General features: G+C 49.4%; 2 protein-coding genes across 3 annotated transcripts in view; one reads left to right on the forward strand and one right to left on the reverse strand.

Moving 5' to 3' along the window:
• Positions 1–3,222: 3,222 nt before the first annotated feature.
• Wipi2 (WD repeat domain, phosphoinositide interacting 2) lies at positions 3,223–35,882 on the reverse strand. The gene is made up of 12 exons (XM_032886650.1): positions 35,600–35,882; positions 28,041–28,123; positions 16,140–16,309; positions 14,337–14,433; positions 13,450–13,547; positions 13,009–13,101; positions 11,655–11,725; positions 9,573–9,680; positions 8,345–8,509; positions 7,281–7,388; positions 6,459–6,616; positions 3,223–5,835 (listed from the first exon to the last, which is right to left on the reverse strand). The coding sequence occupies exons 1-12, from the start codon at positions 35,671–35,673 to the stop codon at positions 5,723–5,725; spliced, it is 1,338 nt and encodes a 445-aa protein (XP_032742541.1). The 5' UTR covers positions 35,674–35,882; the 3' UTR covers positions 3,223–5,722.
• A 23,117-nt stretch (positions 35,883–58,999) lies between these two features.
• Positions 59,000–71,092, forward strand: part of Mmd2 (monocyte to macrophage differentiation associated 2) — a 45,421-nt gene continuing 33,328 nt past the window's right edge. Inside the window, exon 1 of one of the 2 annotated variants that reach the window (XM_032886894.1) lies at positions 59,000–59,226. In XM_032886894.1, the coding sequence (XP_032742785.1) occupies positions 59,177–59,226 (50 nt within the window). In that variant the 5' untranslated portion in view covers positions 59,000–59,176. Of the gene's footprint in view, positions 59,227–61,051; positions 61,073–71,092 lie in introns of those variants that run through there. The other variant, XM_032886895.1, reaches the window with a different exon arrangement.

Here is a 71,092-nt window from a genome sequence, read left to right on the forward strand (position 1 = left end):
AACTTGACATTCCTTAGACTCCCGAGTACCTGGAATTATAGGTGTAGCAATTTCACCCTGGTCCAGCTTACTCTTGGTCTGCTTTTTAAACATTAAAACAATTCAATCTGTGTGTGTAGACCAGGGGACACACATGGCCACGAGAGGACAACTTGTAGTAGTCACTTTTCCCTGTCTTGTAGGGATCAAGTCCATGTTGCCAGGACTACAGGCTAAAACATCTGCCGCTGAGCCATCCCAATGGCCCTGGCTTGACTTTTGGAGACAGAGGCCTTGAGCACATGACCTAGCCCATGATGGTCTTGATTGTTTTTTAAAGAATTATTTTAAGTGCATGGGTGTTTGGCTCCCATATGTGACTGTACACGTGTGCATTGCCCTCCGTGGTCAGAAGAAGGTGTTGGATCTCCAGGGACTGGAGTTAGAGGTAGCCGTGAGCCACTGTGTGGGCGCTGGAACAGAACCCTGGTCCTTTGCAGGGACAGAAAATGCTCACAACTGGAGTCATCTCCCTAGCCACATCTCCTGTAAAGATTTATTATTTTTTAACTGTGGTATGTGAATCCATGTGGTGCTGGGGGAAACTCAGGTTCTCTACAAGAAAGCAAGCATTTCTTTTCTTTTTTCTTTTTTTCGGAGCTGGGGACCGAACCCAGGGCCTTGTGCTTGCTAGGCAAGCGCTCTACCACTGAGCTAAATCCCCAACCCGAAAGCAAGCATTTCTAACCACCAAGTCTTTGGTTGTTGTTGTTAAGATTTCTTTATTATATATGAGAACACTGTAGCTGTCTTCAGGCACACCAGAAGAGGGCATCAGATCTCATAGATGGTTGTGAGCCACCATGTGGTTGCTGGGATTTAAACTCAGGACCTCTGGAAGAGCAGTCAGTGGTCTTAACCACTGAGCCATCTCTCCAGCCTGAGTCCTTTTCTTTTTTCTTTTTTTCAGAGCTGGGGACCGAACCCAGGGCCTTGCGCTTGCTAGGCAAGCGCTCTACCACTGAGCTAAATCCCCAACCCCCGAGTCCTTTTTTTTTTTTTTTTTTTTTTTTTTTAACATTTTTTAAAATAGATGTTAATGACTATATGTATGTATAGGTACCATGTAAGTGCCTGGTGCTAACAGAGGACTTTAGATGCCCTGGATCGTAAACCGTTCTGAGTCTCCATGTAGGTCCTGGGATCTGAACCTGAGTGGGTCTTCTGGAAGGGCCAACAGAGCTCTTAACCGGAGCTCTCTCCAGCCCACTGAGATAGGAGATCCCCCACCCTGACCCCAGCCACCTCCCCACTATCCTGAGTTTCTCCACGTAGCCCTGGCTGTCTTAGAACTCGCTCCTTAGACCAGGCTGAGTCCATCTGCTTCTGCCACCCAAGTGCTGAGATTAAAGGTGTGCACCATGGCTGCCTGGTGACACAGGGTATTAATGCAGCCCGGGCTGGCACTGAATTCCCTGTGTATCTGAGGGCGTCCTTACATTTCTGACTCTTCTGACTCCTCCCTAATACTGGGATCATAGGCATGTACTGTAGTACCCAGCTCTGATACTGGGACTTATAATCACTGTGGCTTAGAGACAGACAGACAGACACACACATACGCACACACACACGCACACAGAGTCTTAGCACCTGAATTACCTTTACCTTAGAAGGAAATGTAAAAATGAGTATTCCCAAGTGCAACTCAGTAGAGAATGAGACAGTGGGGAGTGATCAGGACAGTCCCCTTAAATCAAGCTTTAAAAAAGTTTAGTTGGGGCTGGGGATTTAGCTCAGTGGTAGCGCTTGCCTAGGAAGCACAAGGCCCTGGGTTGGGTCCCCAGCTCAAAAAAAGAACCAAAAAAAAAAAAAGTTTAATTTTGGGGTTGGGGATTTAGCTCAGTGGTAGAGCGCTTGCCTAGCAAGCGCAAGGCCCTGGGTTCAGTCCCCAGCTCTGAAAAAAAGAAAAAAAAAAAAAAAACTTTAATTTTTCAAAACTAAGAGCCACCCCTTGTCAGACACCAATGAAGAACTGAGCTTGCCTCCAAATCCAGAGTTGTTCCTTTTCTCTCCCTTGGGTTTCCCAAAGTCCATAGAATGCAAATAGTAGAAGACAGGTCAAGGATTACAGTCGGGACAAGAACTTAAAACAACAGAAAAAGCCCTGCGCTCAGCAAGCGGCAATTAGTGGGCGTTTCCAACAAGCTTCATGCCCCAGAGACGCACTTCTCCCACAGGCCTTCCCCGAGTGACCTGGTCATGGACAGCGCAGGGGCAGGAGGCTATGGGAACACACGCCTTTGCCGACAGCATGATAAAAGCTCTGATGTGCTGGCTTGTGTCAAAGTCTGAATAAGCCTGGGCTAAACTGTAAGATCATTTCAAAAACAAAACAAAGAACCACAGAGAGTGGAGTAGAGTACGGCACACATTCCTCATCTCAGCTGAGCTGTGACCAAAATATTCTAGTCTTTTCCAAGCAACACACCTGCTGTCGAGCCTCGTCTCTAAGTCACACTGTGAGAATGAAGATACCAAGCTGACTTGGCAGGAGTCGCAGCCTTGAAGCTCCAGCATTCACAAGGGGGCAGAGTGGGCAGCTCCAGGTGGACAAGACCGGGGGCATCTGCTGCTGTGGTCCCAGTGTCTTAAACGTATGGTAATGGTCTAGATGCCCAGCAGGGGCAGCCCCGAATCCCCGGCCTCCAAGACAGACCCATGTTCTCCCTTTCTTTGTACTACAGAGCAGGACAGACAAGGGCACTCTCCACACATCTTCCAATGCAAGGCTGCCTTCTGCCTGGCTTTGTAGGCAGAGAACAGAGCTGAACAAAAACCATGCACTTTACTCTGAGGTTTCAGTTTTAGTGTTTATTGGAGTCCATTGCTGACCAGACCCAGCGCTGGGTCCTCACAGGGCATCCCCTTACACACCTCACAACAGCCCTGTGAGGTAGGGTTCTTCTTGTACAGTCCAACCTCAGACCCCTGAGACCTGCCCCTAGCTCTCACAGTTAGTATAAGCAGAACAAGGGACTCCAACTCTTGCTTTCATTGTTCTAGAAAATACAAAAGCTTTGGTCCCAATTTACACTAATCTTAAATTTTGGGGGGTTTTCAACGCCCATTCCCCATTTTTTTTTTTTTTTTTTTTTTTTTTGAGCTGGGGATCGAACCCAGGGCCTTGCGCTTCCTAGGCAAGCGCTCTACCACTGAGCTAAATCCCCAACCCCATTGTCCTTTTTTTAAGTCATCATCCTTTGGTTTTTTGAGACAGGGTCTCACTCTGTAGGCCAGGTTTGCCCAGGAGTATACACTCTAGGCTGGCCTCAAACTTACAGCAATCCTCCTGCCTCACTGTCCTGACTGCTGGGATTACAGGTGTATGCCATACCTGATTCCACAATTTTCTCTTAAATGTGGGACTGACCACTGCTGCGAGGCCTGGGTCAGCCCTTACTCGAGTGTGGATCCTACTGACTCGGTTCCTCAGTTGGCTCCACCACTGTGTGCCCAACAGAGAGCGCTAACCTCAGCCAGCAACTCTCCTCCCTCACACGCAAGGCCTGCAGGGATTGGAGAGAAGCGGAGCCTAATCTTTTGCTTTTCTGACCTCTGTGGGATGCACAGGCACATCTGTCCTAAGAGAGGAAGGCTCACCAAATCTGCCTGGCTGGCAAGACCACTGATTAAAATCACAGCCCCAGACACCAAAAGAGACCTTTTCTGACCAAATTTTCAAGTGAGGAAACCCAGGCCAAAAGGGAGAAATGAATTCCAACGTGTTTTTGGAACACCAACTCCCAAGCGAGGAAACCTCAGCACATGGAGCTGAGCCCCAAACCCACAGCGTGCAAGGCCAAGGTCACTAGCACACCAGTCACATTCTTTGGTTCCAGGAAACCCCAGCTCCCAGTCAGCCCCGTGTGCTCCCCACAGTCTGTTCCTGTCAGCACTCGCCGGCGGTGCTTGGTCCAGTGAAGGCCAGTTTTAGTCTTTCAGTGAAGTACTCACTGAACCAGACTGTGGGCTGGGGTCCCGTGTTATCAGGGTCCAGCCCACAGCCTCATCCCTGCCTCATAAACTGTACACAGTTTGGCTCGTCAGATGCTCCAGGAAACAGAATCAGCAGTAGGCGCCCCTCAAACTCCACGAATGTGATTAGCCATCCTCTGAACAGCAAGAACAGGGGACTCAGCAGATTTAGCTGCAGGTACCCTTCAGAAACACTCAGACATAACCACAATGGCCTGAAGGCAGCTACCTGCAGTCCCTCTCATTTAGTACCTGACCTGGCTGGGCTAACCTGGTAATATTATCCTGACTTCCTGCTCCAAAGCCCTCACCTAAAGCCTTGTTCATGCAGAAGCCACGCCACCCCCTTGGGTTCCACTGCTAGAGTCTGTTGTTCAGAATGCAGATTTGAGGACCTCAACTGTTCACGCTGTCTGTAGAGCTGAGAAAGGAACCTGGCACAGAGGTATCTGTAATCCAACTCTCAAGAAGGTGAGGCGAGGGGACTGCTATGAGTTCCAGAGCCTGGGCTGTAGTGTGAGACCACACTTTCTCCAAAGGCACCCATCAATCAAAAGCTGACAGGTGCAGGGCAGCACTGACATCTGACCTCACTTTCCTGTACTTGTAAGACCGGAAGAAAAGGCACATCACCCCGGAGGGAGTCCCCTGCAGCCCTCCCCCCCGGGTCTCACTATTCTCTGCTGTCTCTGGGGAGGGGCGAAGAAGTCCCTGGCACACAGCACAGCTCCAGGGCAGCAGAGCCTGACGCCTGACGCAGAATCTTACACCTCTGTGCTTTTTCCGGAATTGGAGCAGTTACAGACTCTCCTTTAAAAACAAAAACAAAAAACGAAGTCACAGTTATGGATGGGGACAGTGGGAGACAGAGCATTTAACGACAATGACGAGATCACCTTCCTTGGCTCCAGGGTGCCCTGGCAGACTGCCAAGTTCACCGTCAGAAGAGAAGAGACTGCCTCTCTCCCTCTCGAGATCCCCATGGAGAGTACGACCCGAAACAACAGTCCCCGAGGAGGAAGCTAGTCCCAGAGGATCCAATCCGGAAAGAGTTTAATAAATTGGGAAGAAAATGGCCCAGGTGAGGCAGCAGGGCAAGAGGACTCCCGCCAGAGGCCACTGTCCACTGGTGCCCTGGCTGGTCTCAGTGGGCACATGGGCCCTGTCCCTGTAGAATCACCACACGCAGAGACTTCACGCGTGCCCTGGCATGAGACCTGACAACTGTGGGTCGCTATGGAGTGGCCACTCCACTCGCTCTCCTATGCTGGCTTGGCACATCACACATGCAAAGCAAGGAGACTCCACAGACGTCACCAAACAGCTAATTTTGGCAAAACAAAAAACAACAACAACAAAAAAAAAAAAACCAAAAAACAAAAAACAAAAGAGAGAGAGAGAGAGAGAGAGAGAGAGAGAGAGAGAGAGAGAGAGGAGAAGAAGAAGAGAAGAGAAGAGAAGAGAGAGAAGATTAAAAAAATTAAAGAGTGAGAGAAAATAAAAAGCTAACTTCGTAAGCAGGATTAGTCACTGAAGTGAAACCTGTATTTTCTCAACAGTATGGATAGGCTATAACTACAATCTCTTTGCTTTAAAGTCTCTGCCATCCTCTCCCTCAATTCAGGTCAAAGTTCATAGCAGCAATGCTCAAGTCCTCAGCCAGGCCAGTGTTGTCTGCTCCTGGGCCAGAGTTCACAGGTCAGGATCAGTCAGTCCGGAGAATCATGGGAGGATGTTCACTATCTTCATCCAGGCGTAGAGCGCTGGCTTCATCCTCTAGGCATGCGCCACCCACAGCACCCAGGTCATCAGTGTAGGCTGCAGAGACAAGAGTGGCACTCAGAGAGCGGGGACCAGCTGCTGACCCTGACACACACGCCAACCATAGGTTGTGCCCAAGAGATGGTTTTGGTTAGGAGCTATGGCCACACCGAGACTTTCCCAACCTGATCAGAGTGGATCTACAGCCTCAGGCAGAGACGGATGATGCCGTCCACGTCCCAGTATGCACTACCACAGCACAAGCCCTGTACAGTAACTTGTGGTGACTGAGGGACTGTATGGGATTCTAACTGCAGACACACAGGTCATGTGCTGCAGCTGAAAGCATGTTCCACAACACGGGAGCTGGCACGGCCTCCCTTGCAAGCAACCCCTTGAGCTTAGGGAAAGTCAGCCACACGATGTAGAGGGCCAGCACAGGCAGCCTCTGCCCACGGTGCATGAAAGACATGCGGCTTACAGAGGGAGGTGGCAGGCTAGGTGGGCTCACGTGCAGACAGAGTCTCTGGACACAATGACTGCCTTTCTCCCCCAAAATGAAGACTATAAATTCACTTTCACAAGCCTCAAAAGGAAGCCCTGTCCCATGGCTTCATGGGAGGCAGCAACTCCAGTGGCAGCACGGTATGGAAGAACCCCAGAAGCTAATGCTCAATTACCTTCCAAGTTGGCGTCCTGCCCTTTACCAAGTCTTGTTGGGGACGAGGGCACATAGGCACCTTTGGCAGCTGCTGTGCCGTATGTCTGCGTTACTAAGGGGCAGTCATGAGATGCAGAGTCTACAATTTCACTGGTCGTCTCCATGCTGCCATCAAGCCTAGAGACAGTAAATGAACAAGGTCAGACCCCCTGTTTCCAGTCGGGTGTGATAGCTCACTCTCAAAATGCCAGCTCTCTCGAGGTTGAGGCAGAAGAATTCCCCTTAGTTTGAGGCCAGCCTTGACTACAGAGCAACACTCATCCCAAGCTAAAGAGTTGCTCCTGAAGGACAGTTGGTCAGCATGCCTGGGGCCTGAGACGCTAGTCAAGGACTTGTGCCACAGGTGCCTGCTCCTGCCTGACGTGACACTCCCACCAACCACAGGAGTCTGCTTCTGGGATTTCCAGTGTCTTTAACACAGCAAATCTGATAAAGTGACACACATCCTAGTCACCACCTATGAATTCCCAGCTCGAATCCCGAGGTGGGTCAGCAGGCTCCTGTGAGGACGCCTTACTGTAGCCCCCACGCCTCACCCTCCGCAGAGGCCTGGAGAGCCACCCAATTGTCACCATCACAGCCTCAGGCACTTCTCCTTCCTGTCCCTGAATGGCATCCTGTGGCCAGCAAGGAAAAGCAGAAGGCTCTTAGCACCAGAGAGTGAAGCTCAATGGGAGACGATGCTTGCCAGTGGCACAGGTCAGCGCAGCAGCCTTCGGGGGATTAATGACCAGACCCACCAGTGCCCGCGGCTGCAGACGGTCATGCAGAGCAGCCTCACCTGTGCTGACGCATCAGGGCGCACTCGCCGCCTTCCTGGGGGTCCAGGTTGTACATGTACAAATAACCATCCGACGCTCCCACCAGCAACCGCGGGATCTTCTGAATTCTAAGGAAAAGCAGCTATGGTTTTATATTTCAGAAGGACTAGCTCCTCACAAAAGGCATGTGACTAAACCTACATACATCTCAGCAGCATCAGAAAGAAACCCACCAGCCAGCGCATTAGGTGAAGACAGTACCTGGGCTCCTCAGAGCGAAGCTGGCAAGGCCAAGGATGGCCTGGGTGTGAGCACACACTGAGTCCCAAAGAGCACGTGGTGGAACAGGGTAGCTGTCAGTTTCTCTGGTCACTAAGGTGGGTATTTTCTCTTTCCTGTGTGTGCATACACGCACCCATCTATGCATGCCCGTGGGGAAGCCAGAGGGTGTGAGATATCCTGTTCTACCACTCTGAGCTTATTCCACTGAACCTGCACGTAGGCTGGCATCCAATCACAGAGACACACTTGTCCTTGCTCCCTAGTGCTAAAAGTAGGCACATATGGGCACATCTGGCTCTTCTGCGGGTGCCCACTGTGCACCTTCCAGCCTGAGGGTGGGTCTGTCCACAGGGCTTCCAAACTTGCTTGTGCCCGCTTTAGCAGAACGCCTCTGTAGCTACTGGAGTTAGAAACAGCATCAACGTCCACAGCAGAGCCGTGCCGTCACTTGGCTTACAAACTTTCCAGTGCTCCATGGTGACAATCCCAACTGCACAAGCAGAAGCTCTGTGCCCCTGGACGCGCCCACTGAATAGTTTCAATTTCCTACTCTCTGACTTAATATTTTCCACCAACACAAACACCCTGCAAAATGCAAAGAAGGTTCTGTGGAGAGAATGGCAGACACGCGGTCTCAGGCTTGGGGCTCTTCCGCTCTAGATAGGACTTGATGGACCCCAGGCTTGGACAGGGTGGACAGGGCCACACACACCTGTGCAATCTGGCAGCAAGTGCAGTAACTGCTCCCTGGCTCTGGTGTGCGTGGGCAGAGGGTGGGGCCACTGGCTCAGTCTGTACTCACGTGGTCAGTGAGCAGATGTTTTTGTGGCCACAAAATGGCAGGCGGACGGTGGCAAAGGCCCTGCCCTGGTTGAACATTTCTGTCACTTGTGAGGGCAGGTAGCTGGTAGATGCCATGAGAACCTTCCCAAAGTAGCCGGTCCAGGTGGTGGGCTCTTCCGGAGGTCTGGAAGGAAGAAGCCCCATCAACAGGTGAGACTGGGTTCTCACTGAGAACTGCACAGCCTGCCCGAGACTGACCAACCCTCCACATCCCGCAAAGCTCATTCTTCCGACCCATGGCCATGACAGCATCCCCTCAGGAGCTCGTTCCGGAGCACACACCCATCTCAGCACACACTCCAGTGTCACTAAAGCCCCCATCACATCTCCTATCTGGAGCATGCACACTCCTGACGGCACCGAGGTCAGGACTGCTTGTGGGTCCTGGGGTGGGACACAGGCTCCATCATGGGGACCAGCCCCAGTGGGTGCTCTTTGAATTTGTGGAGGGAAAAGACGAAGTCTCTCGACCATGCATCTCTTTTAGGGACTTTTGAGACGGAAGCACCCAGCTCCCTGCTGACCTGTGATTCTTCATTCCAGAGTGGGGACACACAGGTACTGACCAGAAGACACTCATGCGACCCAGATATCTGTCCTCAGGCCTTAGCACCCTGGTGCATGAGGACATCCTCCAAGCACACGTCTCCTGCCTAAGCTGGTCTTACCCTACCGTCTGAGTGAGTTTGCACCCAGAAATGGTACCCCTGTGCCATGTCTTTCTGGTGATGTGTGTGTGCGCGCACAGGTCAGAGGACAATGTACATGAATTATTTTTCCCCTTCCACCTCCAGGGCAACACTCAGGTTGTCAGACCTGGCGTCTTTACCCACTGAACCATCTTATCAACCCTTAAAAGAGACCAGCTAGCTCAGTGGTAGTGTACAGAAACATTCCTGAGGCTCTAGGTTTGAGCATCCTCAGCGCCTCCCTCCCACTCCCGTCAAACCCTGTTAGAAGAGCTGTTTTGTAGTCAGGTGTGGCAGGGCACACCTTTTAACCCCAGCGCTCAGGGGCAGAGGTAGGCGGTGGATCTCTGAGTTGGAGGCCAGCCTGGTGTATAGAATGAGTTCCAGGTCACCCAGGGCTCCACAGAGAAACCCTGTCTCAAAAGCCAACCAAACAAACCAAAAAAATCTAAAAAACCAACAACAAAAGGGAAAGACAAGCTTGTCTTTGCAACTTACTTTTCCCTCACGGCCTCAAGTTTGAAGATGTGCACTGTCTCGGTGTTGCTGGATGCAGAGAGAAACATGCCGTCCATGCTGAAGGCCAGGGAGCAGATGCTCACACACCTGAGGAACAGGGGGTGTGAGGGAGGCCCCAGCACAACCACAGAGCACACTGGCAACAACTGTTGGGGTTGGTTACTTCCTCTGGACAGAGAAAGCTTGTGATAAACCAGGTAAGAGCAATTCTCTCTATGCTGACACAGCGTCTTATGTGTAACCCCAGATGCTCTGGGATTTAGTGTGTAGACCAGTCTGGTTTTGACTTGCAGTCATTCCCCTGACTCTGCCTCCTGAGTGTGCTCAGATTATCACCCCCCTACCTTCCTCATTTTGAGACAGGGTCTCACTATAGAGCTCTGTCCTTGAACTCAGAGACCCTCCAGCCTCCAGTCTGTTTCCCTGGCGGTGGGACTGAAGGTGTGAGCCATTACACTTAGCCAAGAAAAACTCTTCAGTTAGTCTTTAAATAATCTATTTTTCTTTGAGTGCTTTTAGCCAAGACTGTGGCTGTGGACAGTTCTAGGTGAGAGAGGACGGGGCTGCGGTGTCTGCCCAGGCGGGCCCGTCAGCAGAGCTGGTACTGTTTGAGAGCAATGCCCCAGCACATGTCTCAAGGCCTCAATAAACACACTTCCCCTAATCCTTCCAGGTAGGTTAGAACTTCCAGAACGTTTCCACCTCTCCATTGATGGAGTGTATACAGAAGGTGGCGCACTCTAGACCGACCGCTAAGTGCCTGTCTAATGGGCAGCAAGGCCAGATCTACCTCAGGAAGGTCAGGCCCCACGTCCAGACTCAGACCCCACCGCAGACCTGACTCAGCAGCACAAGCAGACGGCATGGTTACGAGGGATATGGGGTACAATAAGAGTTCAGAGAGGGGCTGGGGATTTAGCTCAGTGGTAGAGCGCTTGCCCTAGCAAGCGCAAGGCCCCTGGGTTGGTTCCCAGCTCTGAAAAAAAAAAAAGAGGAAAAAAAAAAAAAAAAAAAAAAAAAAAAAGAGTTCAGAGAGGCTCCTGGCAGACACCGGACACAGGAAACCAAGCAGGAGCATAGGAGAATCACTGAGAGACATGTGGTGTGAGCAAGACCAAAGCTGCAGGCAGACCTTGAAGAATATTTGGCTTTTTCTCAAAGTGTTTTGAAAAAAGAGCCATACTATACTATACTATACTATACTATACTATACTATACTATACTATACTATACTATACTAATACTATACTATACTAATACTATACTATATACTATATCATACAGATTGTGTGTGTGTGTGTGTGTGTGTGTGTGTGTGTGTGTGTGTGTGTGTGTGTGTGTGTGTGTACACACTCTATACTATAAAGCCCAGCCTAGTGCTGGGGTTACAGGTGTGGCTTTGCCAAGGGATAACTGGGACATGTCTGCTCTGTCTCTGGGGACATCCCAGAAAGAAAAGGGAGGTGATGACAGTGGCAGGTCCCCTCGAGGACAGCCAAGCATTCCTAAATACTCCTCAGAGTTCGACATGAAGCCCTGGGGAGGCAGTTACACCTCCACTGTGTTCCTAATAAAGAGGAGAAGGTGAGATCCAGGGCAAAGGGATGCGCTGCTGCCTTGTCAGTCACAGTGATGGCTCAAGGGCCTGAACCAAGAAAGCAGGCATCACGGCCTAGTCCTGACCTACTGTGCTCCAGCATCTGCCTTAAGTAGCAGTAAGGGAGGGAGGTTTAGGCACAGATGCAGGATGCTGTAGGTAGGCAGACTACAGCGGGAACCCCCAACCTTAAGAACCCCAAGCCCCAAGCTTAAGATAACTGCCAGGGGAGGGGAGGTGGGCGGGACCTCAGAGCAGACAGGAGGAGGATCCCAGCAGGTGCAGCTGCTGCCCTGTACCCTGAATCTCCTGGCCCTGGACTTTCTCAGCAATGCTGGTCCTAGACTAGTCCCAGGAGGTGTGCTTGGAGTCCCAGCGTCCTCCCAGTCTTCCCTGACTTGAGCACAGGTAACAGAACCTGAGACCCAAGGGAACCTCTGACCAGCCAGGTGCACCCCATTTACCTTTTCACTCCTCTCCTGAACTCAAACAGCTTCTGTCCCTCTGGAATGGAAAACACTCGAATCACAGTACCCTAGGTCAGAGAGAGGACACAGAATTTTAGCTGAGCAAAACAATCGACTTTTCCTTTTATCCACATCACTCTACATACGCACATTCGAATAAGCCACGCGGTCTGTCTCCATGGGCAACTCAGCTTCTTCTTAGAGCTCCAGTTCTGGGATAGCACACACTCCTGCTGCCACAGACCAGAATGTTCTACTCTTGCCCACCACCACAGTGTGGCTTAAAGTCAGCCTACTGAGCTGGAAACAGCAGCCTTGAAGCCAACCGCGGAGCTCACCAAAGCACCGCACCCTAAACCCACAGCTCTTCTTGCTGGGTTGCTTATGTTAATGGTTAGACACGCATCCTTGGGATTTACACATGACTTAAACACGGCATTACCTGCAATAACAGTTATGTAAGAGACAAAATCAATGTCTCAAAACAGTGATGCTTAAAAATACTACATATAGCTGGGAAGCAGAGGCAGTGGATCTCAAGAGTTCAAGGCCAGCCTGGTCTACAAAATGAGTTCCAGAATAACCAGGGCTATACAGAAAAACAAAAATTACAGCCATTAAAGTGGTTTTTTTGTTGCTGTTTTTGAGGCTGAGATAAGGTCCCACTATGTCCCTGGCTGGCCTGGGACTCACTGCACGGACAGGACTGGCTCTGAGCTCAGAGGCCTAACCTGCTTCTTGCGTCACTCAGTACTATGCCTGATGTTTTCCTACCTTATGCCACAAACAAGTGTGTGCTCTTCTTTTCTTTAGTAGAGGATGTGTGTGTGTGTGTGTGTGTGTGTGTGTGTGTGTGTGTGTGTGTGTGTGTGTGTGTACATGTGGGGGCCTGAGACAGCCTAGGTAGTCAGCTCTTTCCTACCATGTCAGCCCCTGCCCTCCCTCTGTGTACACACACGCACAAGCGCCAACACATACACTTGCTGAACCACCCCACTGCTCCCTGCAGTGTGTCACACAATCCCATCCTATAGCACTAGGGAAGGTGGCAGAACCTTCCAGATGAGGTAGGTCTAGAGGAAGTTAGTTCCACTCTCTGGAAGTGTGTCCTTAAAGGGAATATGGCCACCTCCATCCCCTTTTCCTCCTGGCTACCATATGACCAGTTTTTCTCAGTCGTGGGACATGCATGAAGTGGCAGAGCCAGCTGACCATTCATCACGCATTTTGCAGCCCCTACAGTGCACTGAGGAACAGGAAAGCTGTTGAACTTGGACTATGTGAAGAGAACGAGCAGGGTCCATGGGGCCCACTGAACCGGGTTCCCCTCCCCTGGCCACAGCAGACATACCTTCTCAGAAGCAGTGGCAAGCTTGGTCCCACTTGCGTCAAAAGCCAGGGCTGCTAAGGGACTGTCATGAGCTGGGATCATGTTTGCAGCCCTCTGAAAGGGGAAAATAAAGAAAACATGACTGTCACAGAGGAATCCTGTCCCCCAGAGCCTTCAGGTGGAAATGGCTGTTGGAGCATGAGCAGTGGAGCCCCGTGGCCGGCAGGTCTGGAAACACTGCTCAGACTGTGGCATGCAGAGCAGCCGACCCCGTGTGCTGGCTTCTGCCAACAAGCGCCCCCTGGGGTTCAGCACTGTGTGAGCGCTGGTGAGACACAGGCAGCTCAGCGAGACCTGCTCTGCCACCTCTGGAGAGCATGGGAAGCCATGCTGCTGAGCCCAGGATGCCACTGCATGCCTTCCCAGCAAAACATGTCCTCCAGAGCCACGCAAGGACCTCACCAAGTTAATGGTGTCGAAGACCTGCACCTCTCCAATGGTCGCACTCCCTGGGTATGCCAAGTAGCAGTTGTCATTGTTTATTGACAGTGCACACAAGCCTGTGGAGACACATGACAACTGAATGCAAATTGAATCTAGAAGGATACCTTTTGGTGTTAGGGCACAGTTAACATTTCTAGAACAAAAATAATAAAAAATAGCAGATAATCACTTCCCCCTCAAACTGTCCACCCCAGGCCACTCTGGGTGATGGCTGGTATCATTCAGAGATGAAACAACTTTGGTTAGGAATGACCAGCAGACTGGGCTAAATAAAGCTCTTCCAACCAATGAGCTTATGCGCTTACATGCTCACAAGGTAGCCACGCAGGGAAGGCGGCTCAGAGGCACAGGACCAGGAGGAATGATCGGTCAGTTTGCACCTTCTGAATCTTACACCTGACCGTGTGCAGACCAGACAGGAAACTCCCACCGCCCGCTATCACGATACATCTGTTTACTTAGTGTGCATTAGGCAGAGGCAGCTTCCTTCCACCGTGTGAGCTCCTGGAGCGGCACTCGGCTTGTCAGGTTTGGCTGTTAAGCATCCATTTACTTGCTGAGCCTCCTCACAGCCCACAGTTATCCTTAAAAGCCTCCCTTCCCCCTAAAAAAACCAAAACAAAACAAAACTGGGCTCTTCCTTTACATTTTTTCTACCTATGTATTTACTTTTGGTGTGTGTTCACATGCCCACCATGACAGGTCAGAGGTCAAGCTGCAGAAGTCCGTTCTCTTCTTCCACAGCGTGAATGGTAGGAATCACACTGAGGTCGCTGGGCTTGTGGTAAGGGCCTTAACACACTGAACCATTTCACAGGCTCACGCTCTAGCTAGCAATGGCTTACCTGCAGGGTTCGGGGGTGTCTCTCGGATGGTATGAAGTACCTTCATGTCCCGGATGTTGTGTATATACAGCGACTCTTCCAGACACACGATGAGCCTCTAGAAACAGTAACAACAAAGCATCAAGAAGCGCCTGGGCCAGCACGTGCTGTGCTGCACCTTCGCTGACTCCTGGACTACGACAGTCTCCACTAGGACACCATGCAGGCTGCTGTACAGAGAGAGCATGTGCAGCTGCCTCCCACGGCCAAGCAGGCTCTGGAGCCATTTGCATCAGCTCCCACAACTACAGATGCCAAGAGCACTATCAACTCTCACTCGGTGATTTAACTCAGTACCATGTGTTTGGGTGACTGGGCAGAGATCTACAAAGGCCACCTGCTTTAGAAAATGATGGTAAGGGCTGGGGAGATGGCCCAGTGGATAACAGCACCTGCTGTGTGAGCCCAACCAGGTAGCACAGGCCCATCCTCCATGTACTAGAGACTGAGGCAGGAGGATGGCACGGTTGAGGCCCCATCACAAAATAAAAAGTAAAAATGGGCTTAGCAGTAAAGGCTCACGCTTTGCACGTGTGAGGTCTGCCCCGAGTACCACAAAAAAAAAACACTACAGCTCCCCAAACCCATGGTGACTGAGGTACAGGTAAAATACAAGTAAAGCACAGGGTTTGTGTCACTGTGCGCACGGGTAATTTTGCTGTAGTGCTCTGCTCACTAGTTTTTAGATGTGTGAGTGTCCACTTGCATGCATGCATGCACACTGTGTGCCTAGATCTGAGGTCAGAGGAGGGCGCTGGATCCCCCGGAGCTAGAGTTACAGGTGGCTGTGAACCACCCGATGTAGGTGCAGGGCAAGAGCTCTAATCTTTAAGCCAGCTCTCCAGGTCTCTATCCTGTTCTTACTCATTTTAAAGATAGGACACGGGCTCCTAAATGATGGGTCAGGGTCAATACCTCGAGGAGCTTGGCCCACGCTGCTCTACGTCAGCATGTACAGGAGCTGCATCAGTTATGTCTTCACCGTGAAAAATGCTAAGGCTATTCCGTCCCACAACTGTCCACTCAACTGCATAACTGGCCAATTCCCAGTTTAATCAGGGAACCAGGAGACACATGTCTGGCTAACTGCTCTCCCAGTACGGGAAGCTAAGCTCTGCAGCCTGCTGCCAAGGCACCTTTCCCTGCTCATGTGTGTGCTGCCACACAGAGAAGATGCTGGAGGCTCTTCTGCAGCGGCTACCGGTGCACAGGCAGAGGCCAGCAAACACACTCAGGTTCCACACGCACTTGTGCCATGTGGGTCTGTCTTGTTGGTTTGGGGGAAAATTCAAAGGAAAAGAGGGAACAGACTTGCAGACAGGAACCCAAGAGTAAGACTCGTGCCCCGAGGACAAATTGAGCATGCTGACAGGGACAAAGCCAGTGCCACGTGTGGGACTGCCTGAGCAAAGCTGCTGAGAATGGAGCTGAGGGTCTGGCTAAGCAAATGTGTGAACAGTCAGGCCATGGTGCTGCACACCTTATCCCAGCACTACAGTGGCAGAGCCGGATGCACCACCGTGACTTGGAGGCCAGCCTGATCTACATAGCAAGCTCCGGGACAGCCATCTTAAGAACCCGAAATGGACAGGCACAGGGGTAGAGGTGTTGGTGCAGAGCTGGGGAGGCTCCATCCTTCTGACCCTCCTGCCTGTGCCTCTCACCGTGCTCACAGTTTCATGCTGTGCTTGTGTGCCCAAGGCGGAGGGGCCCAGTGGGAAGGCGGGTGCTGTCATCTGAGCTGCTGCACAGGGCGCTACTCACCTGCCTGTTCAGCTTCACAGCCAGGATGGTGTTGGAGTAGCTGTAGTTGCAAATCTCAGTCCCCTTCTTAAAGTGGCAAACCTTGAGCTTCCTGGGAGCTTTGAGGCTGACGATGGCCACCAAGCTGCTTGAGAACAACCTCTCCACGATGCAGACATCTTCGGTGTCAGCTGGAATGAGAAGAAACACACACGCATGGACACATGCGTTTCCGGGTTAATGCGTGCAATCCGTCCAAAGACACGGTGCATGCACTAACAGGCCCACGGCACAGAACACTGTAAAGGACACATGGGTGACATCTCTCTGGAGCCACAGGTCAGCAGAGGGGACGGAAAGTCTGTCTGGAGCGATGGCTTCTGTCACTACATAGATCACACCCTATGTGCAAACTCTGTTACCAAAGCACAGAAACACGAGAGGGCGGCTTTAAAGCCGCTCTGCTGTGGGCAGGACTTCCATTCATCTGCTGCTGTTTTGTGGGTGTGGGTGTGTGTCATGGTAGGAGTGGAGGTCGAGGAAACTCGTGACGTCTATTCTTTCCTCCTACCATGGGGGTCCTGGGGTTCCAATTCAGGTCGTCAGGCTTGGCAGCAAGCGCCTTTACCCACTGAGCCATCTCATTGGCCCATACTTGTTCAAGTCAGGTCACAGAATGAGATGCTGCCAGGGAAGCATGCTAAGGCCCAATCCATAACTGCTGTGGCCCTGGGCAGTGAACCAGAGCTCCGAATCAGCCCCATGATGTCGCAGCATTCAGTAGGCTGGCTTGATAAAACACAGCTCTGACTCTTTGTAGCTGAGGATGGGTGCATCAGGATGCAACTCTGTGTAAGTCAAAGAACATTTGTGTTTCTAGGCAAGCACATGGTTCCATCAGGTCTGCGTGACCTGAAATGCAAACGTATACTAACACAGCAGACACAAACGTAGACTGGTACACCAGACGTAAGCTAGAAGCAGACACGCCCGTTCTTGTTTTAAGCATGGGAATGTGCTCGCAATGGAACAGGCAGTAAAACCAAGGCCTATCCTAAGCTTTTTATAATTTATTTATGGGCACTTTTAGCCAGATGACACAAATCACATTTGCTTCCTTTCCAGAGCAGCAAGCACGCCTTCATTTCAAGAATCAAAGCACAAGTGGCTGCCACCATTGGGCACAAGCCAGAGGGGTGGGAGCCGGAGATGGGTCCCAGGCTGCAGAAACTTTGCCCATAAGCACCCTGATATGGGCGCAACCTCTGCTCAGAGTGCACTGTAACTAAAGAATGGGTAACATCGCAAGCTCTTAGAAGTCAGAGATTTGTACAAGACAAGCACTTGAAACACAGCCAACCAGGTGTACCGACAGGCTAGAGCCCCAGAATGCCAACTGTCTGCAGCACAAAGAACTTCCGTCAAGAAATCACAAGGACATCTGTCACGAGGAGAAACCTGGTGGGAAAGAGGATCAGTTCTAGCTGCCAGCTCTGGTGACATACGCCTTTAATCCAACATTCAGGAGGCAGAGGCAGGTGGTTCTCGTGACTTTGAGGCCAGTCTGCTTTACAGTTAGGTCAGCATGGGCCGCTGAGACTTTTTTTTAAAGGGGCGTGTTCATGGGGTGGGGCAGAAGAGGTGGCATCCCATGTACAAAGCAGGGCAGGGTAGTGTGCCTGGAAGCAGAGACATGACAGTCCATGCAACTCACTGGCTAGCTAGTCTGGAGGACTGTCTAGACACACACAGACAGACAGACAGACAGACAGACAGACAGACAGACACACACACACACACACACACACACACACACACACACACACACACACACACACTAACTAATTTAAAAAGGAAAACCAGGGCTGGAGAGATGGCTCAGTGGTTAAGAGCACTGACTGCTCTTCCAGAGGTCCTGAGTTCAATTCCCAGCAACCACACGGTGGCTCACACCCATCTGTAATGGGTCTGATGCCCTCTTTTGGTGTGTCTGAAGACAGCTACAGTGTACTCATATCAATCAATCAATCAATCTTTTAAAAAAAAGGCAAGCCAGCTGTAGTGGCAGCAGAAACAGTTGGTCTCTGTAAATCTGAGGCATGCTGGCATGCTGGTATACACAGTAACCCAAGCCCCGCCTGGACTAGTTGTCTATGCAGAACCTGTGCCTAACAATATCCTCAAAGATGCAAGACTAGATTTCAGCTTTGGTAACTCTAAAGATGGGGCACACTGTACGGAAGCAGTCTATATAAAACGGACTCCGCGTGTGTGTGTATATGTGTGCATTCATGTGTGTGCAGGATCAGGTTCGTGGCACGCATGAGGAGATCAGAGGAAACTTCAAGTTCTGATCATCCCCAAGGCTTTTCTGTTTCCCCAGCTTGGGCATTTACAAGTCATTTTTTACCTGTGTCCAAGGATCAAAACTCAGGTTCTCAGACTTGGAAGGCAAATATTTTATCAGTGGCTTAATCATCATTTCCTTATGTAAAACTGATAAGTAATTTTTACACAAATCCACTGGCCCTTTAATTTAAACTGCAGGTGAGATAGTCTTAATACCTTTTTGCATGGAGCTGTGTGTCACCCTTCACATATCCTGAATTTGAGGAGCTGTCCTCATGCTAATGTTTAACTCCAGCACCTGGGGACTTTACAGCCATTGCCTGACAGGCAGGATGGGGGTGTGTGTGTGTGTGTGTGTGTGTGTGTGTGTGTGTGTGTGTGTGTGTGTGTGTGTGTGTGTGTGTGGTGACTGGTGAATCTTTGTCTTCTGCACACAGTCCTAGTGAGAGGAGGGCTGAAGTATAAAAGGGAGGAGAGGGAGTGGCAAAGGAGATGCAGGATGCTCCTTGTGGTGAAACAGAGCTGGTGGAAGCTAGTGGGGTTACTCCTTCCAAGAGCATCTTGCTTCAGTCACAGAAGCCCCTATGTGCTCACCCAACTGCACTTCAGCAGACACAGGGTCCATGCCACTTAACAATGTCGGGAGCAATACAGTCCAGTAAGACTAAGTTTAAATTGTGGGAAACCCCACCCTTCTTATGAAGCAGGAGGGAGGAGGATCCCGGCCAGGCCCAGAGGCCAGCTTAAGGAGCTGGGAGCTCCTGCAGTGAGCACAGGCCATTACAGGGGTGAGGGGGTTGGGGGAGTCTCCTAAGTGAAATGTGGTTAAACACAGAGCCAGCAGCAGGCACAGAGAGGCCTGGGACTTCATGGTCGTGTTCAGAACCAGTCAACTGGAGGAAAATTATACCAATACTACAAGAGGCCAAAAACCAAAGCAAAACAACCAGAACTCAGGCTGGGAGTGGTGGCTCACAACTTCAGTCCATACTTTGGAAGTTGAGGCAGGAGGACCGCCATAAGTTTGAAGGCAGTCATAACTGTGTTTTAAAAAACAAAAGCAATCAAGCATCCCCCTCCCCAAACCAGGTTCAGAAACTTAGGGACAGGCAGTGGGATGGCGGGGGTGTGGTATGGGGGTTGATGTGTCCTTTATCCTAGTATTAGCAGAAGCAGGCCAGCCAAGGGATGAGGAAAAAAAGGTCATTTAGTAATAGGAAGAAAAAAAAATCCTTGTTGAAAAATTCCTCTTGGCCAGGCATGGTAGTGCACATCTTTAATTCCAGTACTTGGTAGGCAGAGACTGGCAGACTTCTGTGAGTTCTAGGCCAGCCTGGTCTATATAATGAGCTTCAGAACAGCCAAGGCTACGTCAGGGCTACCAAAAGCCCCTCTCAAAAAAACCAAAAAGAGGACTCTCTAATTAATTCGCCATCTTGAATGATGGAAACCATAATTTGCACTGGAGACTGCACACAGAGCAACAATGCTCCTGCCTCACTGCACATCCCTGCAACAGATTCAGGGGTGGGAGTGGGGGTGAGGGTGGATCCAAGTCTGTTAGAACTTGGATGCTTGCCCTGCAGAGGGACTAGCCAGACTTTATATTCCATCTAATATCTTCCCTGAGACACTAAACTCCTCCTAGCCTTTATAGCCCCCACAGTAGGCTGGGAGTCAGCTAAACAAAATAAAACAGACCAGAAACGCTGGGCGCTGAGCCCCGTACTGGGTGTGAGGACGATCACCCCCTCCAGTCACCACAGGTGGTTAGTGCTTGTCTGTGTGGCTATCTGTTGACCCCATCTTTCCAACTCTAGGAAGTTAGTTACCTGACACTTTATTCACCAGTGGCTATGGCAGAGTTCCTCCACCTACTCTGTGAACGGGAACGGGCATTCATATTGCTGCTTGCACATCAATGTACAGAACAGTGTTATTCACAGCAAGCAAGAAATACGAACAGCCCAAAATCAGTGGACGAACCAAACAGGACGGCTCGACAGTCCAGCAATACTCAGCAGTAACTCAAAGGAAGCCGGGTACACGGGAGTGCAGGGACGAGCTGTAAAAACATTCCACATGAGCAAAGCCAACCACACTCAGCTGCATTTATCTGCAAAGCCCAGACAGCAAGTCTATAGATGTAGAAAGGAGATGAGCGGCTGAGCTGGGCTGAGTGGGAGGGGTTGAGGAGGAGCTGTTAATGGACTCCGGCTTTAAGAGGTGATAAAAACATCTGCAAACTCCATGATGGTAGGCTGCGCAACTCAGCCAGTGCACTTTGATAGTTTAAGCAGATTCATAGGCCATAAAGGTATAGACACTGTACCCCGATGAGGCCGGCTTTTATTTTTGTAAACGCACTAAAGCCCATCCCAGGCAGCCTAGTGCGGACATATGAACTTTGGCTGATATATTAACACCTGACGCAAGAAGTTACCGACCCAAGTGGGAGGGGACTCTCAGTGCAAGTCACGTCACCAGGGAGAAATGGGCCACTGGGACAAGGCAGAGCTAAGTATATGCAGACCTCGGGGAACTCCAGTCCTTCAACTCTAGGCAACGGGAGGGGGTATCTCTTAAGCCATTGAAGACATCTGACAGCTACTGAATTTTCTGGGGCATTTTTTACATCTATAACTTTAATCTGATTTCCACAGGGGCCAGAAACTAAGAAAAGGATTAAGCCCTCTGCAAACTGCAGGGGAACCTTCTTCCCTGGTCTGACTTTGTGTGGATGTCTGTGAACTGAGCAAGCCAAGCTAAAGATTATTGATAGGTGTCTTTCTCTGTTGGTCTCCACTGAACCTGGTGCTTACACAGGGGTAAACTGGCTGGCCAGATCATTCCAAGGATCTACCGGTCTGTTCAGCCATTGCCACCATAGCTATCTTTCCATGGGTTCTGGGGTCTATCCAGTGAGCCTTCTCTCCAGGCCATGGCTACTACATTAGCAGAACAGAAGCAGCATACCAGCACCACACATGAACCCCGCACTCAGCACAGCCGCTCTCTACTCCAAAGGGCAGCTCAGCTACCATGAGAAGCAATGGTAAATAAAGGCCAGTGATGGAAGGAGACACAACTGACCGGGCTGAGCCCTTACCGAAGGTGGCACTCCAGGGCCAGAGTACACCCAGGCTGATGCAGAGAACACTCTGGACATAAACTTCAGTGACCTAAAGTGGCAATGGCCTAGTTTCCAGGTGGCCTCGGGCACAATGCTGTCCACTTCCTCGAGGTTGGCTATCTAAAAGTTTACCTTAGGGAAGGAATTACTTGGGCTAAGCAAATGCTGTTTTGCTTCTGTGGTGCAGTGGGCAGCTGGCAACAATGAAATAATTGCCGAAGCACATTTCCCACAGGTCTGCCCACACTTGGGCTCTCTCAGTGTTACCAGTCAAGAGCGGATGCTCTCCAACAGCACACTAAGGCAGAGAAGGGACTCTGTTACTGTAAAATCTCACAGAATTGATATTCTGGCAGGAGTCATTTCTTAGCCCTGAGAACTTAGATGCCCTTGAGGTGCTCTGGTCAAGGATACCACTGAGCTACAGCTGGGCTCACTTTGTAAACTTTCAGAAGTACAAGTTTTGTGAGGAGCATGGTCCCCATTCACATGCTTCTGACCCTGCATGGCATCTGGAGAAGTTTACATCTAAACTCTGACAGTTGACAAAGGCCTTTTTATGTATTTAATACAATAGTGGACACCGCTGTTATAGTGACATTTAAGAAAACCACACTGTGAGCTTTCCAACACCGAGGCATGTTGGAACACATGAGAACATGGGGACAGAAGCCACAGGCAGTAGACCCAAGTTTTTACAATGTTGCTTATGTTTGAGATCAACTGGGAAGTAGCTCGGTGGTTCGAACGCTTGCCCAGCACGCAGGAAACCCTGGGGTCTAGCTCCACATCTGCATCAAAACAAGAGTGGCAGCACAGCCTTTAATCTCCACCCCTGGGAGACAGACAGGAGGATCAGAAGTTCAAGGTCACCAGAGTTTGAGGCTACCTGGTCTACATTAAGACCCTGTGTCCAAGGGGTTGGTTGGGGGATTGAGAAAGATTGATTGACAAGTTGAGTTTTAAAATGGAGGTATGCTAGCATACATTAGTAATCCTAGCATTCAGGAAGCTAAAACTGCAGGCCAGCCTGGGCTATACAGTAAGACCTGTCTCACACATGAAGGTTGAGAAGTCTGAATCGCAGCAGCACTGTTAGGAAAGACCTAACTGCTCCTGGGCAAAGCCTTTATTTGTTGTTTGCTTTAAAGAAGCAGCAGTGGTTGGTCCTGCTCCCCAGGACCTGCCCTGGCTCATTCTTCTGATGAAACGACAAAGGCTGATAGCAACGATGTGAGTTTACGAGGAACGGCTAGGAGCTATGAGTGTGCAGACCTAGATTAGAGTCGTGAGTGCAACTCCTCGCTCTGCTTGCCTAAGAAAGCTAGACAAGCTTGACCCTCACTCAGAGGTAACTGCCTTCCAGGACACCCGCCCCATGTGAGGAAGTGGTCAACGCTGAAGGGGCAGATTTACCAGGCAGCTTCTGGGTGGAGGACTAACTCAGATAAGAGCTGCCCAGGGAGCTCAGCAGTAAAGTGCTGGTTCTACCGGCCTGGAGACCTACCTGAGTTCAAGCTCCACAAACCACAAAACGGTGGAAGGACTGAACAGATTCCAAGATCTCCCACCCCTGCTCAAACATGTGTATGCATGCACAAATCAGAAAGCACAAATGTGTAAGTAGTAACTGGAATGTTCTTTGTCTGCCTTAGCATCCATTTTTAAGAATCCAAATTCATGCTGGGAGGTACATGCCAGTACTTAATCCCAGTACTTGGGAGGCAGAGGCAAGCAGAGCTTTGTGAGTTCTAGGCCAGCTTGGTCTACAGGGTGAGTCCAGAACAGCCAGGGTTACATAAGAAACCCTGTTTCAAAAAACAAACAAACAAAAAACCAAAGTTCACTAAGGGGACACAGAATTTTGCAGGCTATTTTCCCACACTCACAAGATGCTATCAAGATATCACACTCTGTTCCCACCAAAAGCAGTAGGAAGAAGTCCAGGCAGAGGCAATGAGGCCCGGGCTCTGGCATTCCTTAGTACTCTACACACTAAGCTCCCAATACAAGGGGAACCATGATTTGCACACAGCCACTGACAGTGACAGCAGAACCTGACAGTGAGGTGAGGCACTCCACTCACTAGAGACTTGACCACACTTTAGCCACCGGTGGTTAAGAGCCAAAGGAGCCTTTCCTGAGGCAGGCCACCCTTCTGCAGAAGGAGTCCTGCTTCAGATGTCAGGAATGCTGGCCCACCCCCTTATATCAGTAATCACTGGGTGATGTCTGTCCAGTGCCATCTCAGTGAGGCTAGAGGACACTGAGAGACCAGGAATAAGGTGACTGTGAGAACAGAAAAGAGTAATAATGTCTAGGAGAGGCAGCGGGACATGGGTCAGGATCAGGGAGCACATCTAATACTGGTGGCTATTCTCTCCCAGTGAGTAATCATTTTTGAGGCAGTAACCAAGGTGACACAGAAGGGTCTGTCAGACAAACTCTATCCTGGAGTCAAGGGCACCTGAAAGATGACCTTTGGCAGGAAGGGGGCCCTCTACCCTCCTGGTGGGCAGGACTCTGGAATTCCAATTTCCTCCTCACTGTGCGCTAAGGGCTGTGTACTAGTTACCTGTCTGTTCCCGAGTCCCTAGCCTCAAGCTTGACAGTCACTTCTGGGCCCCTCTTTTTAGAAGCAGCTGTCACTAGGCACCTGCTATTCCTCTTCAACAATGAGAACAGTCTACAAGAGTGGTTGCCACTTCAATTTAGACAATTTAGGGCCATCCTTGACTGCAAAACACTAAGGACACCCTGGGTTGAGTCTAATCTTAAACTAAAGGAGAGTGGGCAAAAACACGATGGTAAAGGACAGGCGCCAAACAAATGCCTGACAAAACCCCAGCCCTGGACAAACAGCTATGAAAACCGAGGCTGGCACACCTCAGAAGTCCCAGGCAAAGCAGGTTCAGCGGACACACTTCAATCCCAGCTCTAACGGGCGGATCTCTGAGCCAGCTTGGCCTACACAAAGAGTTCCAAGACAGCCAGAGTTACATAGACTGTGTCAACACCACCACTAAGGAAACACAAATGAAAAGGAGATGGGATGCACAGATCTAAGAGGAAAGGTGCACAGTGCTGTCAACAGTTGGACTGCCTCTGCCTTATATCACTGATGAATGAGGTCCGGTCACCCAGAAGTGTCCGCAGAGGCTCTCCTGTCTGTTTTGTTGCTGCAGAAGTAACCTAGTTGGGACTTAAACTCTCTTTAGTTAAGCATGAGCCTGAACCCCTCCCTGATCATTCTGCCCTACCTGCTTCCAAAAAAACCCCTACATGTGCAGTTACCACACAACTGAACTCTTGGGCAGTCACCTTCAAGAAAAGCAAATTCACATTCACAGTGAACCCATGGATGTTGACTTTATTTGTGAACAACATTCCAGAACCAGACTCTCTGCTCGTCTTCCCATGGTTAACAGTTACGTTGTGAATTACTGCTTACCAACAAAAAACCAAAGTATCCTCACACTCGAGTCAGTTCTCAGGGAACTGTGCTGACTGAAACACCAATCACAGGCTGCAAGATGGCTTAGCTGGTAAAGCGTTTGTCTCACGGGTAGAGGGCCCAAGTCTGAAGCCCCAGAGCCCACGCACTCTTCAGAATTACCTGGGTTCCACTCCCAGCAGTCACATGACAGCTCAGAACCAGCTTAGGGTTAGGGTTAGGGTGTCCCTACCAGTGTGCCCACACCCAGCCTTCCTGTCTCTAGTGGTAACCAGTGTTCCCACCCTCTTGCCTGTGGGTTCAAGTGTCAGAGCCTGACTGAACTGTAACAGTCATGCCCTCGAGCCTCCTCCACTGACCTAAATACATTTGCACTTCCTAGTTAGGTGGACACTCACTGTAGTAACCAGAGATACAACCTGAGTAACACAACTTTCAAACCTGGCAAGCCCAGCACTCAGGAAGCTGAGGCAGATCAAAGATGATGGGTGGGATAATGTAGGGAGGGAGGGTTGTCAACCCGAAGGGATTTTTATTTATGTATTAATTATTACTTTGCTTTTTTTCCAGACAGGGTCTCACTATACTATACCCAGGCTGACAGAGAACACAGTCCTCCCAAGTACAGAGATTACAGATGGGCCACTGCCCTAACTTTAACCTAAGGACCTTTCTAGACTGGTGGCTCTTAACCTGTGAGTCTCAACCCCCTTGGGGGTCAAAAAACCCTTTTTACGGGGTCACCTAACACCATCAGAAAACACAGGTATTTACATTATCATTCATAATAGCAAAATTATGGTTATGAAGTGGGAACAAATTAATTGTATGGTGGTGGGGGGTCACCAAACACGAGGAACTGTATTAAAGGGCTATGGCCTTAGGAAGGGTGAGAAGCACCGCTCTAGCTGAGAAGAGTTGTATCAGGGTCCTGTACAGGACTCCACAGGCGCTAAAACATCACTGACTTACACACACAAGCAGATACAGTGATGGAAGAGCAGTACCGTTCTGGCTGTGCTACCTGTGCAGGGCTGCACCTCACAGGTGGGGGAGGGGCTGTAAGAACCTCAGCAGCTAAAGGCACCTGCTCCAGGCCTGGCAACCTGACTGCAATCTGGGACCGCAGGCCCACAGGCTGTGCTCTGACCTCTACACTGGCATGACGACAAGTTAAAAAACGCACACGAGGGGAGTTAAAAAAAAAAAAAAAAAAAAAAAACGCACACAAGGGGGCTGGGGATTTAGCTCAGCGGTAGAGCGCTTACCTAGGAAGCGCAAGGCCCTGGGTTCGGTCCCCAGCTCCGAAAAAAAGGACAAAAAAAAAAAACAAAACAAAACAAAAAAAAAAAAACCAAAAAAACGCACACGAGGTTTTTGTTTGTTTGTTTTTTAGATATAAGGTCTCATCATTTAGCCATGGCTGACCCTGAACTCAGAAATCTGTCTGTCTCAGCCTTCCACGTGCTGGGTTCAAAGGCATATGGTCACAATTTTTGTTTTTAACAGTAAAAAATAAAACGAAACATTTTAACATGTGTATTGTGTGTACCTGCATGCCCACAGGAAATAGAATAAAGTGTTAGATCCTCTGAAACTGGAGTTACAAGCGACTGTGAGCCTCCTGATGGGGGTGCTGAGGACCAAACGCAAGCCCTCTGCAAAAGCAGTAAGCACTTTAGTCACTGAACCATCTGCCCAGTGGTGCTTCCTCCCTCCCTCCATCTTTTTAATACTTTATGGGCAGGCAAGATGGCTCAGTGGGTAAAAGTACCTGCTACCAGAGCCATTTGACCTGAGACCCAAATAGTGGGAAGAAAAACAGACTCCTGTAAGTTGTCCTCTAGCCTTCATGCTTGTGTGGTAATGCATGTGCATATTTGAGGTTACACACTAAATAAATAATATGAAAACCTGTCATTTAATAATGTCTAGGGGTTAGGAACATATCTCGGTAGGTAGTTGCCAGGTAAGCAAGAGGATAGGATCTCAGTTCAGATCCCCAGACCCATGTAAAAAGTTGGGTACCTTATCTCAGGTCTAACTCCAGCATGGGGGAGGCAAACAGGCAGATCATTGGGGCTCACTGAACAGCCAGTCTAGCTCTATGGGCAAGCTCTAGGTTCAGTGAGAGACCCTATCTTAAAACAACAACAAAACCAAAACCAAAACAAAACAAAAACAAAGCAAAAGTGTGCAGAATAGCTGAGACAGACTGCTTGTTGCCTCTGGCCTCCATATCCCCACAGCACTCAGACACACAAATTATTCTAACTTTTAAAAATTTACTTAATTTTATGTGTCTGAATGTTTCGCCTGCACTTGTGTGTGTGTGTACCATGTGGGTGCCTGGTGTCTGTACATGTCAGAAGTGGGTGTCAGATCTCTTGCACTGGAGTTACAGATGGTTGAGAACTACCATCCAGGTTCTGGGAACTAAACCCAGAACCTCTGAAAGAGCAACAAGAGCTCTGAACCACTGAGCCACCGCTCTCACCCCAAATGATGTGTTTTATGGTCACCAACTGACCATAGTCCAACAGAGAGCCATTACTTCTTTTCCAGAAGCCCCAGCTTGTAGCCCTTCTGCTATCCCAATTTACAGACCACAATCAAAATCCAACCAAAGGAAACCATTTCTATGGGGCTGGAACAGTTAAATTTTCTCGGAGCCCTTCATGACAGTAATGCAATCTAAACAGTATTGGGGGGGTGAGAAATGACAGATTATGTATGGTGGGATGCCAGGTCCTGAAAGCTCAAACATGCAACCCTAAATGTACACTTAATATACACAAACACCAGAGATCTGGACGAGTACCCAGAGGGTCAGTCCTGTGAGTTCCTGAGGTGGTTAGGGTGGAACAGGACTGCCCCAGGCTGTGTGCATTTGAACTCCAACAGCGTTGGAGTAGAAGACTGCATTCCAAATCTAGATGAACAGGTCTACTTTGTTTAACAAAGGGAAAATAAAGCAAGCACTTACTGCATTCATAGATCTGTTCCAGCTTATCCACAGAAGATAGGGAGAAAAACTTATACCCGGACTTACTACCAACAGCTAGGGACCTGCAAAAAAGCCAAATTCAGAAGTAAGAGCTGATGCACGTACACAGCGATCATGCATAAACCAGTGCCCACTTTACCCACCAGTAACCAGGGTCTGCACAAGGCATCACCCGGGTGTTCTGAGCCATCTCATGGGTCTGTAACACGGGTGTGGCAGAGGGTGTAATAGGCCAGAATTCTGTAAAGCTTGTGGCATGGCCATTGAGACAGGGCACCACCACAGCTGCACACTGCAGGCTGGCTGGCCTGCAAGCATCCAGGAGTGGCCTCCCCTCCAACCTCAGGAGGATGGGCCATGCCTGGCTTGCCATGTGTTCGTGGGCTCTGAACTCACCCTCACACTTGTATGCTTTTTACCTTCTGAGCCATTTCCCCAGCCCCAATGCTCCTTCATTTCATGTATATGTATACAAAGGTACCCAGCTGTAGACCTTAAATATATTCAAGTTTGTCAGTTACCCCTCCCTGCCATAAAGCCTGAGAAAAGATTAAAATAGTAAAAACAAATGAACAAAACTTTGAGCCCTAAATGAAGAGTAATCAGCTGTCAATCAGTGACTGCAGACACACACGGCTGTTTTGGCCCTTGTGAGTGAGCCTCCAAGTTCAGTAAGTCACTATGCATTCTACACTTTGAACAATGATACTTTACAACCTGGGCTTAGCATCCATCCTTGTCTCAGGAATGCCTTTCACTGCCTTATGCACTCGATTAAGGTGCTGTGGCCAGGAGGTGGGGCAGGAATGGCATGCACCAAGAACATTCAGACCCTGCAATTGGAAGACCATTGGTTTTCAACCAGCAGGTCTCCGCCCCCTGGGGTCCCATTATCAGATTTATAGCATTACGATTCATATAATTACAGTTATGAAGAAGCAACGGAAATAGTTTTATGCCTGGGGTCACCACAACATGAGGAATTGTATCAAAGGATCACACCATTAGAAAGGTTGAGAACCCCTGCCTCAGATGGAGAAGGCTTAGGATTGAATGCCTATGTTCTGGCTAAAAAGCTCAAAGCATAGAGGCTTGGTGACACCAAACGAAGGGGTTCCTGATCAGAAAATTCCATCTCCAGAATGCAACAGAGCAAGAAAGCAAGAGAACAGTACACACAGCTGACCCCAGCAGAAGGATGATTAGGGAGAAGCAAGGAGAGACAAAGGGGCGACATGAAGGGCTGGTTTTGTTTAATGCTGGGAAAGGATGAAAACACACCTCCATGGGCAGACCAGACCAGCCATTTGTATTTGTACCCCAGGATGACACCTGAGGCTACACCAGCTTATCGCTTGACAGTTCTGGCCCTCCCACAGAGGTGGAATGCATTCCTAGACCTGGGTACGGCAGCAAACGCCTGCAATCTCAGCCCCTGGGAGGTAGAAGAGAGGCTGGAAGATCAATCAGAAATCCCAGGTCCTCCTTGGCTACATAACAAGTTCAAAGGCAGCCTGGCCTACATGAGGTCCTGATTCAAATCACCAAAAGAGAAAAAGAAAGAAAGGATGGGGAGGCTCTGTGAGTGCTGTGGAAACCTGAGGGCTAGAGCTGCTCTCTACCAGCTGACAGTGTTCTTTCAACCAAGTGCCCAGGTATAGAGAGACTGGACACACTGAGTCGTAACAGGTGGCTGTGCTGGTGGACACCTTTAGTCCCAGCACTTGGGTGGAGGGGGCTCCAGCATGCTCTACACAGCAAGTGCCAGCCCAGATGTGTCTTAATGCAATTTTTTTTAAAGGAAGCAACAAAACAACTCCCCAGAAAGGTTGGAAATAAAATCGCAGCAGCTAAGAACTCTGGCAAATTAGTGTTCAAGGAAGTCATTTCCAGACAGTAAAGTTTTTACTGTAAGCATATTTTAATCTCTTACCTTGACTACTTGTGAATTTAAAACACAAACCACCCTGGTCCTTGGGAGGTAAGAAACAGGAGTATCAGGAGAATAAGGACAACCTGGGCTACATAGTGAGCTCCTGTCTTAATGTAAAAACAAAACACCCAGAATGCCACGAAGCGAAAAGAAAGACAAAAATCCTTCCTAGGTTGAGCATTTTCCCGTGGTCTGAAAGGTTTACATTTCTATCTACGCATCTATGCATCGGCCACCTCCTGCAGAGCTGTGAGCGCAGGGCCTCTGGAGCAAGGCCCTCACTACAGAGCCGCTTTACCAGTCCCCAGCTTAAATGCAGCTTAAAACCAAAGGACACGTTGGTTTCATGCTTATTTGAAACACAATAGAAGAGGCTGGCCTCAGACTTCCCGAGTGCTGGGATAGACAAGAACCACCATGCCTGCTTTGGCAAATTCTCTTGGGTACAAGGTTTTGTGCCTCACGCCAGATGGTCAGAACATGTGAGACACACAAATGTGTCTGAATGTATGTATGTACACTACAAGTATACAGGAGCCAGGGCAACTGAAAGTTACCCTGAAACTTAAGTAAAAGGTGCTCACGAGCCACCATGTGGGTCCTAGGAACCAAGCCTGGATCCTCTGCAAGCACACTAAGTGCTTCTTACCGCTTGAGCCATCTCTCCAGCCCCCGACCACAATTCACAAAAATAGTTTCTAGAAGTGTTAGCGTGTGTGATGATGCTCTCTCTGGGTTCAGTCTCCAGCATAAAAATAAATACAGAAACACCCCCAAAACAAAAAAATCTTACCCTTACAGACAGCTGCCACCTTATCTTTTTCCCCTCAAGACCACCCCTCTTCTCATTTCTTCTTTGCTTGGAAATCACAAAATGAGCTTAGGGAGGTTCTTGTCTAAGCATGAGAGTGGACTCTGGGTTCCAGAGAGCTTGGCTTTCAGTGATGCTTCCCATGAATCTTTCTGATGTTCTAGGTATACAGAACTGATCAGAGTATTAAATACCTGGGCTACAGTTTCAGTGCCAAAACCCACCAAACTGACTGTGCCGTCCATCAGTAAGAAACGGAAGTGAAACGCTTTACCAGGGAAGGTAAGTAGTTAAATGACACTGTCAGTAGGTTTGGGGGCAGCACATCAGAGCACCTGCTGGGCAGGACTGGCCCTCAGGTCTCAGGCCAGTGCAACATTTCATTAGACACCTATAACAGGCTCTCATATGCACCTCTTCGGAAGGTTCTCTTGACGGAATATGATTTCTAAGCATGGAAAATGCATAACCACAGGAGAGGTGAGATTTATTCTATTAGCAATAAATGCTTGTGCCTTATTAAGAAGTTAACCCAGGCACAGGGATGCAGCTCAGTGGTAGAACACTTGCCTGGCTGGCATGTACAAGGCCCTGAGTTTAATTCCTGGTTGTTCAATGTTATCCTTATTGACTGAGGAATACAGACTGCAACAGGGATGGAGAGGACACTCGGGAGGAGGAGCCGGCGGGCTTCCAGCTCAAGGCCAACTGAGGCTGCGTAGAGACTGCCTCAAACAATAAAGATGTTAAAGGTGTGATGTGCCCATCTCTGACTCTGGCTTTGGGGAGGTAAATGCAAGAGGAGGCTCTGAGAAGTTCAAGGCCAACCATGGACACGCAGCACAGCAATTTCAAGGCCCAGGCTGGCCTGGAGCTACAGGAGACACTCACAAGCAAACAGACAGATGCGTGTGCTTGGGCTGATGGCCCAGTGGTTAAGAGCACGTACTGTTCTTGCAGAGGACCTGAGTTTGATTCCCAGCACTCACAACAGGTAATTCACACACCTGTAACTCCAGCACAAGGGGATCTGACATACACGACCCCCTCAAGAACAAACTCCTTTCTCATCTTCCCCTCCATGAGTCAAGCCTATTTATTGTAACACCCTTTTGCTACTCCATGAAGCTGTGGGGAAGGAACTGCCATCTTGAAATGATACCTGTTACTGAATTTAAACATGGGCCTGAAGTGGGTGTAGACTTCCACTTCACATGAGAACACATAGATCTGCCCCTCGCTTCTCAGGCATCAGTCCATAAAGGCCCTCCCCTGTCATTACCTTCACTGTGAAAAGGTCACACTTGATTATGTAGGTGAGTGGGACAAGCCACATGTAAACAGGAAGCTGACTGTCCCATGGCTGCAGTGATCTGACAGGTGCTGGTAAGACCACAGCCAGGCCGAGTTCATGGAGAAACTAGCCCATCCCACTCTAGACCTGTACCCGAAGTCCTGAGGTCTTTCAGAGTACCAGAAGCCGAACTTTCCTTGGCCAGTTTCTTTTTTAGGGGCTAACATGTTCCCTAAGAAACACCACAACTGGGGTTGGGGATTTAGCTCAGTGGTAGAGCGCTTGCCTAGCAAGCGCAAGGCACTGGGTTCGGTCCCCAGCTCCGAAAAATAGAAAAAGAAAAAAAAAAAAAGAAAAAAAAAAAGAAACACCAGAACTGGGATACCTCACAGGGTCTGTGGGTCACTGTCTATCCAGTGTGATCTGCAGCTATCTCCCGCAGACACACAGGAGGCAGACAAGTTAAGGCTGAAGGAGCTTTGAAATTTGCCTTCAGTTTACAGGTACATGCGGAGAATAATACCTTCCGGAATGAGGCCCAGCAATGGAAAGTTTGGTCAGTCCACAGAGAGAACAGTTAATACCTTCAGAGCCTCTCTAACATGGGGGTGGGGTGGGTGTCCCTTTATTCTAGCCCTTTGGGAAGAGTCTTAGAATAGACACAGCCACCTCTCTGACTTCCCAAAATCCTCTGGAAAACCTTAGTCCTGGTGAGTCCATGTGAGAATCCAGTGACCCTATGCAGGTCATTCACTGGTTAAGTTCAACTTGGAAAAGCTAGAGTGCGAGTGCCCCACATAAACCTGCCACTTAAGAAACACTGATGGGACTCGACAGCCAGGACGGGCTCCTCTTCCTGTCCTTTCCTTTGGTTCCTTTAATAACAAACAGATGGTAAAGAGCAGATCACACAGATGTCATCACTTTTAGAATAAGAAGCACAAAAAGAGAAACCTCTCAATAAATATTTGAAATCATATTAGTAGTATGAGAAAAAAAGACTAACGTAATTTGGAGCACTACAAATGGCATTGGAATTACTACAGAATGGATGCACAGCGGCCCCCATCTATCCCTGAACACAGCAAATGGGATTCCACACATTTCACCCGGCCTAAAACTTTTTAAAATTCTATGTGGTCTATGTTTAAGGTATTTCTGCACATGTGGATGCATATCTGTGTGCATGTACATGTATGTTTCCATGGAGGCCACAGACCAGCAGGCGGGCATCTTCCTTCACGGCACTCCACCTTGTTATTTGAGACGAGGTGTCTTACTGAACCTGGAGATTACTACTCTTTGGCTAGACTGGGCCAGAAGGCTCTGAGGATGATCAACCTATCTCTGTCCCTACACCTACACAGGTCCTAGAGTTACAGATGCCCTGCTCCCCAAAACCCCTGCCTGGCTTTATGGGTGCTGAGGAGCCAAACTTAAGCCCTCACGCCCCAGCCCCTTGGTTGTTGCTGTTTCCCCATCCTTTAAACAGGTCTCTCGATTCAGTCTTGGCTACTCGGGAATTCATTATGTGACCAGGCTGGCCTTGGATTCAGACACCCTCCTGCCCCAGCCTCCCAAGCAATGGGATTAAAGGTGCTCCTCCCACCCCCCATCCCCCACCTGTTCCTCTGCATGGTGGCGCACCTGCAATTCCAGCCCTCAGAAGGTGCAGGAGCACCAGGAATTCAAGGCCAGCAAGACATTAGTTTTTTTTGGGGGGATGGGGAGGGGGGGTGAGACAGGATTTCTCTGTGTAGACCAGGCTGGCCTTGGATTCAAGAGATACTCCTGCCTCTGCCGCACAGCAGCAGATTAAAAGTGTGTCACCAGCACTGGATTAAAGGCGTCTGTCACTGGGCCTGAGTTCACGTCCCTGCACTGAACTCCCATCCTAGAATTCCTTCCAACTTAGGTTTCTAGATGTCTTTGGCAAGTCACAAATGACACAGCAGGTCTTGTTTTTAAGTAATAACTTTATAAACTAGTGGGTCCAGGGCTAGCAGAGTTTCCTGGTGATCCTCAAAGCCTAATGGTTCAGAAGCCTAAACACTGCCGGTTGGAGATGCTTTCCTCCCACCTGGATGGCGCCTGCTCAGTCACTCAGCAAAGTGCACCAGGCTGTCCCTGTAGCTTTTGTTGTGCCGGCTTTAGCAGCCTGAACGTGTGTAGGGCACACACCTGCTAGTGTCTCCCTCTTTATTCACCAAAGTAAGGTCTCTTCTCTGAACCCCAGAGCTTGGTGACCCTACTCACTTAGTAGCCAGGGATCTACCTGGGGAGTGCTGGGATTATAGACAGCTGCCTAGCTTTTATGTGGGTGCTGGGATCCCAACTCTGGGCCTCAAGGTTGTGTGACAGGGGCTTTATCCATTGAACCCTCCCTCCAGTGCCCGGGTCCACTATTACTTCTAGACTCACTGTCTTAAGAATTCTGTTCTGAAGTAGAAAAGACTCAGTGTGGTACAATAGAAAGAAGACCAGGAGAGAGCTCAGGAAAGAGCTCAGGAGATGAGAATCCACCCCTGCCCCATTCCACTACTAACCAACTTTAAGATCCTGGCTGACTCTTTCTGAACTTCGCCGTCTCATTCGTGCCTGGACCAGGTAAGCCAATCTCAGGACAGCTCCCCCTTGAGAAGCTGAGAAGGTCCAACTGAGCACCTGTTGCTTACCCCCACACAGGTACTCCATTCTCCAATCTAACTTTTTAATTGAGGAAAAACAAAAGCCTCAGTCTTTGCCTTGCTAATGCTATTGTGCCAGTAGCGACCAACTACTTAGTGTGATGCCAAGTGACCCATTCCTCCTCCTCTTACATCACTTCCTCTTACTCACTTCCCAAGATGGCTCTTCTCCCTTCCAGTCCCATAACTCATCCTTCCTTCCTTAGAAACCTCATCTATTACCTACCTTCCAGGTATGCCAATGAGGCTGCCTTGAAGAACCAGATCGGGACCTATAGCAGTTCAGTCTGGCCAAACAGTAGACCGGTATTAAGGTTCTGTTTTAATCGCAGGAATAGCCCACCTCACCCCCTTCTGAAGCACCCAGACCCCTTGAGGACAAAGTCTCTCTTAGATTGAAGGCCTGGGTTACTACTGCCGTTTGGTCCTTGTTTGGAGGAGACCGAGTTACTTGCCAGAAAGAACGGCAGAGAAGAAATAAGAAAACAGAAGGAGAAAAGCCATGAAAAGCGATACAAACACTGAAGATACAGATGTATAGAAAGAGGGAGGCGGGCGATGCCCAGGACGGCCGCGAAACCCAGTCCGGGTGACAGGCACAAACCGGTGTGCTCAATTCCTTCCCAACTTTGCGAAAGGCGAGGTCTTAGGACAGGTGGATGGGAGCATACCCCGAGTTCCATCATCTCCCCCGGCCCAGGAGGCAGCAGCGCTCGAGCGGCCGCGCGGGCTCAGCACGCCCCCCGCCCATACCCCTCGACCTGACCCAGGCCCTGACCTCTGACCCGACCCCGTGCCCGAGCCCGGTCTTACGTGTTATCCTGGTTGAAGTTGGCGAACAGCAGCTGGCCGGCGCCGGCCTCTCCGCTCTGGCTTGCCAGGTTCATGGCTGCGCGCGCGCGACGGACTCGGACCCCCTTGGCCGGAGCGCGCGCGGCTCAACTCAGGCGGCCCGCGGGAGCACGCTACACTCAGGATCTGTACCCGGTCCGGGTCGCCGCCCCGCTCGCCCCTTCTCGCTGCGCGGGGACCAACTGCCGCCTCATACCGTCCCCACTCTTGTTTATGCTCCAGAGCCGGGACGGGCTGCGCGCTTGCGCGGTCCCGCCCACCCTCGCGACGCACGGCGGCGTACGGCGCAGGCCCGCTGTGTAGGCCCCGCCTCTTCACCTCGGGCTCCCGCGGGTGTTTCCGGTCGACTGCGCATGCATAAAAGGTGCGCTGGAAGGTGCGCCTGCGCGTGGCGGAGAGTGGGCGGGAGCTTGCTGGCTCCCAACGCCGAGTTACCTCGTTGGTCCTGGTTCGTCGATCATTGTTCTAGGGACTTGTGCCCACCGCATTGCTTGAAGAGAATATCACACGTCCGTTTTGCCGATTTGAAAAGCGAGGCTCAGAACTGTAAACAATTTCCCAAATGGTGGATCTGAGACTGGAAGTGACTTCTCAAAGGCGCGTGCGGTCACGGTCCTTGGGACAGGATTCTACTTTAAATGTATTAATCCGTGCAACAGTATATGGGAAGCACCTTTCTCTCTTTCCCGCCCTCCTTCCATTTATTCCTTTCTCCTCTTCCCCTCAAGGGAATGAAAATGCCTTGCTGGCAAAGGTCTTGGAGATGAGCGAAACTTGTTCTGTTCTGTTACATGTTAGAACTGAACCTGTAGGCAAGAGGCTGGCTGATGGGTCTCAAGAGCAGTGTGCTATCCTTTAGGAAAGTCCTTTAGGCGGGCATGAAGTCGAACTTTTTGATATAGGGTCTCATCTATCTGAGACTAGCTTTGGACGGTGTTGACTTTGAATTCCTGGTCTTCCCGCCTTTACCTCTTAAAAGATTACAGACATGCACCACCATGCTTGCTAAAAGTAGCCTTTAAAATGTTTTGTTTTGGCCTTTGGGGACCTTTACTGGTCTGGAACTTACCGATCTTAACCTTCAACTCACAGCAATCTACTGCCCTCTATCCTCTGCCCTCCAACCTCTGCTGCTGGAATTAAATGTGCTACGATTCCCAGCTTTTCTTTTTGAAAATGAAATTTTTTGAGAATTTCATGCAACGCGTTTTGATCATATTCAACCTCACTACCCAGATCCACTCTTCTTCCCTACCCACCCAAATTTGTGTCTTTTTTTTTTTTTGTCTTTCTTTTTTTAAACCCATCGATTCCATTTTGTGTTGCCTATAGCCTTGTACTGGAGTGTTGTCAGCCTATCAGGGACCATTCCTTTGAAGAACACCGATTCCCATTCTCAACAGCTACAAATTAACAATAGCTTCTTAGCTAGGAGTGGGGCTTCATGCCCATCTCTGGTCATAATGAGATTTGGTCTGGCTTGACCTGCACGGGTCTGATATATTCTGCCATAACTGCTATGAGTTCATGTGTACAGCTGCCCTGCTATGTCCAGTAAAACACCATTTCCTTGCAGGCATCCAGGGCCTTTGGCTCTCAATAGTCTTTCAGACTCTTCTGCAATGGTCCCTGGACAATGGGAGGAGGGGCATGGTATATATGGGCCCACTTAGGGCTGAGCATTCCATTCTGTCGTCTCTCATTCTCTGCACTTTGGGTAGCTGTGGGCCTCCGTGTCAATCACCATCTTCTGTAAAGAGAAGCTTTTCTGATGAGAGCAGAGAAATGCATTTCTCTATGGACGTAACAATAAGGGGTCAGTTCAATATGATGTCCATTCAGCAGACTAGTGAAGTAAGGCCTCCCCTAAGGTCTCTGGCCCACCTGCCCACAGGTTCTTGGTCTTAATAATGGTGCTAGATAGGGGTTTCATTTCGTGGACCAGGCCTTAAATCCAATTTATATTATTGGCACATGGAAAGACGTTCTGAACAGGACCCCAGTAACATAGGCATTAAGACCAACAGTTAATAAATGGAACTGCACAAGATTAACACACTTCTTTACTGCGTGGAGGACATCATCATCTGAGTGAAGAGGAAGCCTTCAGAACGGGTAAACGACCTTGAGAAGCCGCACATCTGACAGAGGGTTACTATCAAGAATATATAAAGAACTGAAAAAATAAAACATCAAGAAAATAACCCTATTAAAATATGAAGTCCCATATGCTGGCACATGGGTTTAATCCCAGCACTCAGGAGGCAGAGGCAGGAGGGTCTCTGAGTTGGAGGCCAGCCTGGTCTGCAGAGTGAGTTCCAGGTCAGCCAGGGCTACACAGAGAAACAGGTCTTAAAAAAAAAAATCGCCCCACCCCCAAATGGGACAAATAACTGAACATAAAGTTCCTAAAAGATGAAGCAAAACCATCCAGGAAACATTCTTTTTTTTTTTTTTTTTTTTTTTTTTTCCGGAGCTGGAGACCGAAGAAACATTCTTTTAAAAGTTCAACATTGTTGGCCATTGGAGAAATGCAAATTAAAAAATTTGAGATTTCCTCTTAGCCTCAGTCAAAACTGAGACTAAGATTTTTTTTTTTTAAAGCTAACATAAATGTGGGGGACCAGGAACACTTGCTGCTGGTGGGAGTGCCAGCGGCACAGTCACTTTGGAAATCAGCTTGGAGGTTCCTCGAAAAGCTGGAAATAGATCACTACATGCCTCACCCCTGAGCATACACTCGGAGGACCGTCTCTTACTACAGAGATCCCGCACGTCTGTCTTCGTTGCTGCTGTATTCATAGTAGACAGGAAATAGAAACTGCCTAGGTGCCCATTAGCTAATGAGCAGATAATGAAAATGTGCGTTTACACAATGGGTAGTACTCAACTGACAAGAAAAAAATGAAATAATGAGACTCACAGGTCAATGAATGGAGCCCGAAATAATTGTTCAAAGGGAAGTCACCCAGACCCCAACGACAAACACCCCAGGTTCTCTCCCGTTTGTGGATGTTGGCTTAGATGTTAGGCGTGTATGTTTCTTTTGGAATACCCACAGAAGTCAGGAGAATAGTAAGGAGCCATGGACAGTGCTTTCATGGAAGAGGAGATCAAATGTGGTATAGAGAGGTGAAGGGGAATGATGGAGCAGGAAGGGTTAAATGGATGAGGGTGGGTGTTCAGAGTAGAGGGACTATGGGGAGGGCCAATTAAGGCTAAGGATTTTAGACAAAGCCATATGGTAACTCACTATTGTAGAAGCTCCCCATATTGCACAGATATGCGCATAGAAGAAGAGTTAAATGGAGTTACCCTATTGACAACAAAGCCCTCCTAGACACTGCAGGATAATAAACAAAAATCCCCAGGCCAGGGGCGTTGGACAGTGAGATCAAAGGGTTCCCAAAGTGGGGGAGAATATCCATAGGAATGGCCATTCAGAGTCTGCCCCACATGTCATACACACACACACACACACACACACACACACACACACACACACACACACATATATTCACAGCCACCAAGACTAGATAAGATTGATGAAGCTCAAAAATGCATGCTGAAAGGGACGGGATATAGATCTCTCCTGAGAGACACATCCAGAGCATGTCCAATACAGAGGTCAATGCTAGCAGCAAACCACCAAACTGAGAACAGGACCCTCTTGGGGGGGAATTAGAGGAAGGATTGAAAGAGTTGAAGGAGCTCGCAACCCCATAAGAACAACAATGCCAACTAACTAGAGCTTCCAGGGACTAAATCACTACCGAAAAGACTATACATGGACTGACCCAGGGCTCCAACTGCTTATGTAGCAGAGAATAGCCTTGTTGGGGCACCAGTGGAAGGGGAAGCCCTTGGTCCTGCCAAGATTGGACCCACAGGGCAGGAGAAGGTGGGGGGAGCAGTAAGGGGGATGGATGGAGGGGGAGGGGAGGGGGAATTATGGACAGGAAACCGAGAAAGGGAATAACATTTGAAATGTAAGTAAAGGGTTGGGGATTTAGCTCAGTGGTAGAGCGCTTGCCTAGCAAGCGCAAGGCCCTGGGTTCGGTCCCCAGCTCCGAAAAAAAGAAAAAAAAAAAAAAAGAAATGTAAGTAAAGAAAGATATCTAATAAAGAAAAATGTTCCCAAACAGGACAGGCTACTGCCAAAGGCTGCCCTCCAGAATTTGATGGTAAATCCTTTTGCTGAAGATGCCATGTACCCAAGTCACAGAACATGGAGGGATCCATCTGGTGTTGACCTGGAAGTCTCATTTCTAATAGCTATTCACAGAGCATCCTTCCAGCATTCATAGAGCTAGAAGGGCCTATGTGTACTCCCCTAAGTAGATAAGGAGTCTTCAGTCTTGATCTTAGCCAAAAGGCCGAGAATCGATAGGAGTCTTCAGTCTTACTCTGCCGTGAACCTCACGGGCTATAATAACAAGAGCCCTGAGAAGACACGCCCATTGGTGCGGTAATTGGCACGAACGCCACGGAAGTCACCAAGATGGCCTTGGTCAATAAAAGGAATGAATTCCTCTACCTAACACAACACCTGGACATCGTCTCAAGCATGCTTAACTAACGTGCGGGCAGGCAATGGCATACCTAGGGTGGCTAGGGGATAAACCGATGACAAACTCACAGATGCACAGACACAGAGAAGCTGGAACTGGGTGGTCTGGGCCCTGGTGGAGAAGCTGCGCCACCCAGGAAGTTCAGTGTATTTGTTACGTAGAGCTTGAACCACCCATCCTCCCTCCCTACCGTCTCAAGTGGTGCTGGGTTGCAGGCACGCACCACTTGCGCAGCCGTATTTTATTTCAATTCAACAGTCCATTTCCTTACTTCTATTGAGACAGTTAGTTACGCTGCCTAGACGGGCCTGGAACCCAACCGCGTAAATAAGGCTGGCCTCAAACCCTGAGAGAGGTGCCTGTTTCTCTGTACTGAGGGCTGGGATTCAAAGTCTACGGAGGGCTGGGATTCAAAGCCTACGTCATCACACGGGGCCGTCATTTATTTTGAGAAAAGATTTTAGTGAATGCCTTATTGCCTCCAATTCACTAGGTAGCTAAAAATGACCTTGAACTCTTCACGGTCTTGCTCCCACTGCACTGGGTGTGTGCCACTACGCCCAGTTTTACGAGTTTATACGGTGCTGGGAATCAAACTCTGACATTAAGCAAACTAGCCAGGGCGGACACTCCAGCTGAGCGGCCGTTTCAGGTCTCCCGGGCTTTCTTTGATGATGCAATTGAAAAGTAAAGTGTTTTTTTGTTTTGTTTTGTTTTGTTTTTTGTTTTTTTGGGTTTTTTTTTGTTTTTGTTTTTGTTTTTAAGTTTTATGCTCTAAGTGGGTTTCGCCCTCCTTTTTCTCCCCCCTCCCCCGCCCTCTCTCTTTAAGGTAGGGATATCGCTATAGATCTCTTTAAGGTAGGGATATCGCTATAGATCTCAGGCTATCCTTGAATTTCTGATCCTTGCGCTTCGGCCTCCTGAGTTCTGGAATTATAGACATGCACCACCACACCTGGTTAAAGAGGCGGTGGGAATGACAGCCAGGCTCCAAATCTGTTAGGCAGTTGCTCCACCCACTGGGACACCCCCTCCCACAAGCCCTGTCTATTGTTGCTTTGTTTGCTCTTTGAGACAGGGTTTCTCTGTGTAGGCCTGGCTGTCCCGGAACTAGCTCTCTAAGACCAGGCTGTCCTTGAACTCCTAGAGGTCTGCCTGCCTCTGCTCCCTGAGGGCAGTGATCAAAGGTGTGTGCCACCACCATCCGGTTTAGGTGTCACCAGTTTTAAGCCTGGCTGTCATCTGGGTGTGGTGGCCCACTTTATAATCCAAGCAGACGTAGGCCGAGGCAGGAGGAGGCGCAATTTTGAGCTCAGCCTGGGCTACATGAGATCCTATCTCAACAGACCAGCGGGAGACCCTGGCTTGAAACAAACCAACAAGCACGTTTAGAGAGGAGGGAAAGAGAGATTCAAGACCAGCCTGAGGCACTTGAGATCCCATCTCAAAGCAAAGCAAAGCAAAACAAAACCCTGTAAAAATAAGCTGTCTTCCTAGCACATTTCTATTGGCCAAAGTGGCTCTCAGATGGAGTCAAAGGTTGTTGTTGTTGTTGTTTGTTTTGTGTTTTGGTTTTTTGAGACAGGATTTCTCTATGTAGTCCTGGCTGATCTGAACTTGCTCTGCGAACCAGATTGTCCTTACACTCTGCCTGCTTCTGTCTCCTGAGTGCTGAGATTAAAGGTGTACACCACCATCCCTGGCATATAGTCCAAGTCTTTAACGGGGATCTGCTCTTGTGATCTAGTGTCCTGGGTCTGGGTAAGCAATGGGAGCATTGCCAGGTTCACCCAAGGCTTAGCACTGCTCCTGAGTGGGTGCAGCCTATTGCGAGTGCATAGCTCTCCTGTTCTCGGGAAGAACTTCCCTTGGCTTACAGTTCTCCACCGAAGTTAAAGTCAATCTCTCTGGGCAAAAACCAGGGAGCACTTTACCATTAAGGTTGACCTTTTCCCCAGGCGAAGCCTAGGGCCATTGCATCCTGGCTGGGTCTGGGCGACAGCATTTTCTTGCTTGCTCTACAAGTGAGCCCTGGGTGGGGCTGCGTGTGAGTGGTGACTGCTGCTCTTTTTGAATATGTTTTATTTTCTATGTATCTATGTATTTATCTATCAATTGATGTATCTATTTGTCTATTTATCTATAATCTTTATCTATAGTCTATGTATCTATCTCTATCAATGTATTTATCTGTTTATCTATTTGCCATCTATCTACTTATCTATGTATCTATATCTACCTACCTCTATCTATCATCTATCTATGTATCTATCTACTATCTATCTATCCATCTATCATCTATCTACTATCTTCTATCTATCCATCTATCTATCATCTATCTACTATCTATTTATCATCTATCTCTCCATCTATCATCTATCTATCATCTATCTACTATCCATCTATCTATCTATCATCTATCTATCTACTATCTATCATCTATCTATCATCTATCTACTATCTATCATCTATATATCTATCCATCTATCATCTATCTACTATCTATCATCTATCTATCCATCTATCATCTATCTATCATCTATCTACTATCTATCATCTATCTATCCATCTATCATCTATCTACTATCCATCTATCACCTATCTATCTATCATCTATCTATCCATCTATCATCTATCTATCTACTATCTATCTATCCATCTATCATCTATCTATCATCTATCTACTATCTATCATCTATCTATCCATCTATCATCTATCATCTATCTATTTATCTATCCATTCATCTATCTATCATCTATCTGTCAATCATCTATCCATCTATTTATCTATCTATCTATCTATCTATCTATCTATCATTTATGATGTCTGTGGAGGTCAGAGAATGTCTTTTAGGAGTCAGTTGTTGTCTACTTCCATTGTTGGTTCTCAGATCAGCAGGTTTGTAGGCCAACCGCTTTTATCCGAGGAGTCATTCTCTGGCCCTCTCTTCCTTTCCTTTCTCTTTTAGAGACAGAGTCTCATGGAGCCCAGACTGGTTTTCTAAATGTCCTCTGCAGATGGCAATGATCTTGAATGTTCTTTAAAAAAAATACCATTTAACGTGTATGAGTGTTTTCTCTGCATGTATCTCCATCGGGTATGTAGTCCCGTCAGAAGTCAGAAGAGGGCATCCGACCCCCCTGAGGCTGAACCGTGTGAGTGGCGGTCATGTGGTGCTGGGAAACTCCGGTTATCTGCAAGAGCAACAAATGCTCTTCTTAATCCCGAAGCCAACTCTCCAGCCCTGTGACCTCGAACTCCTGACTCTCCTGTCTGTACCTCTAAAGTGCTGGGGTTTCAGGTGCACACCACATACGCGAAGCTGAGCCTTGAACTTGCAGACTGGCCTTGAAGTCAGCATCCTCCTGCCTCAACCTCTGGAATGCTGGCATTGAAAATGTGTGCCACCACATCCTGCTGGGATTTCTGATCTTCCTCCCTCCACCTCCCCAATCCCAGGATTATGGATGCATGGCTCCCTGCCTGGTTTATTCAGGGAGGGAACTCAGGGACTCCTGCATACTGGGCAAACAGTCTCTACAGGAGCCTTTCCCACCACTTGATAATGAACACATTCTTTTTACCTCTTACCTACTATTCAACTATACAGACAAGCTCCTGTGGTTAAAACAATGTTGGGAGTGGGGATGAGTGTCTGTAATGTTCCGTTCACTCTTCTCCATTGATCCACTCCCTAAGGAGGGGGTTTGATACTATGGCTTTATCAGGTCTTTAGTTATTTATTTTTCTTAAGATTCATTTTTTAAAGATTTATTTATTTATGTATTTATTTATTTAATGTAGGTGAGTTCACTGCTGCTCTCTTCAGACACACCAGAGGAGGCATCGGATCCCATTACAGGTGGCTATGAGCCACCATGTGGTTGCTGGGATTTGAACTCAGGACCTCTGGAAGAGGAGTCGGGGCTCTTAACCACTGAGCCATCTCTCCAGCTCCCATCTCAAGTCTTTATTTTCTCAATGTAGCAGGGCAACATTATTCAAAAGGAAGCAGGAACTAGTGGCCTTCGGTGATGATTCACAGTGATGAGGGTGGGGGAGGGTCATTGGCCATGTAGCTCTGGCCGTGGGATTAAGAACACAGTCTGCTCTTGTAGTGGACTTGAATTCCATTCCCAGCCCCCAGGCCAGGCTGCTCACAGCCATCTATAACTTGAGCTCCAGGCGAATACACAACACACACACACACACACACACACACACACACACACACACACATGCACGCACACAACCAGTGAAGGTACCCAAGGGCTGTCACATGATTTTGGCTCCCACTTGCCTTCCTTCTGACCCTTTGACTCCCTTGAGCTGCAGAATGTTCCAGCCAATTGATCACTTGACCAGAGTTCCACCTGGAGCTCTTCCAAATTCAAAAACCCCAAGCCAACCTCCTGAAGTGGCTTTCCCTGTGTGGGAGCTTACGGCAGGAGCCTGAAGGCCTGAGTTTGATCCCTTGGACCTGTGTAAAGGTGGCAGGAGGAAACAGACTCTTCGAAATTATCCTTTGACCTTCATAGGTGTGCCGTGGCACACGCACCCCTGCCCCTCCTCCACACACACACACACACACACAGTTGTGTGTACAAGAGTTAGGTCAGCAACTGACCTGGTTCATTCCCAGTAGAGGGAGGGAATAGACTCCAGCAGATTGTCCTCCGACATCCACACGGACATTGTAGCATAGATACATAAGCAAATGTCATAACATGTAATAAAAAATTTAACGTAATCCCAGTAGTCAAAGGTAGGCAGATCTCTGTGAGTTAGGGGCCAGCCTGATCTACAGAGTGAGTTCCAAGACAGCCAGGGCTACACAGAGAAACCCTCTCTCAATAAAAACCAAACCAAAGCAAAACCAAAGCAAAACCAAACCAAACCAAGCCAAACCAACCAACCAAACAAAAAACCAAACAGAGTAGGTGTTTGGATTCTTCCACACCTCTGCAAGCCTTTGCCATTCTAGCACAGGCTTACCCTCCCCTCCCCCCTTCCTTCCCTCTTTCCCTTCTACTATGTAGCCCAGGCTGGCTTTGAACTCCTGACACATGCATGTGGAAACAAAGAGAGCACGAACAAGCAGCCATTTCCCAAAGCTTGCTGTAGTAGTTACCAATGTGGTGGGCAGATCCACGGGCAGGCAGAGGAACGGAAAAGCTTCCGGGAGGAGGAGGGGGCTCAGGAGGTGAGCACTGGTTGGATCCGCTGGCACGGGCAAGCCGTCTTACTAGAAGCAGGGCATCATAAGGACATCACGATGCCCGCCTGCAACCCCAGTACTCAGAAAGTTAAGGCAGGTGGAGCATCACGAGTCTGAGGCTTGTCTGAGTACATGGTGATTTCTAGGCTAGCCTAGGCTACATAGACAGACTCCTCCCTCCACTAAAAAAGGGGGGGGGCTGATGATTTAATTCAGCAATTCAGCGGCAGAGTGCTGGTTGATCTGTTTGACACCCTGGGTTTGATTTGTAGCATTTAAATTTATTTTTAAATTAGAGATGGACCCCAGTTGGCAGTGTGTTTGCCTATCATGCACAAAGCCCTGGGTTCAATCCCCATCGTCATGGTTGTCAGTCCAGGCTTACAATTCCAGCCCTTGAGAGGAGGAATCAAGAGGGTCACAAATAGGAGCTCAAGGTGTGTGTGTGTGTGTGTGCTATCTGAGAACATCTTAATAAAGGAACAATTTAATTGTTGTGTGATATGATAATTAAAATTAATTAATATTATGTATCTTGATGGATGCTTCCAAATGGTTGGTGGGGACGAGTGACTCTCAACCTTCCTGATGCCGCCACCCTTAATACAGCTCCTCATATTGTGGTGGCCCCCAACCACAAAATTATTTTCCTTGCTACTTCATAACTGAGATTTTTGTTACTGTTATGAATCATAATGTGAATATCTGATATTCGACCGCTGTGAAAGGGTTGCTTGCAACCCACAGGTTGAGAACTGCTGCTCTAAATATACTAGGCAGCTCTTTCTATCTGTAATCATCTGGATGTGAATTTACTACTGGCCACCAGAGGGCACCATGGTCCAGGATATTGTTGAACTGTGGCTTCTCTTCTAGGTTAGGGGTAGGGGTTTGTCCTAGACTGGGGCTCAAGCCCCCCCCTCAGCACACACATAGGAGCTCCAAGGAAGGATAGATATCAGATCTCATGATCAGTTCCCAGGATTTTAAGAACTGAACATGTTTTTTAAAAAGATTTATTTATGTGTATGCACCGTGCGCCTGCGCATTATGTGGCTGGTGCTTTTGGAGGCCAGAAGAGGGTGTTGGGTCCCCTGGAAGTGGAGTTATGGGTGTTTGTGTGCCAACATGTGGGTGCTGGGAAACAAACTCAGGTCCTATGGAAGAGCAGTGCTGTTGAGCGCGGAGCCATGGGGCTAAACCTGGTGATGCAGGCAGGCCCAGAATCACAGTTAAGACAGAAAGCAGAAGCAGGAGAATTCCAAGTTCCAGACCTGCTGGGGCTGCAAAGTCAGTGCAAGGTCAGTCTGAGCAACATAGTGAGACCCTGACTCAAAATCAAATAAACGCCCCTCCCCCTTCTAAATAAGAGAAGCAAGAGGAGGGGAGGGGAGGAGAGGAAGGAGGGGAGGAAGGGAGAGAGGGTAAGAGAAAAGGGGGGAAGAGGAGGGAGGGGGAAGGAGGGGAGGAGGGGGAAGGGAGGGAAGGAGGGGGAAGGAGGGGAGGAGGAATCACAAGCATGGTGGCTCAAGAGGATAACCCCAGCACTTAGGCAGCCGAAGAAGGAGAATTTCCAATTCAAGGCTAGCCTAGGCCACATATCGACATTTTATTTTAGAAAAAGAAAGATGGGGGTGGTGGTGGTGGCCGGAGAGACGGCTCATCGGTTGAGAGCACTGGCTGCTTTTCCAAAGGACCCGGGTTTAATTCCCAGCACCCACATGGCAGTTCACAACTGTCTGTGGCTCCACTTCCGGGAAATCTAACACCCTTACCCAGACGTACATGCAGGTAAAAGACCAGTGCGCATAAAATAAGAAATAAATAAGCCACTTTTTTTTTTTTTAAAAAAGAGAGAAGCCTGTAGCTTGGTTACTAGAGTACTTGTCTAGCATCCATGAAGCCAGGCAAAACTGGGTGATGGTGATGTACATCTGTCATCGAGATACTTTAGAGGTGGACACAGCAGCTTTAGGAGTTCAAGGTCATCCTCCACTGCATAGAGTGTTAGAGGCCAGCCTGGGCAGCATGAGACCCTGCCTCAGAAGACAAAGTCCGACTAGGACTGGCTGAGATGAAGGCGGCTGGTATCAAGTTTGGTGACAAGTTTTGCCACCAGGACCCACACTGTGGGAGAAGACGCTTACAAGTTGTCTTCCAACCCCCAATCCCCCACCAATAACCAAACGTAATAAGATGTTAAAACAAAACAATCTCTGTTTCCTAGCAGCATCTGCCTAAAATTAAAACCCCAGATCCGGGCTGGAGAGATGGCTCAGTGGTTAAGAGCACTGACTGCTATTCCAGAGGTCCTGAGTTCAAATCCCAGCAACCACATGGTGTCTCACAACCATCTGTAATGGGATGTGATGCCCTCTTCTGGTGTGTCTGAAGAGAGCGACAGTGTACTTATATATAATAAAGAAATAAATCTTTAAACCCCCAGATCCTAGCCTCTGCTACAAATCAACCCACCCCAGTGCAAATCCAGAACCTGCTTCTTCTCATCCTGTTCTAGGGTCCTCAGACTCTGAGAACCCATAGTCTGACTCATGGTACAGGCCTGTGTTGTTGGCCTCTGGTGCTGAGGGGGTAGAATGGAGTGGAATGTGGAGGCCCAGTGCTGGTTTGAAGGGAGCACGGAAGGGGCAGGTGGCTTCAAGCCTTGAGGCTTTGTAGGGCTTCCTGCTGGGCCTTGAAGAAGAAACAGAAGTCTTCCAGGAGGGGATGAGGCAGTTGGGAGTGCACAGGGGAGGTAAGAGGGAAGTGATTTATTTGGTGTTACCTGAACTATACCACCTACGCAGAAGGATTAATCAGTGGGGATGGTCTCTCTATAGAGGGACCAGCCCTAGCTAGGCTCTGGCTGTGCTGGGACCCTGAAGCAACACACGGTATAGCATGAGAAGACACCAGTGGAGCGGCATTTAGCCCTCAACTGCCTTAGACACTAAGCCTTTATTACATATTCTTCTGATTTGAAACATTCTCTCCCAAGGAAAAAGGGAGACTTTTTAAGATTCAGGAAGCAGACAACTTACAAATCTCAGGAAGTTTCTGAAATCATAAGGATTCACAGGACCCCTGTCCAAGGTTACAGAAGTATGGGCTGGGTAGAGGAAGATAGGCTGCTTGTATGTTATCCTGAGAGCTTCAAGGATGCGGCTTTTGTGAGTCCTCGCCCATGGTGGGATAGAGTGGACTTTTCAGGGGTTCGTGTAGCTTTGAGTGGTTCTGTTCCCCACCCACATTCCTGTTGGTAACCTCACGAAACTCACTGTTCAAGTTAGACTTTGATAGAATCATTACTTTGGTCTGTCACTGGCTTCCTACATGGGAGTGAAGAGATGTTTTTTCTTGTCTTCCCATAAAAAGTAGACACAACAGGACCCTGTCTAAGGAGGCTTATGAAGGGATCTCCTTTCATTCTCCTGTCTCCAGCACTCTCTCATCAGACCTGACATTTTGAAGAATCCCAAAGAAATGGACTTTCAGCTATGCCTCCCCTTCACCACCCCCCCACCCCCGGAGAGAAGAAGCCTTAGAGCTCAGTGAAAGCGACCCTTCCCACCTCCAGGGCAGTATGCCATAGTGAACTCAAATAAACCAGGGCATGTTGCATTCTAGAGTTTCCTGAAATGGAAGGACTAACTGTTACTTCTTGGATGGATCACAAGGACATCACACTGTATGTAGAAAGACTATGTGATCCCAAGCCAGGGAGGCAGGGCCTCTTAGTGATCCGAGCACTTGGGAGGTCGAATCAAGAGGATAGCTGAAACATCAAGGCCAGCCTGAGCTACATAGTGCGTTCAAGGCCATCTTGGGCTATATAGTGAAAGCCTGTCCCCAGAAGAAAACAAGGGGCCAGCGAGAAAACTCAGCAGGTAAAGGTGCTTGCCGCCAAAACCACCAGTGGCAATGTGAGTTCGATCTCTGCAACCCTCCTGGCGGGGAGAGAGAATTGACTCCTCAACGTTGTCCTCTGGTCTCCACACTCCTTCTGTCACATGCACATGCTAGTGTATCGTGTGAGCACAGCACAGGAAACACGATAAAACCCCTCCAATACAGGCAGGATTCCACTCCTATGAAGTCCTACAAGACATAAAACTAGAGCTGGATGTGGTACCTGGTGCCTGTAACCTAGCCCTAAAGAGGCTGAGGCAGGGGCTGGAGAGATGGCTCAGTGGTTAGAGCACTGACTGCTCTTCCAGAGGTCCTGAGTTCAAGTCCCAGCAACCACATGGTGGCTCATAACCATCTGTCATGAAATCCTATGCCCCTCTTTTGCTGTGTCTGAATAAAGCAACAAGGTACTCACATACATAAAATAAATAAATAAATAAATAAATCAATAAATCATTTTTTTTTGAAAGAGGCTGAGGCAGGAGGATCACTGATGTATGTTTGAGGGCAACTTGAGAGGCTGTATAGAAAGTTCCAGAGAGCCTTCACTCTGTGAGACACTTTCAAACATGGCAGATTACATTTCCAGCATGGCTTGGTCCTGGACACCAGACTGGGGCAGTGAGGGAATGCAGAAAGGACACACTGACAGAGGGACAGACAAACACATGCACAGAAAAAACTGGGACCAGGTGGGCTGGCCCTGCTCTGATCAATCTTGTACCTCAGAGTGTTTATTATGTACAGCCTAGGGAAAGGCGGCATCTGTAGCTGAGTCTTGGGTTGCAGTCATTCTGGAGAAACATCAGCCCTCAGAGCAGAAGAAGGGAGGTGCTGCCAGTTCCCATGGGTCTGAGGCATCTATCTGTCCTTGTCCATAAAACATATCGACTCAGGACTCATCGTTCCTTTTACACATTCCCTCACGGCTTTGGCTCCCATAGCAAATAAACAAACAAGTAAAATATCAGAGTGTGTGAGGCTCCTTTGCTTCCTCCTCCCCAGCCAGCTGCCTCCTCCTTCTGAGTCTTTTCCCTGTTCCTCACCAGTTGCCTTTCCCACTTCCTCTCACCATGGTGACTTCTCTCTCCCACTCTCCTTTCCTTTTTTTTTTTTTTTTTTTCCAGAGCTGGGGACCGAACCCAGGGCCTTTGCTAGGCAAGCGCTCTACCACTGAGCTAAATCCCCAACCCCTCTGGCAAGCTTTCTTAAAGAAGTAGGCAGAGAAATCAGCCTGCCTCCCTGCCTTCTTCTCTCTTTCCCTTCCCTCCCTCCATTTCTCCTTCCTTCCTTCCTTCCTTCCTTCCTTCCTTCCTTCCTTCCCTCTAACTCTTCTTTCTTCCTTCCCTCCCTCCCTCCTTCCCCTCCTCCTTCCTTCCTCTCATCTCTTACCACCCAGACCAGCCGCCACCCACAATCCCCAAAAGAGCCATTGACGAACCCCAGCCAGATTTCTGTGAATTCTCTTTCCATCTTGACCTCCGTCTCAGCTTCTACCAGCTAATTGGCCACATCCTGAGATGACCCAAGACTCTGAAAAGTTGCCAGAGAAAGCTCAAGGTTGGGAAAGAATTGTTTGTGCCCTCCAGTCAGGGACAACAGCCATGGATACTGATAAGCCTTTAGCAGACCAAAAGCACAGAGACCCCAAGCTCCTCTAGCCTTTTGTAACTGTTTCTTTCCGTGATCCGGTGGAGCCTCTTCCCAGCCCTTTCCCGCCTCGCACTTCTTTTCTTCTTTGCAAACAATGTAGCCCACAAGTTAGCTTTAAACTTAACTGTAGCATTTCTGGCCTTGAACTCCTCAACCTCCTGCCAGATCAGTGCGGATTTCAGAGGTGTACCGCCATATTTGGTTACCCTTTTCCTCACTTTTAAAATGTCCAGAGCTAGCTGGACATCACATCTGTGATCCCAGCAGTCCAGAGGGTAAGTCAGAGAGAGTTCAAGTACGTGGTAGTCTGGGCTACATGGTAAGACTGGGTCTCAGACAACCAGAGCTGGAGGAGGAGGTCTCAGTGGTAGGATGCTTGCTTTGGACATTTAAGGCCCTGGTTTCGCTCTCAGCTCTGCAAAAATAAATACATGGGGTGGGGGGCTGGAAAATGGTTCAGTCCACAAAGTGCTTGCTGCACAAGCACAAGCATCAGAGTTTTATTTTCCAAGACCCATGTAACCAAAGCAAGATGTGGTGGCCAACACTTTTAACACTGACTCTAGGGAGGCAGAGACAGGAGGATACTGGGGACTTCTTGGTCAGTCAGACTGGCTGAATTGCCAAGCTGCCTGATAGTGAGACATTCTATCTCAAAAGCCAAGATAGGACAAGGTGGCTTCATGGATACTTACTGCCAAGGTTAATGATCTGAGTTTGAGTCCTGGAACCCACATTGTGGAAGGAGGGAATCAATTGTCACCGGTTGTTCTCTGCCCCCCACACCTGGGCTCTGGGATACTTGCCTCCTCCCAGAATACATAAATAAATTTAATAAAAACAGAACTACAGTGTTTGGATTCTAGCATTGATTCTGACACTGATCTATTGCCTCCATAAGTACAGGTATGAACACACACACACACACACACACACACACACACACACACACACACACACACACACACACAGAGCTACCGAGATACCTTTATCCAAACCCACAAGGAATTCAGTTCTCACTGGACTTCACCCAGTGCCCTACTTGCTACTGATTAAAATCTCTGCTGACCACAGCAGCTTTGTTTATCTTTGCTACTCCTTCCTCTCCTCAGACCTAATGTGTGCCTCTAGGTGGTGGCTCCCACCAGCTCTGCCTCTCTGATCTACCTGTGGGTCCCACAAGAAGCAAACAGTGCCTAGGTGGAGACCTTGTCTAAATAGGGAGGCTGAGGCACCAAAAGAGGAGTCTGGAGCCTTGCAGGGAGGTCAGCAGGGGTGGGGGTGGAACATGGCTCTCCTCTACTTCGATCTGCTTCTGTGAGGCTGGGTTTGCCTTTTGATCCTATGACAATCCTATTGAAATGATGCAGAAACTAGTGCTATAGACAGGCAGACAAGTACTTGAGAGATTGTTAGAGCACCTGCCTAGAATCCCCAGTGAGGGGCTGGGGTGTGCTCAGTGGTAGAGCACCTGCCTAGAATCCCCAGTGAGGGGCTGGGGGCGTGGCTCAGTGGTAGAGCCCCTGCCTAGAATCCCCCAGTGAGGGGCTGGGGGCATGGCTCAGTGGTAGAGCCCCTGCCTAGAATCCCCAGTGAGGGGCTGGGGTGTGGTTCAGTGGTAGAGCCCCTGCCTAGAATCCCCAGTGAGGGGCTGGGGTGTGGCTCAGTGGTAGAGCCCCTGCCTAGAATCCCCCAGTGAGGGTTGGGGTGTGGCTCAGTGGTAGAGCCCCTGCCTAGAATCCCCCAGTGAGGGGCTGGGATGTGGCTCAGTAGTAGAGCCCTTTTAGAGGATATTTGAAGCCCTGTTTCCATCCCCAGCACTACAATAAACAAATAAGTAAACATTTTTTACAATGATAGAAAAGAGTCACCTAAGTGACAGACACTTAAATTTATTGACTGAACAAAGGAACAAGCAGTTTTAAACTGTCCCAGTTATAGCATCTACTGTTAGGCAAATTTTGTTGTTGGGCTGGTGGTGTGGCTGCATGGCACAGTCCTCACATAACATATAGAAAACTTTGGGTTCCATGCCCACACCTTCCAATCCAACCTTCCATGTAAGGTTATGATAGGTGTCGCCAGGACGCCAGGCTCCACGAGGTCCGCGACACCGGAACTCCCTTCTCTACCCTGCCAGCTCTCATTGACCTAAAGCCACCTGCACCGTTCAATACGTATTGATTTCCCTCTCACTGCTCTGACCTGGGGAGACGGAAGTGGGAGAGTTGGGGGAATCACAACCAGCCTGGCTTTCTAGCCTCTCTCTGGAGGCCCCATCATGTCCTTACCCTATTCTCAGAAGGCCATGCACAGCCATCTTGGAACTTCATGTTACCCTCTGATATGGTGCTGCTTCTCTTCTTCGTGGTGGCTTTAGTTCCCAATCAGCAGTTTCTAATTGGGTAGGGGCGGCTGTCGCAGGAAGAGGCACAGGGATGCCCCTTTGTAACTTAGCATCTAGGATGAAAGGAAGGACGAGGACCAGGCGAGGTATCATGTGCTTGTAATCCCGCCACCCAGCAGGCTGAGGTGCCAATTCAAATTGAGGTCAGCCTAGGCTACACAGGGAGATCCTGACTTAAAAAGCATAATACAGATAAAGGCCACGGGGCAATTGCGAAGTGTTTGTTCATTGGTCTGGTTAGTGAGCTTCAGCATCTGCCGCTCGACTGGCTGTTTTGGTTTGGCAATTTGGAGGGTGGAGTCCAGGGTCTGGTGCATGATTGGCAAGCACCGTACCACCAAGCCACACACCAATGCTTCACTGGGGGATTCTAGGCAGGGGCTCTACCACTGAGCCACGCCCCCAGCCCCTCACTGTGGGATTCTAGGCAGGGGCTCTACCACTGAGCCACGCCCCCAGCCCCTCCCTGGGGGATTCTAGGCAGGTGATCTACCACTGAGCCATGCCCCCAGCCCCTCACTGGGGGATTCTAGGCAGGGGCTCTACCACTGAGCCACACCCCCAGCCCCTCACTGGGGGATTCTAGGCAGGGGCTCTACCACTGAGCCACACCTCCAGCCCCTCACTGGGGGATTCTAGGCAGGGGCTCTACCACTGAGCCACACCCCCAGCCCCTCACTGGGGGATTCTAGGCAGGGGCTCTACCACTGAGACACACCCCCAGCCCCTCACTGGGGGATTCTAGGCAGGGGCTCTACCACTGAGCCACGCCCCCAGCCCCTCACTGGGGGATTCTAGGCAGGGGCTCTACCACTGAGCCACGCCCCCAGCCCCCCACTGGGGGATTCTAGGCAGGGGCTCTACCACTGAGCCACGCCCCCCGCCCCTCACTGGGGGATTCTAGGCAGGGGCTCTACCACTGAGCCACACCCCAGCCCCTCACTGGGGGATTCTAGGAGGGGCTCTACCACTGAGCCACACCCCAGCCCCTTACTGGGGATTCTAGGCAGGGGCTCTACCACTGAGCCACACCCCAGCCCCTCACTGGGGGATTCTAGGCAGGGGCTCTACCACTGAGCCACGCCCTAGCCCCTCACTGGGGGATTCTAGGCAGGGGCTCTACTACTGAGCCACAATCCAGTCCCTCACTGGGGGATTCTAGGCAGTGACTTTACCACTGAAGCAGAATTCCTCTTCCAGTGTTCCAGTGTCCCTTTGTTAGTAAATGCATGGGTGGTATATGTAAGTCCTGGGTTCATTTTCCAACACTGTGAAAGTATAAAAAAGAAAAGGAAAGGAGGAGAGAAGGGAAGGAGGGAGGGGAGTGGTAAGGAACTATGAAGAAGTCAATTTGGTGGTTTAGAGTCCTTCTGATGTACACAGGACAGATCTGTGATCCTCCAGCTTCTCTCCTTGTGGCTGACCACCCTACCAGCTACCTCCTCCACCTTCTCCCTCCAGCATAGCCCAACCCCCACTCTGGAGCAAGAGTCAGGCCCTTTGTTGCCATAACAACCACATCCCAGCAGTAAAAATAGTAACTTATTTTTTATTCAACTTCTTTAGCTGTTGGAGGTGGAAATATCCACTTCTAGACTTAACGTTTTATTCCAGGGGTCTCCTAGTGGTTTCTACGGGCCCATTGTCAAGACCTACTTGAAAGTGGGTAGCGGTGAGGTGGGCAAACAGCCTAGGCCAAGGAGGAGGGCGCAGCCTTGGAGAGGTCTGATCTGAGCCTCCTAGGAACTCTGCCTACCAGTGACCGCCTGAGATCTTACTTGGACTCTGTGGGAAGCAAGGTGATTCGAGAGGGTCAGGCCATGTCAGGTGAGACCTGAGTTGAGGCTGAGAGCTGGGGCAGAGATAATGCTGGGAGACAGATAGGCAGGAGTCAATGCTTCTGATAGAGAGACTTGGACCTGCGGGTTAGCACAGGGCTGTGCGATGTGGGGCTTATCTCTCTCTGTTTCTATTTGGGTTTTGTCTCCTAGAGGTCAGTAGAAGTTAGTAGTGTTTCTGGGGGTGATGTCGGACAGTGAGGCCAGGGTACAGAGAGATTTAAACGCATGTAGCCTGTGCCCATGAGCCATGTCCTTCAGAAATGTTTTGGTCTCTCCGAATTCCAAAATCTCCCATTCATACCATACCCATACTGGCCTCACAACCCCAGCTCACTTTGTTGTGTGTGAACACACTTGTCCACACGGAAGCCACGGGTCAAGATCGAGTGTCTTCTTCTGTTGCTTTCCGTCTTTTTTCAAAGGTTTATTTATTTATTTTTTTATTTCATACTATCAGTGTCTTCCCTGCATGTATGTATGTGCTCTGTAGGCATGTCTAGTGTCCACAGAGGCTGGAAGAGGGTAACAGATCCCCTGAAACTGGAGCTAAGCGTGGTGTTTAGCTGTCATGTGGGTGCTAGGAACCAAACCTGGCCCTCCACAAGAACAGCAAGCACTCTTAATCATGGAGCGGTCTCTGGTCTGCTACCTAATTCTTTGAGACAAAGTTTCTCCTCAGATCTGGAACTTACCAACTGGCTGTCTGGCCAGAAACTCCCGGGATCCAACTGTCTCTGTGTCCCTAGAACTGTGGTTAGAGATACATGTCCCGGGGTTGAGGATTTAGCTCAGTGGTAGAGCGCTTGCCTAGCAAGCGCAAAGCCCTGGGTTCGGTCCCCAGCTCCAAAAAATAGAAAAGAAAAAAAAAAGAGATACATGTCCCTGCACCCAGATTATATGCGGGTGCTGGGGATTTGAACTCAAGCCCTCATGCTTGCATGGCAAGAACTTTGCTCGTTAAATTGTCTCCCCACTGGGGTTGGGGATTTAGCTCAGTGGTAGAGCGCTTGCCTAGCAAGCGCAAGGCCCTGGGTTCAGTCCCCAGCTCCGAAAAAAAGAAAAATGAAAAAAAAAATTGTCTCCCCAGCCCCCCATTGTGGGTTCCCTCCTCCTGCTCCTTTTCCTCCTCTATCACTACCTTTCTCTCTCTCCCCCCCTCCTCCCCTTCCCCCCTCCTCTGTCGCTGTCATCTTCTTACCGTGCAGTTCAGGTTACCCTCGAACTCAAGATCCTCTTGGTTCGGCTCTGAATTCTGGAATTATAGGTTTTAACCACCATACCTGGCTTTGTCACTCAATTTTACCAGGAGTTGCAATTAAGTCTACAACCAATTAGGATACATAAATATAAATAATAACCTTCTAACCGTTCCTTCTGCCTTTTTTCTCTCTTTCTTTTCTTTTTCTCTCTTTCTCTCCCCTTCCCCCCAGTTTTAAGAGGGTTTTTCCGTGCAGCCCTGGCTGTCCTAGAACTTACTCTGTAGATCAGGCTATCTCCTTAAACCCGGAGATCTGCCTAGCTCTGCCTCCCAAGTGCTGGGATTAAAGGCATAGACCACCACTACCTGGCCTTCTGCCTTATTTTTAAAATTAATTTTTAAAGTTAGCATAAAGAGTAATTAGTTTAATTGTGACATTTTTGTTAATTCTTTCCCCTCCTTGTGTACTAGCAACTGAATTCAGGGTCTCACATGTTAGGCAGACTTTCTACTTATAAGCCACGCCCCTAGGCCCTCATTGGGGGATTCCAGGTAGGGGCTGCACCACTGAGCCACGCCCCCGGCCCCTCACTGGGGGATTCTAGGCAGGGGCTCTACCACTGAGCTTCATTCCCAGCCTCTCACTGGGGGATTCTAGGCAATGCTCTACTGGAGTAATACGCCCCGCTCTCTTTTGATTTCTTGACATAAGATTTTGCTAAATTGTCCTAGCTGGCCTTAAAATATCCTGGCTGCCTTTGTATCCCAAGTGCTAGGATGCCCATGTTAGATGTGTTGAATTTCTAAGCCAGCATCTAAGGCTGGTCAGTCTTATCATTTAAGCACCCTAGGGTCCCCCCTTTCGCCTTTTCCTTTAGCATCCTCATGATCCACAGCCTTCTTCCCAGGTACTGCCGTCCTGCCACAATCCCCTCCGGACCGTCTCTCTGTAACCCTCTGGCTTTGCCCACCCCACCCCCACCCCGGCCTAGCATTAGGAAGGCAGAGGTGGACCAGGCAGCCTTCTATCAGTTTGTTTCTAGTTCTGGCTCCCTTGACACAGAGGGTGTGGGTGGCGTTTTCTTAGTATTCCACGGGACATGAACAAACATTGTTCTAACAAGAAGCAGAGCAAGGCCACTTGGGAGGCCCAGCTCCCAGCCACTTGGGAGGCTGAAGATAGGAGGATCAAAAGTTCAAGGTCAGCTATGGAGTGGGTTCAAGGCCAGCTTGAGCAAGTTAGCCAGACTATCTGAAAATAAAAGAGAAAAGGAGACCAGAGATGTAGCCTATAAAGCATCTGCCTAGCATGTACTGTGGCCTGGATTCAGTCTCTAGCATTGGGTAAAAATAAGCAAATCAAGAGAACCAGGAAGCTGTGGAGGGGGAAGCCATGGATGGAGGGGGAGAGGACTTCTCGTCAACCTGGGGGCCAACCTGGTCAACTTGCATCTATGGTCAAGAAGCAGAGAGATGCTGGGCTGTGGTACCTTTAATCCCAGCATTGAGGCACAGGCAGGTAGATCTCTGAGTTCAAGGGCAGCTTGGTCTACATAGCAAATTCCAGGGCAGCCAAGGCTACACAGAGAAACCCTGTCTCAAAAAACAAAACCACCAGGGCCACCATTGAAAAGAATCCAGGAGACAGGAATGCTGGCATTAAGTTCACAATATTTCTTTTATTTCGGGCCGGCCCCCAGCCCAGGGATTGGTCCAGCCACATTTAGCATTGGCCTTCCTACCTTAACCCAACCAATAAGATCCTTCACAGACATGCCCAGAGGTGGAAAGTCAACAATGGTAGCTATCATAAACCTCAAAGACCATCTTGCCTCCTGCAGCTCCCTCTACTTGCTGCTCATCCAGAGGATTGGAGTTCGACTCCCAGCACCCACTTCAGTTGCCTCACAACTGCCATTAACTCCCACCCCTGGGGACCCACACTTCAGACCCCCTTGTACTAACATGCACATAGCCACACCCCTCTGCCCCGTGCGCGTACGTATACACACATAAAATAAAAATAAATCTTTCAAAATATTAAAATGCAATAAAGTAATAATAAAAAGAAAGCTCGAGTTTGAAAATATGAGACTAGACTTGTGGCTGCAGATTCTGAACATGCTGGAATGTCCCTATTTTGGTACTGGGATGGGGACGGGGATGGGGGTGGAGGCGGGGGTGGAATGGGGGTGGCGGTGGTGGAGCAAGATGGTTCCTAGAGTCACAGAGTCCTAGATGGTAGGGAGGATTCAGGGCTGACAGGTTTCTCAGGGGTGCACAGGACTAAGAGCCCTCAACAAGTAAACTGAGGGTGCCACAAGGTTCTGTCCCCAGGCGTCCCCGGTGGCTTTGCGGTGCTGCCGGGATGGCAATGGTAACAGAGCAGTTCAGTCTAGTCCAAACTGTGTTCTGCTGGCTAGAACAGCGATGAGGTGGAGGGGACACAGGGAGAAGCTAGCAGGAGGGAGGGGACCTCCCAGCCGGGCGATTGGCAGCGTGCGCCCGAGTCCCCCCCATATCCCGCCCCCGCCCCGCCCCCGACACCATCTGCTCAGGATTTGCGATCGGGAGACTCCAGGCTCGGGGGCTCGGGGCTCCGGAGGCAGCTGATCGGGTCTGCTCCGGGCTCTGGAGCTGCCCGAGGATCCGACACCCTTCCAACCTGCTGCGCCTCCCGAAGCGGCTCCCGGTGTTCCCGCGTCCCAGCCCCGGGCCGGGCGCTGATGGAACCGCGGCGATGTTCACTCTGGCCAGGTTGCTGGATTTCCAGAAAACCAAATACGCAAGGTGAGCAGCGGGTCTGGGGGTGATAGACAGGGGCCAGGCCGCTGAGACTCCTCTTTTCCGTCCCCACTGTCTAGAGAACTGGGCTGAATTCACAGACCCCACTGCCTGGATCTAGAACGACCCAGTGTCGTCTTCCTAACGGAGTGGTAATTGTTACCCCGCTTTTGCGCACAGCGCAGCGAATTCTCCGTGTTTCCTTTTTCCCCTGGGCGAGGCGCTTTTTTCGTCCAGAGCTCAGTTTCCACATTTGCGACACGGTGAACGGTGACAGTCCCCACCACTCGGGACCACAGGAGGATTATATGAGATGATCCTTAGAAAGCACTTCGCGATGCCAGCAGGGCGGGGGAACTGCTCCATCCCTGTGGAGCTCTCTGGGATCCTACCTAAGCCCCGATTTCCTTTTTTGTTTTCTGTTTTGTTTGAGTCAGGTCTCACTGTGGTAGACCAGGCTGTCCTTTGACCTCGAAGAGCTCTATCTAGCTCTGAGTACTAGTTCTTCTTTTCCTGTTTTGGAGACAGTCTTGCTCCGTACCCTAGGCTGGCCTTGATCTCACTGTGTAGCCCAGGCTGGTCTTGAACTTAATTCTTCAGTCTTACCCCCCTGAATGCTGAAATTAGGGCTGTGTGTTCCCATACCTCACAAGAGTATATTTTAGTTAACATTTTGTATACTTGATTCCCATCTGAACACATTAGTTGTGTTATTTTGCATTCTTTTTTTTTTAATATGAAGTTTTCATTATCTGGTGTGCATTTTGATATGGTTGCCTTGAATACTAATAGTAATAATAATTATTATTATTAATATTAATAATATTGTATATGGGCTGTGTGCCACAGCACACATAGGGAGGTCAGACAATGTGCGGAATTGATTATTTCCTTCTAACTATATGTGAATTCCAGGGATTGAACCCTGGTCTCCAGGCTTTTGGGATAAGCTCCTTGACCTGCTGAGCCATCTTGTCCTGCCTTCCATGCCTCCCCCCCACTCCCCCACCCCGCCCCCAAACTCCTTTTTGAGACAATGTCTCATTCCATAACCCCGGCTTCTCTGAAACTCACTATGTGGCCCAGGTCAGCCTTACAGGCCACAGTCCTTTGGCCTCAGGTTGAGATAACAAGTGTGGGCCGCCCTGCCTGGCTGCACGTGGTTGCCTCTGTGGAGAGGTCGGCCTTTGAGAAGGGATCAAGTCTTAGGGGATGTAGCTGTTTCACTTGAGTGAGTGCTAGCTCTCAGAGATGGGATTAGTTCTCTCCAGAGCTGGTTGTAGTGCAGTGAGGCTGCCGCTCCAAGCTTGCCACGTCTCTGCACACCTGCAGATTTACTGCCCTTGAACTGAAGCCAGCAATGGACTTGGATGTTCCAGTCTCTAGAGCCTCTATTCTGTGGATCCTAAACTGGCCTCTAACTCCCAGCTTGGGGTGGTCTCAAATTCCTGATCTGCCCAAGTGCTGGGTTAGGTGCAAACCACCACACCCAGTTTATGAAACATTGAGGACTGAACCCAGTGCATGGTAGACTAGCATACTGAGCTACTCCCCCAGCCCAAGAACTTCTAATTCTTTCAGCTAGCAGGTCTCGGGTCTTCTGTTCCAGCAACAGAACACAGATGTAGGGGCTGGCAAGAGAGCTCAGTTGGCCGGGCGCTTGCTGCTCAGTAATGAGGGCCTGAGTTGGAACCCAGACCCTCACGATAGAAAGCCAGATGCGGTGACATCCTTGTGATCCTGGTGCCAGGGAGGTGGAGACAAGTGGATCCCCGGAGCTTGCTGGCCATCCAGCCTTGAACACTCAGACAGGTTCCAGGTCCCAGTGAGAGATCCCTGTCTCAAAAACAAGGTTGGTATCCCCCCCAGGAACAGCTACCCTCTGGCCTCCTTGTAGACATGTGCACACATGTGTATGTGTATATACCGACTTCCACGAACATGTATGTATGCCTCCTCCACACACACAAAGATAATGGACAGACTAGGTAAGGTCGGAGAAGGAACACTGGGTGTTTCTTCTTTCTACCAATGTTATCATCTCCCCTTCGTTCCTTCATTCATTCCTTCCTCTTTCCTTCCTTCCTCTTTCCTTCCTCCCTCCCTCCTTCCTTCCTTCATTCCTTCCTCCCTCCCTCCTTCCTTCCTTCTTTCCTTCCTTCCTCCCTCCCCTCCCTCCTTCCTTCCTCCCTCCCTCCTTCCTTCCTCCTTCCTCCCTTCCTTCCTTCTTTCCTTCCTTCCTCCTTCCTTCCTTCCTCTTTCCTTCCTTCCTCTTTCCTTCCTCCCTCCCTCCTTCCTCCCTCCCTCCTTCCTCCCTCCCTCCTTCCTCCCTCTTTCCTTCCTTCCTTCTTTCCTTCCTTCCTCTTTCCTTCCTTCCTTCTTTCCTTCCTTCGTTCCTTCCTTCCTTTGTTCCTTCCTTCGTTCCTTCTTCCTTCTTTCCTTCCTTCCTCTCTTTCTTGTTCTGATATCAGGAGGTGCTGGGAGAAGAAGTCTTGGGTCCTTTTATTTGTCATGGTGTTTTATTACATTTACACGTGTGGGCGCGTGTGTGCCACAACATCTATGTTCAGGTCATAAAACAACATGAGGATGTCTACTCTCTCCTTCCACCATGTGGGTAACAGGGATTAAACTTGGATTGTTGGGGTTAGCAACAAATGCCTCTACCCACTGGGCCATCTTGTTGGTCCTGGCTTTGAAGTCCTAAGTGATTGATAGCAGAGACAGGAGGGGCTTCATTTCTTTGATGATTTTTTTTTTTTTTTTTAGTCTTCTGGTCTGTCCAGATGATAAAACCTGTCTTATATTTGATATACAATTTTTAATTTGGTTCACAGTTGGGTGAATCCTGAAGTTCAGTTCTTAGACTTCGTTTTGTTTTCGAGACAAGGTCTTACTATGGAGACGAGGCAGACCTTGGACTTACAGAGATCTGCCTGCTTCTGTCTCCTGAGTGCTGGGACAAAAGTCTTACACCCATGCCCTGCGGTCAGCACGTTTGCTCTTACTGTCACCGACAAAGTCTTCTCCCTGAGACAGTCTCAGCTTTGAGCTTCATTCCTGGGACGGAGGCTTCTTTGGAAATGTTCACAGAAGTCTATGTCATGTGACCATATGACTAAGGCTCCTTCTGTGACATTATAGCTTCATGTTGGCTCAGTTCAGACATGGCGACCGGGGGCTTTACTTTGAGAGTCATTAGCTGACTGGAACCTGTAACAAGCTGTGGCATCTTGCTCCCACTTTGAACTTTTTTTGGCCTTTTTTTTTTTTTTTTTTTTTATGGAGCTGGGGACCGAACCCAGGACCTTGCGCTTGCTAGGCAAGCGCTCTACCACTGAGCTAAATCCCCAGCCCGATGCCTCCTCTCCTTTAAGCTTAAGCTCCAAGCTTACTGGCCTGCAGATATGTTGATGCGTGCATGCATGCTTGTTAAGCAAAGCCTTTGGGAATCCACCCACAGCCATAGCTTGTAGGGACACTGATTCATGGCAGAGAAGGCACAGAGGCGAGAGATTGAGCAACCAGGGACGAAACAGTTGACCCAAAGGACGAACATGATGGGAAGAGAAGATTGACTTCCTCCAAGTTGCTCTCTGGCCTCTCTACATGCATAGTGCAACAAGTGTAGCCCTCACCCCCTCCCACACAAATAAACCTAAAAGGACCCCAACTAACCCATAGGCCAACTTGACCTGTATCGTCCTTGTCTTTTAATAATTGTTTGCAGATTCAGGAGGCTGAGGGAGGAGAATTGTGAGTTTAAGGCTAGCCTGGGCTCAGTTGTGAGCCCCCATGTCAAACAACAGAACAAAGCAATGCAAATCCAAACCAAAGCAACTTGTTCCCAACTCCAGTTTAGCATTCATCTAAAAGTCCCTGTCACGCTTACATACTGATTTATTTTGTTATCTCCGGCTTGGGGGGTGTTGGGAAAATTCCGCTTCTGGAATTGCCTCTGGGCTCATCTGTAAAGTGGTGCTCAGGGGGATTGTTCTCTGACCTGTACGACCCATTGTTGGCTCTGGGCATGAGCAGGCAGGTCACATGGTTCCCAAGTTCTAGGTCATATCCACGTGCTGCCCAGTGTGCAGTGACCAGGTCAAATGGCCCCCCGAGTGGAGTGTTCGAACAGGACTTGGAATTCCTCCTAAGACCACACAGAGACAAAGATAGGGTCCCGGCTTGTCCTACGGAGGGGCCCATGGGAAGGCTTGAGCCGGAGTTTAACTCTGCCCTCACCGTGCTGTTCTGCCTGTTAGTGGGGCTCTTAGAAGAGATTGGTAGCCTCTCTGTGGCTCTTACTGCCTCCTCGGTGTCTTCCAAAACATTAAGATATGGACTGGAGTGTGGGTTACTGGGTAGAGTTCTGGCCTGGCCCTCATTAAGCCTTGGGTTCCAGACACAGCACTGCATAAACTGAATGGTGTGGCTCACGCCTGCAATCCCAGCACTTGAGGGGTGGAGGCAGGTGGATCAGAGGATCAGAGCCACCGATGGCTATTGTATATTGAGTTTGAGGTCAGCATGGGTTTCGTGAGGCTCTGCTTCGACACACACAAACAAACACATTGGGGACACTCATGCTCCAGCTAGCATGTGGCACTGTGGAAGGCTTTACGTTCTAGAATGGATTTCAACCTGATGACAAGCGGGCCAGCTTCTGTGTTGTCCGATATGAAAACAAGTGCTGCCAAGTGTTGGTCACTGTATTTGTGTGTGTGTGTGTGTGTGTGTGTGTGTGTGTGTGCACTCTATGCATCTCCAGCCTCCGGTTTCCATTTCATTCTGTGGTGCTCGACCATAGAAACTACACACTCACCTTTCTCATTCACGCATTCCTGGGGGCAGGATGGAGGTCTAGGAGCCTGCGTGCACACCCCAAGTGTGAAGGTCAGAGGTCAGCTTGTAGTGCTGGTCTTCTGGTGCCCTCTACTTTTTATTTGACTCAGGGTCTCTGTGGGTCTTAGGTTTTGCCAAGTAGGCCAGCAGGCTAGCCTTTCCTCAGACTGCCAGGCATCCAGTTATCTCTGAATTTCATCTCATTGTCCTTGCTCCTGACTTTCATTGTGGGTTCTGGTGATCAAAACCTAAGTCCTCCCGTGTGTGCACCAAGGACTTTACTGACTGAGCCACCCCTCCAGCTCTTTTTGAATTTTGAGGCCGGGTCTCCCTAAACTGTCCATGGTGACTCAGATTTTATTCTGTAGCCTAGGTTAGTCTTGAACATTCATTCAGCTGTCCCGTGTCAGCCTTCACAGTGACTGGAGGGACAGATCTGAGCCTCTGGGCTCTGCTAAGGGTTGGTTGTCACTGCTGTTTATAGACTGCCTATTTCCAGAGTGGCTTCCATGTAACTTGTAGAACGTTGAGGTCAGTGGGGCCCTCTGAGAAATCCTTTCTTCTTGGGAGGCTGTGGGGCCTTTCAGCTGGTTTCTGCCGGTCTGGAGAGAGGGTGATGGAGGTGGAGGTCACTTGCTTGACTTCCTATGTTATGGCAGATGGCCCTGCGCAGGGTTTCTGAGGATTTGGATGAGAGGCACTCAGTCATTTGTCAACATCACCCTTGCCAGCCGGCTTGCTGTGGGAGACATTGTTTTCCTGTTTGTGGGCATGAGCGGATACTTGCCTGTGTGCGTGTGTGGACACACATGCGTCACAGCACAATTGCGGAGGCCGGAGGACAACCTTATGTGTCCAACCATCTCCTGTGCCTTGTTTGCCACTGGGAACACCAGTTGCTCTCAGGTCTCCTGTCTTGGCCTCCTGTGAAAGTATCTTTTAGTCGTCTGAAGTATCTGTCATCTCCAAGGCTCACTGCCACGGTCTGCTAACCTAGGCCCAGGCTTCTAGCCCCCGTACAATCTTGTCTAGGTCTAGAATGTTGTCAGCTGCGGCTGAGACTTGCTGCTGAATAAGCTCACCCGTCCCATTTCTTTCCGAGCTCTGGCTGACTGGTTCAGCTCAGCTGTTCTAGCTCAAATTTCTCTCCAAGCTGACTGACTCAGTCTTGCTTCTCTTGGCTTCTGAATTGCTCTGCCTGGCCTCATGTTGGCAATCTGTTCTAATCTTCTGGCCCGTTCTCTCTTCAACCCATTTTTGTAAAACTCTCCCAGTAAAGCAGACAAGTTCCTCTCTCTCTCCTTTGCCCTTCTCCTCTCTCTCTCTCTCTCTCTCTCTCTCTCTCTCTCTCTCTCTCTCTCTCTCTTTTCTATTCTTTTTTTCGGAGCTGGGGACCGAACCCAGGGCCTTGCGCTTGCTAGGCAAGTGCTCTACCACTGAGCTAAATCCCCAACCCCTGCCCTGCTCTCTTAAATAGCTTTCCTCTTCCTTCTCCTGAGAGTTGGGCATAGCCTATTCTGTCAGATCTTTCTCTAATTTGTCACTTCTTCTGCCACTCGAGAAGACATCACTTTCAAACATGGGTGCTTCCTTCTACAAACTAACTTTATTCTGTGGTCCATCCAGGGGGATTAAAAGTGTGTGCTAAGAGCTGAGCCATTCTGTGACACAATTTCGGGGTTCATAGCGTGAGCGAATATCCCACAACATCCCTCCATCTCGCAGAGATAGTGCTGAGACTACAGATGTGTGCCACTGCGCCCAGCTTTAGGTGGGCTCTTGGGATCAGAACCTGGGTCCTCATGCTTGCAAGGCAGATGCTTTACCCACTGAGCCATCTCCCCAGCCTTGGTATATATTTGAAAACCCCCATTTGGTTTGCCTAAGCCACTGCTTCGGCTGTCTGCTCCCCCGGGCGGTACCTCACACCCACGCCAAGCAACAACAGTGGCAGCACCAACCGTGGGAAGAATAATGGTCCCCTGCAGCAGAGCGTCCCCCAGATTTACTCCCTGTGAGTCAAAAGGGGTTCCGAGTCAGGTTTGGAGCCGCCCTGACTCCCCGCACTTGGGTGGGAATTGGAGAGGCTCTCAGAACACGCAGTCTGCAGGTCCCCCTCCTTCGTTCACACCGCCTGGCATCTCCTGCTGTCCCATGCATTCATTCACCGCCTCGCACCTTCATTTCTTCTTCCGTTGGCCAGACATTTGTGGGCTGCGGCAAGGATATAGACAGGGAGCTGCACACTGTAAGCCTTGATATTTTATTATATATATATATATAATATATATATATATATATTTTTTTTTGAGGCAGCATCTTGCAGGCTGACCTGGAAATCTTCATCTACTGACTTTGTAGCTGGGGTGACAGCTCGGTACTACCATGCTCTGCTGATTAACTCCCTTTTTCTTGATGTCACTGTACCCAAATTATCCTGCTATTTGTATTCACACACACACACACACACACACACACACACACACACACACACACACACACACACTTGTCTTCCTTAAATTTGAGTTTTGACAGCCCCGACTTGAAGCCCTGCTGTCAGATAAAACAGCACAAGCCACCTGTGGCTACGTTATTTTAAACAGAACAGTTGAATTAAGTAAAATCAGTAAGTCTGAGTCTCAGCGACCTTGGGCACATTTTCAGGGCACGGGATGCTTGCGGCTGGAGGATTCTGTTCTGCACAGCAGGGATCTAAAACACAGCCACACAAACACAAAGGCTGTGTTCCCTTCTTCAGAGACGTCTCTTGGAGAGAGCAAGAGCCTATAGCAGTAAGATACACAATGTAAAGCTCAATGTGCGCCTTCACCCCAGTACTCGGGAGCCTGAGGCAGGAGGATTGCCCATTGGAGGTAAGCTTGGGGCTACACAGTGAAACTTTGTCTCAAAAAGGCAAGGGATGGGCCTCATGCATATTAGACAAGTGCTCTACCAATGAGCTCTATTTCCAAGCAGTGACAAAAGAATTGAAATAAGATGATTTGTTGTACTAATTAATATCAATTAATCTCAGTGGGAAAGGGTTTCTACCCAGCCTTTGATCATTCAGTTCCCAGATAACACACACATATAATAAGCCTTCAATCAGCACTCCCGCTGGGCAGACGTCTGCCCTTTCTGCTATGACATCTACTTCCCTGCCAACAAGGCCAAGCTATGACTCTGCTGTGTTCTGTCTGGGCCGCTCTTAACTCCAATTGACCGGCCCTCATGGCCATGTTTTCACGACTCGCCTACCCCGTGGCATCTTCTCCCCTCTCCGCCTTCTCTCTTTGTCCCGTCATGGTTCCTCTCTGACCCCAAGCCCTGGAACCGAAACCCCAACTGTCTCTCTTCTGCCCAGCTGTAGGCTGTAGGCGTCTTTATTCACCAGCCAGGGATAACTTGGGGGTCAAGATCGTGTAGCATCACTTGGGTCTACGTGAGAAAGTCCTTGTCCTTGGGGGCAGCCAGGGACAATATTTAGCTTCACAATACATTGCAACAGCCCAAACCTCAACGATGATTTTTTCTTTGATAATATGATTGGATTTTAGAAAATGGAGCAACTCTACCCAGAGTTCTAAGCCTTAGTTGATGCTGTGAAGAAGGGGTTAGATCAGAAGTGGACCCGATGCCATTCACAAGCCCTGGGCACTCCTTTTGGAAGGACTTAGGCTCTGTGAGTGCTGAGGATGGGTTGAGAGGGGAAGGAGGGTGGGGTCTCCATCCCTGGGGCTTCCGGAGGTTGATACCTTCTCAGACGAGGGCCCTGTGACAGTCAGGGCACCTAGGTAGGATAAGAGTCTGTCACATAGGCTAGTCTGTCTTTTCAGTGTGTGCGTGCACGTGTGTGCGCGTATGTTTGTGTGTGCAGCTGCATGGTCAAGTGTGTGACCTTGTCTGACTTTTTGAGACAGTTTCTCTCATTGAACCTGAAACTCACTGTTTTTTGTTACACTGACTGATCAGTGAGCTCCAGGACCTGTGTGTTTCCACCTTCCCTAGGACTGGTTTCACAGGCATAAACGGCTTCAGGCAGTTTTTTATGTGGGTGCTGGGGATTTGAACTCAGGTCCTCATGCTTACATGACCAACAGCTTACCCACTGATAATAGCCCCCAGACCTGTGCCATCTTAACAATTACAAAGTGGGGGAGAGGAAAAGTGGAGGGAGGAGAGGGAAGGGGGGGAAGGGGAGGGAGGGGAGGGGAAGGGGGAGGGAGGGAGGGGAAGAAGGGAGGGGAGGGGGAAGAAGGAGGGAAGGGGGGAGGGGAGGGGGGGAGGGGGGAAGGGAGGGGGAGGAGGGAGGGGAGGAGGGGGAGGAGAGGGAAACATACATGTGCTTCTGTTCTTTCTTTGTACCATTTTGTTCCTTTTGAGGTAGGACTTAGCTCCTGCTGTTTCTGTCACTGTGCTGAGAATACAGGTTATCTGGCTGTCACAGACGACTGGACAGTTCTGTCTCTACCTCCCATCCACTTCAGGAGTGCTGGGATTACATATTTGAACCACCATATCCATCCATGTTTGTTTGTTTTTAAGGTGGGTTCCAGAGATCAAACTCAGGTGGTCAGGCTTACACAGCAAACACTTCTATGCCTGGAGCCATCACCCCAGCTCTATCGTAACCATTTTTAACTGCAGAATTCAGTGGCATTATGCACTACGTTGCCACCTGCTTCCAGAACTTTCTGTCTTCTGTATAGGAAACTTTGTAGCCGTTAAATGTTGACTCTCGTTCATCGCCTCAGCCTCTAGCTCCCATCATTCTCTCTGTCTCCCCACAAGTCCCCTCACTCTGGAGTCCAGGCTGGTCTCTTAACCCTTTGGCCTCTGCCTCCAAAGTCCTGGGATCACAAGTGTGCACCACCACACTCACTCTGTTTCTCTACGGTTTTAACTACCCCTCTCTCATAGAAGTGGGATCGCTCAGACTCTATAACTGACCTGTGTACATGTAGTTCTTGTCAGCATTGCCTGCCCTTTAAAAGCCAGAGCGGTAGTCTACTGTGGATCTGCACATGCAGCTATCTTTCGTTTGCAGCAGTAGGCACATGGACCCAGAGACGTGGAGAAGCTCTTCCTGGGCCTGCCTGGTGTCAGTTGACGGTAGTGTTTAGGACTACTAGCAGGCTGTGTTAATGATGCAGGTCACATCTCCAGTGACTTCCAATACTCAAGGACCCTTGAATATCTGTGCCAGCGACAGCTGGTCCCCTGTACCCGTATTCACAATGCCCTCCACGAACTGGTAACTTAGGTGTTCAAGGAAAACTATGCCATGCTTATAGCACGACCTCTGACCCCTCCTGTTGTCCCTGCTCCTCTTTCTCCTCTCACACTTGTGTATTTTGAGACAGGGTTTCATGTACCCCAGGCTAGCCACATACTCATCATACAGCTGAGGAGGACATTAAGATCTTGATCTAACCCTCCTGCCCCCATGACATCCCCACTCTCTGCCATGAGCTCTGGGGACTTTTGTTTTTAATTAATTGGGTATGGAAACCAGGACTCCTCACATACAGGGCAAACCCTTTACCCCCAAGCTGCATCACAACCCTTCTTATCACTTAAAAAAAATCCCCCTCCCTCCCTGTGTGCAGGGTGTGTGGGCGAGGGCATACCGCTGCATGGATGTGACAGCTTTTGGGAGCGTCTCTCTTGTGGCTTCTGCCATGGTTCACACCTCAGGCTAGCCAGCCTGCCCTGCTTCCTGGCCATCCTCCAGTCTCTGCTTCCTGTCTCTTTCTAAGGATGTAGGGCTTCCAGATGTGCGCCACCACATGTGACTTTTTATGTGGATTCCATGAATGGAGCGCAAGTCCTCAGTCCCCTATGGCGAGTGCCTTTGCCTCCGAGTCATCTCACTGGACACTGACTCTTTTCTTTTTCATTTGAGATGAGTTCTTACTAAATTCTCTAGGCTGACCTTGAACTAAACACTCTCTCTCTCTCTCTCTCTCTCTCTCTCTCTCTCTCTCTCTCTCTCTCTCTCTCTCTCTGTGTGTGTGTGTGTGTGTGTGTAGCCCAGACTGGCCTTGAACTTATTCTATAGCCAAGAAGGCCTTAAGATGTGATCCTCCTGCCTCAGCCTTCCAAGCAGATGGCTTGACAGACTTGCACCACCAGGCCTAGTAGACCTGCAACACTGCAGACACCATCTATGTGGGATCCCCCACACCACAGGTCTTCATTTTTATTTTTTTATTTTTTATTTTTTTTCGGAGCTGGGGACCGAACCCAGGGCCTTGTGCTTGCTAGGCCAGCGCTCTACCACTGAGCTAAATCCCCAACCCCCACAGGTCTTCATTTTAACTCATTTCTACTCTTTTACTTTTGTGCTCCACCTTAGTCGATGTGTGCAGATTTGCACATGTGCGTGCGTATATGTGCATGCGTGTGTATATGTGCATGTATGGTGTGTGTGTGTGTGCGTGTGTTTGCACGTGCACATTGGGGGTCTGTGAGTGTCATGACACATGTGTGGTCAGAGGATGACATCAAGTGTTGCCCTCATTCTCCACCTTGTTTGAGGCAGGGTCTTCTGTTCTCCCTGTGTACACTAGGCTGTCCTACCGGAGAACTTCCTGGGACTCCCCTGTCTGTGATTCTCATCTCGCTGGCTCACAGATCACTGAGCCCAGCCTTGAGTCAGTCTTTACGTTCGTGCCAGGGACCTGATCTCACCACAAGTGCTCCACAAGTGCTCTCGCCACTGAGCTGCTTCCCCAACCCTCCTTGATTTGTTTAAAACAGAAACCCCTAAACCTAGCACAGACCCCATAGGTTAAAGGACTGGATTCCACACACCATGCCCATTTTGGTTGGTGATCTCAAGGACTCAAGGAGTGTGTGTGTGTGTGTGTGTGTGTGTGTGTGTGTGTGTGTTTACACGAGTGTGGCAGCTTTCAGGAATCGGTTCTTCTACCTGTGGGTCCTGGGGTTCCAATTCAGGTAGTCAGGCTTGGCAGCAAGTACCTTTATTCACTGAACCATCTTGCTGGCCCACACTAGTATTTTACCA

This window comes from Rattus rattus, chromosome 16, assembly GCF_011064425.1.
Source record: "Rattus rattus isolate New Zealand chromosome 16, Rrattus_CSIRO_v1, whole genome shotgun sequence".
NCBI lineage: Eukaryota > Metazoa > Chordata > Mammalia > Rodentia > Muridae > Rattus > Rattus rattus.

What these genes read in the sequence shown, in the direction of transcription:
- Wipi2 (XM_032886650.1), bottom strand. Translation starts at nt 35,673, where the DNA reads ATGAACCTGGCAAGCCAGAGCGGAGAGGCCGGCGCCGGCCAGCTGCTG. An exon ending in CTGTGAAGCTGAACAGGCAG is followed by an intron (nt 14,434 to 16,139) that starts GTGAGTAGCGCC and finishes TACTGTTTCTAG; the next exon opens with AGGCTCATCGTGTGTCTGGA. An exon ending in GACACCCCCGAACCCTGCAG is followed by an intron (nt 13,548 to 14,336) that starts GTAAGCCATTGC and finishes GTGTCTCCACAG; the next exon opens with GCTTGTGTGCACTGTCAATA.